Source organism: Martes martes (assembly GCF_963455335.1).
Source record: "Martes martes genome assembly, chromosome: 11".
NCBI lineage: Eukaryota > Metazoa > Chordata > Mammalia > Carnivora > Mustelidae > Martes > Martes martes.
Window position 1 is genome coordinate 103,545,121 of NC_137899.1, and position 61,123 is coordinate 103,606,243.

The 61,123-nt window shown below is 42.6% G+C and overlaps 1 protein-coding gene across 1 annotated transcript; it reads right to left on the bottom strand.

Moving 5' to 3' along the window:
- Positions 1-12,472: 12,472 nt before the first annotated feature.
- Positions 12,473-35,370, bottom strand: XRCC2 (X-ray repair cross complementing 2). The gene is made up of 3 exons (XM_080818232.1): positions 35,214-35,370; positions 23,165-23,246; positions 12,473-13,497 (listed from the first exon to the last, which is right to left on the bottom strand). The coding sequence occupies exons 1-3, from the start codon at positions 35,250-35,252 to the stop codon at positions 12,776-12,778; spliced, it is 843 nt and encodes a 280-aa protein (XP_080674358.1). The 5' UTR covers positions 35,253-35,370; the 3' UTR covers positions 12,473-12,775.
- Between the last annotated feature and the right edge of the window lie 25,753 nt (positions 35,371-61,123).

Below are 61,123 nucleotides of genomic sequence, written 5' to 3' on the forward strand. Positions count from 1 at the left end.
TGAACAGACAAATCTGTATTTGGCAATGTAGTTAGAACTTTCAGTGAGATGAAATGTATCACCCTATAAATAATTAGTACGCTAAGAATGGACTTATAGAGGTTACTGGTCAGAAAAAAACAAAAGAATAAACTAACTCACAGTGAAGAAAACGGGTCCCGGACTTTAGGAAATTCTGGGCCACATCTGAGATGTAAAGACATGAATTATGTGACTATCCATAAATATTTCTTAATCTTTTAAAAGAGATCCTTTAAGAAACTTCAAAATAAATTAATGGAATCTAATAATTTAAAACTCAAGTGCTGTTATTCCTACAAGATCTTGGATTATACGTTCATTTGTTCATTGGAAGAAAAATCACATTTTCATTTCTTATATTTTATTTATATTAGAGAGCACTTCCATATTAATTCAAATATCTATCCATTAAATGCAAAAATGTTAATGCAATATTAAAAATGAAATTTAAATGGAAGCAAGGGACTATCACATTAAGGTTCCCATGGCAACTCTCACTACACTTTCCAGCTTCTGAATTGTAATATGGTCATTTATTACAGGCTCATATCAAATATAATTTTGCAAATATTTAAAGATGTATAGGTTAATTCATGTCAATTCAAGACTTCAGATGCAATGTACTATATCAGGCTAAGACTACTCTAAATATTAACCCATATTCTCAATATAGACACATCTACGTAAAACAGGTGCAAACTTGCTAAATTCTGAGTGATCTGTTAGCACTCACACGAAGCCCAGCATTTTGCTATCCCCATCACAGCTGAAATCTGAACTTGTGCCACTGAAATACTAATACAGGTATGGTCAAGTGCCTTCCTCTTTAGCTTAGCAAGAGTTTGAAATTACAGATTACAGATCTTGCCGTACTAGGCAAAATGTAGTAGATTCATTAGTTCACACAAGTTAGAAGTCCACGAATAATGCAGGAGATAAATGATACTGCCAAAGCCTCACCATTATCCTTGGCTCTACTGTTTCCCACAACCTTTGGCAGTACATATGGAGAACTCAAAAAAGTAAACATCCTTTACCCTAGCAATATCTCTTTATTTATCCAAAGGAAAGAACCGGACCCCTACAAAGCTGTATGTATAAGGATTTAGAAAAATATATCAATAGGGGCGGGTTAAGCAAACAATGATGCACGGAGCTCTGGAAATGAGTAGATTGATATGTACCAATGTGGAAAGGTGTCCACAGCACGCCGTTGACAAGTATAAAACCCTCGTACAACAAAGAAAAACAGAACAAAGCAAAGATAAAAGCCAAAACACTATCTCAAAAACAACATGAACACATGCACAGAGAACAGTCCAGAATATTAGTAATAGGGATGTCTGGATGGTGGGATTATGACTGATTTATTTCCTGTTCAGATGAATATAATCAGAAAATCATGTATAAAATGGAAATGCACACTGCCTGTTGCTATGGTGTGAGATGCCAAGATCCTCTTCCGCCCAAGGCAGGAGTAGAAATTGGTATCAACCTTCCTGAGACATTTGATAACATGAAAACGTTGTGGCAAATATATGTCTATGTTCTATTTAAAAAAAATAACTGGGAGGTATCTAGGTGGCTCAGTCGATTGAGCATCTGACTCTTGGCCTCAGTGGGTCTTGTCTCAGGGATGTGAGTTCAAGCACCAGGCTGGGCTCCTTGCTGGAACCAACTTAAAAATAAATAAATCAGTAACTGGCACATTGGAAACCACCTAAGTATTCAAGAATGATTAGTAAATATCTGCAAAAGGGAAGGCTGTGCAGCTTTTACATCTCATACTGTAGAATATCTCTATGGGAAAATACTTTTTTTTTTTTTAAGATTTTTATTCATTTATTTGACAGAGAAAGACACAGCAAGAGAGGGAATACAAGCAGGGGGAGTGGGCGAGGGAGAAGCAGGCTCCCCGCTGAGCAGGATGCCCCATGCAGGTCTCCACCCCAGGACCCTGGGATCATGACCTGAGCCGAAAGCAGCTGCTTAACGTCTGAGCCACCCAGGAGCCCCGGGAAAATATTCTTGATAACGTGTCAGATCGAGATGATCTTACCTACCAATTATAGGAAACTTCAACTCAGTTTAAATTATAAAATTTCTGGGTGATCATGGCAGTTGAACCTATTTATTCATCTCCTAATTCCTCCTGAAATCTGGCTGAACTGTCAGAAAAGGGGGTGCAGTAAAAACCCAGAAAGATAAAGAAAAGAGAAAAGACAACAGTAACATGATCTCTGATCCCCGAAGCTAGGAGACTAGCTTCCCTAGGGGAGGGAGGTCTGTGTTCCAGGAAATAAGGACATGGAAACCTCAGCAGGCAGCCCACCGACATTCTGATTTACCCATCAGAACTCAGAAACTACTTAAGAATGGACACGTTTGGGAAGGGGGAGTACAGTGGAGGAATTCATGCAAGAAATGAGAACCCAGGCCTCCCTAAGAATCGAAACCTACTTGCAGATCTTAGAGGTCAGCGACCCTCCCAGAATCACCAAACTTTTACAAAATGTGGAGGCCACAGCACCCTTGCCAGCTGCGTTTTTGTGCGTAATGTCATGATTCCTGTAATGTACAATAATGAGTTGAGGCATATTAACAATAAACCTTAATAAACGGAATAGAACATCGACAAATCTCATTTTGCGCCTTCCTTCCTTTTCTTTCTCACCTTAGCCTATGCTGTTTAGTCTTTGAACTTATTTTAAAAAGGATGTCCACCGTAAAACTTACGAGTGTTCACAGCAGCGTCACTCCCAACAGCCCTGAACTGGAAGCAACCCAAATGTCCGGCACCGAGGACGTGTGTTTTACAAGTGGCATATTCTCACCACGGAATACTACGCGGCGATACAAAGTAACAGAGGACTGACTCCAGGCTGTGGCATGGTTGACTTTTGAAAACACGACCCTTTGTGAAAGAAGCCCACAAAAGACCACATACCGTGTGATTCTATTTATATGAGACGCCAGAATAGGGAAATGCCTGGAGACAGCAAGTAGATTTGTGGTTGCTAGGGGCTGAGGAGGGAGGGTATGGATTTTTTTTTTGGAGTGGGGGGAGTGATGAAAAGCTTCTAAAATTAAATAGTTGCACAACTCTGGATATACTAAAACCCACCAAAGTGTGTACCTTAAATGGGTAAACTTTATGATATGCAAATTATATTCCAATAAAGCTATCAAAAAACAGGTATTAGACTGAGTATGTTCTTTGGCAATATTTTAAGGACATTCAACATCATGCTTAAAGATTTATCCAGGGGCGCCTGGGCGGCTCAGTCCACTGACTGGCTGACTCTCGGTTTCGGTTCAGGTTGTGATTTCAGGGTCTGGGATCAGGCCCCATGTCTGCTTAAAGACTCTCCCTCTGCCCCTCCCGCTTGTGTGTGTGTGTGTGTGTGTGTGTGTTACCAAAACAGATAAATCTTTAAAAAGTATATTTATCTAACATTTATGCACTTCGCAGTAGGGCATTTAATTTAACACTGCTGAGTGCTTCAGGGTATGAAGATACTTATCATCTGTTTATCCATGCTATGGTGAATGAACGTTTTAGTGGATTCTGGCTTTTTTGTCGTTAAAAACAATGCTGAGATATTTATACATCTTTCCCAATGCACGTAAACAAGAACTTCTCCAGGACATGTACCAGAGTAAAGGGTGTAGGTGTTTTGCTTGATAAAATCCTGGCAAATTAGCTCCCTGAATGCCGAGCTATATGGTGGGCTCACATGGCCAGCGCTGAACTCCATGGTGCACCTAAACTGCCTGCTGCTGTCGGCCTTCAAGTTTCTGTCCTCCAGCTGCGGAAGAAACGACATCCGATTGAGATCTTAATTTGTACTCCAAATGAACGAGACTGAACCTCGTTTGTTGTTTTTTGGTCATTCCCATTTCTTCCGTGAAATGCCTTCAAATCAGTTTTGCCCATTCTTCTTTTCATTAATTTTTCCTTATTTACTTGTGTCTACGCCATATGATCGTACAGTATCATATACATATAAAACAAATCAGAAAAGTTAATAATAGAAAAAATACACACAACATATGTGTAGATTCATACGATGCATATATACAACTTGTTTTGGATACTGAGCATGTTCACGTGGATTGCAAATATACTTTCAGTTTATAACTTGTTACTTTATTTTTTGATGGATAATAACTTTTTTTTTTGAAAGATTTTTTTTATTTATTTGACAGACACAGAGATCACAAGTAGGCAGAGAGGAAGGCAGAGAAAGAGAGTGGGGAAGAAGCAGGCTTCCTGCCAAGCAGAGAGCCCGATGCGGGACTCGATCCCAGGACACTAGGATCATGACCTGAGCTGAAGGCAGTGGCTTAACCCACTGAGCCACCCAGGTGCCTGGATAAGAACTTTTAATGTCAGATTTATTTCTTTTGCATTACACTAGTTTTCGTGTCTGTCTGAAGTATTTCCCTACAATACCACAAATATATTCTCATAGTCTCCCATGGTTTTTACTCTTTTGCCTTTACATTTATGTCTTTAATCACTGAAATGGATTTTTAAAATATTATATAAGGAGCCAGTTTTTTTCCCATACGAATCATCTGTTCTTGCTACAATTTGAACAGTCCATCTTTCCCACCATGACTTGCTCCTTTGGACATATATCAAGCTCCCTTCCTGGGCGGGTTTGTTCTGGAGTTCTTTCTGGGATACTTGTTTGTCTCTGTACCAATAACAACTTCAGTTTCTTTAGCTATATAACATCTTTCCATATAAAAGGGTAAGTCTCCCTCCCTCAGTCTTACTTGGGAACACAGAGCAGCCTGAAAGTGCACTTAGGAGGGGATATGCCACCACGGGTGCAGGTGGCAGCCTCCAACTAAAGCACCTTCTGGGTCTGCGGCAGCATCTGAGCTAAGGTAATGCTCTTCCCAGGCAACCGCCCAAGGCCTGGCCATTCCTGCCAGACACAGGACTCCTCTCCAGTCTCTGCACTGCAGCTGATCAGACCACAAGTTCTGTCTCAAAGCTCTGCTGCCGGCTGAAGTTCCTCCTGCCAATCCACCTTCCTCCCCGCCCTGCCCACCAGTGTCAGACCTGCACCTCAGCCCGAAGGCTTTCCGGGCCGAAGCCTGCTCTTCCCTCTTTATCTTGCAGCTTTTGTACTTCTAACCACATTATGGCCTGTGTCTCCTGGAAGACCTGAACTGGTATAAGGGTCTTGGCTATTTTTTGATGCCTTGCTCTATTAAATTTAAGAATCAGATTGCCAAGTTCCAAAATGAAAACAAAAATACTTTGTTGGGATTGACAGGAATAACACCGGATGGGTTTATCCGTGGCAGAATTGACATCTTGAAAACACAGTCTTTGTATGAACGTGGTTTCTCTTGCCACTTATTTAGGTTTTCTTTAAACCTTCTTCCAGGGATGCCTGGGTGGCTCAGTCATTAGGTGTCTGCCTTTGGCTCAGCGCATAAGCCCAGGGTCCTGGGATCGAGCCCCACATCAGGCTCCCTATTCCGCGGGAAACCTGCTTCTCCCTCTTACTCCCCTTGCTTATATTCCCTCTCTCGCTATGTCTGTCAAATAAATACATAAAATCTTTAAAAAAAAAAAAAAAAAAAGCTTCTTTCAATACAGGGACGCCTGGGTGCCTCAGTCCTTAAGTGTCTGCCTTTGGCTCAGGTCATGATCCCAGGGTTCTGGGATCGAGTCCCACATTGGACTCCTGACTCAGCAGGGAGCCTGCTCCCCCTCTGCCTGCTGTTCTCCCTGCTTGTGCCCACTCTCTTGTTCTCTCTCTGACAAATAAATAAAATCTTAAAAAAAAAAAAAGCTTTCAGTACAGTATTATCATTTTCTCAGTACCTTGTGAATTTTTGTGAGATTTCTAGGGATCTCATATTTCTAGTTATGACTGAAATTGTGTATTTTTTAATTCTAGTTTTCTGATGCTGCTATTTAGAAAAAGATCTTTTAAAAACATTTTTTTTTGAGAGAGAGAGGGACTGCTCAATGGGGAGGGTGGCTAGGAAGTGAGGGAGAGAGTGAATCCTGAGCAGACCCCTTGCCCAGTGTTGAGACCAACGTGGGGCCCAATCTCACAACCCTGAGATCACGCTCTGAGCTGAAACCAAGAGCTGGATACTCAACCAAATGAACTATGTAAGCGCCCAGAAAAATTTAATCTTTTAAGTACCAAATTTGCTAAACTATTAATTCTAATAGGTTTATAGGCGATTTTAACGTTTCCACATTACGTAACTGTACAATCTTGCAAGTTTTCTCTCTTCCTTGCCTTGCTGTGCTGACACTTTCATACAATGTTGAGTGTATATGACAGCAGGCATTCTGGTTTTGTTGAGTTTAAAGAGAATCCTTCTATTTCACTATTTAATAATGTTTACTATGGGATTTTTGCAGAAAACTTTTATCCACTCAAGGAAATGATCTTCTATTCTATGGTAAGAATATTATGAGAACATGGTTTTTTTTATTAAAACCTTTTCTGTGTCTAAAATAATCAGTTTTTTACTTTTAATCTGTGAAACTCACATTGATGTATTACCATGAAGATACTGAACCCTATCAAACACTTTTTCTACATTGTTTGAGATCTTGTTTTTTCCTTTAATCCAGTTTATGTGGTAAATTATATTGATCAATTTTCAAATGCTAAACCAATCTGTGTTCGGGGATAAATCCAACTTGGTCATGACATATTTGATTTGTTTCACTGACTCGTTAGTCATGCTCGGTATTTTTGCATACACGTCTTCAGTAAGAAGGCTTTCATTTCCCCCTCATATGTCTCCATCCAGTTTTGGCACCAAAGTGCTGGTACCCTGATTAAATGAATTGGAATCTGACCCTGACCCTCTTTTTCTATTCTCTGAAAGAGTTCACATAAAATTGATACCATTCTCCCTTCAAATGCTTGATAAAACTCATTGGAGAAACCATCAAAGCCCGGAGTCTCCTAAGGTCTTAGATCTCTGATCCAGTTTCTTTGGTAGTTATAGACTATCCAGGCTTTTAAAATGTCTTCTGTGCAGGCTTTAATAAACGGTATTTTTCTATTAATTTGCCCATTTTACCACTTATCAAAAATCTTGAACACAAAATAATTACTAATAACTTCTTTTGAAGGTCAGTAGGATCTGCAGGGGTGTCCTCCCGCTTTCCCATTTCTGATACTGGTTATTTGTGCCTGGCCAGAGGGTCATCAATTTTATTAGCCATTTCAAAGAAATAACCATTGCCTTTTTGATGCTTTATTGCATTTCCCATTTTATTAATTCCTGCTTTTATTATTACATTTCTTCTACACAGCAAAGGGGATTTAATTTGCTATTCATTTTCTTCGAGTAAATGCTTATTTAGCTCATTTTTTTTAGATCTAATATAAGAATTTAAGGCTGTAAAATTTCCTCCTAAGTATTGTCCCTGGAGAACTTACTCTGTGAATTCAATCCTGTGAGCTCTGTTGACAGATTTATGGCCCAGTACAAGGTCACTAAAAAATTATAAGGTCACTAAAAAATGTTACGTATTCTGCACTTGGTGGGTGGTTACGTTTGTCGACTGCTCAGTCTTCAGTATGCTTACTGCTTTTGTTTGCTCCTTGTACCAAAAACTCGGGTGTTAAAATCTTTACCCATGATTCTGAATGGATTCCTTTACTCTTCCGTAAACTTTGTATTATCCTGGTGAACTAAAAGATTTATCAGTTTTGTTTCACATGTTTGCTAGTACTGGAAGTACCACTGACTGGGAGAGTTCAAATTACTAATTCAAATCTTGTAATGATTATGGTATTTTTCAGGTTTTCTATTTTTTTTTAGAGCTTTGTTAAGAGGTGTCCATTGTTTTCAAATTTATTGATATAAAATTGTTAATATGCTAAAAAAAGGATCCGCTCTAGTCATAGTTATGTTCTCTTATTCCTTCCTAAAAACTGAGCTCTTGCTCATTTGATTGTTGTTTCTGTTTTGTTTTCTATTTCATTCATTTCTATTGTTTTCTCCTATGTCCTTTGAGTTTATCCTGTTTTTCTAACTTAAGCTGTACGTTAGTAGTTTCTAATTATGATATGACCCTCTTTGATCTACCGATTAAGAAATTTAAACATTTTTTTCTATTTGGAGACTTCTAGTCATCTCATTGTTGTTAACTTCTGACAATTCCATTATAATCAAGAAAAATACTCTCCATGATATGGATTCTTTGAAATTTGATGTCTTCTCACAGCACAAGATCACTTTTTAATAAATTTCCTTTTTGTGTTTAAAATATGCATTATTTTGCATCAGAGTTCTATATATGTTCACTACATCAAGTCTGATTTTGTGTTCATATTCTGTCTTCAACTGACTTTAAAAAAATTTTTATTTAGGGACACCTGGGTGGCTCAGTCAGTTAAACATCTGCCTTTAGTTTAGGTCATGATCCTGGGGTCCTGGGATTGAGTCCCACATTGGGCTCCCTGCTCAGCGGGGAGTCTGCTTCTCCCTCTCCCTCTCTCCCAACTTAAGATTTGTATGTATTTGACAGAAAGAGAGTACAAGCAGGGGGAGCAGCAGATACCTAATCAGTTACTGAGCCACCCAGGTGCCCCTTCAACCGTTTTTTGTTTTTTTTTTTTAATTTAAAGATTTAATTTATTTGACAGACAGAGATCACAAGCAGGCAGAGCGGCAGGCAGAGGGAGACGGGGAAGCGGGCCCCCCCACTGAGCAGAGAGCCCGATGCGGGGCTCGATCCCAGGACCCTGAGATCATGACCTGCGCCAAAGGCAGAGGCTTTAATCGGTTTTTTTAATTGCTTGATCTCCTAGGTGTACTAAAACATCCACTGTGATGTGACTTTGCCAATTTCTCCTTGTAGTTCTATAAATTTTGCTATATAGTTTTGGAAGTTATCTTACTAAAGACATATAAACTTTAAGGATAAATCAAACCTTCCATATTCATTAAAACAAAATGATACCGTAGAGTCCACTTATACAGCTACAGAGCTTCCGCTGATCTTTCTTAGGTCTTTTTTATCTTTTGGCTCTCAGCATTTCAGTATCTTTGTTTTAGATGCATTTCTTTAAAAAGCATACTTTAGATTGTTAAAAATCTGATCTAATGACCAAGATTTTTTGCAGAAACACTCAATCCATTTACAATTGGATTTACTCTACCAACTATTTGGCGCTTATTTGTACTATCCACTTTCCTCCTGTGTGTACTGATTTGTTTCTTGTTTTCCCTTTGCCTCCTCTACAGATACCACCAGAGTACATACTGCTTTTTTTTTTCCTTCAAGATTTTATTTATTTACTTGACAGACAGAGATCTCAAGTAGGCAGAGAGGCAGTCAGAGAGAGAGGAAGGGAAGCAGGCTTCCCACTGGGCAGAAAGCCCCATGCGGGGCTCCATCCCAGGACCCTGAGATCATAACCCGTGCCGAAGGCAGAGGCTTAACCCACTGAGCCACCCAGGCACCCCCATACTGCTTTGTTTCTTCTAGGGGCAGCTCTTCATCTTGTCAAGTTCATACTGGTCTAAAATGGGTCCCTATTGTTACTCTCCTTCACAGTAACACCAGATAATTAGATTGATATAATTTTCAATTTCCAACTTCACATGCATTAGGCTTACAAGCAACAAGATTAAACCTGGACTTTTCACTCCCACAAATTCGACATTCCTTACATTATCAATAGTTCTTTAGATTTACTCAAGTGCTTACTATTTTCTTTGCTATTACTTCTTACATCTCAGACCTTCTGTGATATTCCTCCTCCTTGAAGTTTATCTTTTAGAAGTTCCTTTAGTGAAGCGATTTTGGCAGAAAATTCTGTTTTTGTTCTTCTGTTCTTCTTGTCTTTCACCTTCATTCTTAGATAATCCATAAAGCATAGTGTCTGCATCAAAATTTCCTGGATGGTATTAATAATAAACATTTGATAGCTGAAGGCTGAAAACTCTATACAAAGGAAGCAATAAGGTAGGCATGATCTTAATTTTGTATTGCATTTATCAGATGACTGTCTGGAATACCTTTCTTATGTAATTTTCTTTCTTTTTTTTTTCTTATGCAATTTTCTTTCACTAGATTCTCACAACGATTCCAAGAAGTTCACCCCCTTTTCTACAGGTAAATGGAACACTCTAAGATTTGTAAACCCTCACTCCATTATTCTGGTTCTAACCAGCACCCCCGTATCTGCTATCTGCATAACAGAATGTGCCATTTCTCTTTCCCTATAAGTCTCATTCTTCTTATAAGTATTAAATTTTCTGTAGTGTTCAAGAAATCCCATTGGTATAACTTTTAGTTTAAAAGAATTCTTTATTAACCAGGATTCTTAATTCCTTCCAACATGTCAGATAACAAATCTTTTTAAGATAACTAATTCTTTGGTCTGACACATTAATATATAATTGATAATTTAAGTTAATATAAAAGTTCATTATTTTTTAATCATGTTCCCGAAGAATAAGTTATAAATCTGTGAATAACAGTCCATTAAGTTAATACTTCATTTATATAGAGGAGAAATGGAAACAAGGATAGAATTCTGCTAAGAACTGCTTAGTTTTTCATACATGCGTGTAATGCATATATCCAGAGCTAGAACAAGGAAGGTATTGGAATTTTCGCATCTTTTCCAAAGAGCTAAAAAGAGACAAAACTTAGAGTAGGGATTTTCAAATCTTCAAACAAAGAGATTTTCAATCTTATTTTTTTTTAAAGATTTTATTATTTAAGAGAGAGAGTGCATGCGCGTGCACACACTTGGGGTGGGGGTGGGGGGTGGTGGAGACCCCTGGAACTCCAGGATCACGACCTGAGCTCAAGACAGATGCTCAACCAACTGAGCCACCCAGGGGCTCCAAGAGATTCTCAATCTTACTGATCACACAATTATCCAGGGGAAAATGAGCACATTCCTCCAACATACAAATATTTGTAAGTTACTTACATGTAACATGTAATAAAAACCACAAAACTACAAAGTGAAAAAGGATGAACTAGGGATAATATAGGTCATATTCTTAAATATTTTAAAGTTTATTAGTGGCAAAATCAGATCTGTTGAGGGCATATGGGTGTGAGATGTGAGTGACAGAAATGGGACCCAGCATAACTTGACTAGACTGCCGTTGGGACCCCTATTGTTTTAAATTTCACAGTGTGGCTGAAGAGCAAATACTGGGCCTAGGAGGACTGTCTGACAGTTTTTTATGGTCTCCTGAGAGTTCTCCTCGACCCACAACAGAAGTAGCTCCTACACCAGGACTTGGCCTTCATTAGGGAACAGTCCCCGGAGGCCCCCTGCGGTACGGTGAGTGGGAACCAATCCCACCAGGAGCACTCTGAGAGAAGAACTTCAGTGTCCTTTCCCCGGAGGGGTAAGGAAGCTGGAGTGTTCACACACCAAAGCCGGCCCTTCACTGGTGAAGGCCTGCCAGCCTGGCCCACATGCAGCCCAGAGGCTCGGGCAGCCAGCAGGCACCTCCAGAAGGCCAAGGGTGTTGGAAACTGCAGATAAGCTAGAGGCGGCGCAGGGTCCATGGGGAGGGCACAGACAGCAGCGGCCACCTCTGCTGTCCCTGCATCATGAAGAATATTAACTTCAATCTTAATTTCTTTGCAAGATCCTTTCTAAGCCCTTAAAAAGAATCTTTGTCAAGTAGATTAATCTACAGTCGGTTTTTAACTAAATTGGTAACATATAAATGAACATACCCACAAAAACATCACAGTCAATTCTTTCCACTTTCCAACAGGATACTTCAGAGAGGAATGAGACAGATGATCACCTGATACACAGATCGATGAGTGCATCAGCGTCAATATGAGTATCAAATATCGATACAATTTCATCTTTTCTTTGATTAAAATAGAAGTTGAGATTTTCTTCCTCTCCACATACATTACCTTGTGTACCCCTCGAGGTGCATGCTCCCCGTTCTGGCCATTCCTTGGCCAAAGTACATAGAGCCCGGTCCAGCTCTCAGTTGGAAATAATTTGACTCATTACATGTATGGTTGGACTATTCTAAATGGTTAAGAACATACTAGTAACATACAGTTCTACTACAGTTTTAGCCTTTATCTATCACTTAATGAGGAGATGAAAATGTCAAAAACAATCTTCATAGAATTCCCTGAATGGGTATATTATTTCCCTGTGTTAAAAAAAAATTGTACAGAGACCCAACCAGAATGCAACTCCATCTTGGACTCATTCTAATTCCGATCAAAATGCTCTGGCTTTCCATAGTCTTTGGTGTAAAAGGCAGATGGGCAGGCTCCTTGTTTTCATCCCCTTTGCAGAAATAACAGCTCTACAGAAACATTTTCCAAAGTCACAGCTTCCGAAAGGAGTTACATATGAGAAGTCAGAAATGCATTTAAACTTTCCTAAACAATTAAGTACTTAACTAAATTCCAGAAATGTGACACAAAGTTAGAAAAAAGTTCATTTTATTCAGGCCTCAACGTGTAGATTATTTAGTCTTAAAACAAGCTCAATATACAGTTTAATTATTATCAGCACTTTGATTTATCTTCAACAACCCAAGAACAGAACAAAGTTTTCCTGTACTAGTTTAAGAAATCCATTCTGGGGGGAAAAAAAAAAATCCATTCTGTGCAGAAACATTTTTATTAATTCTCCCAGAGTTTAAAACTTTATTACTGAGTCATATTAGCCCATTAAAGACTTTTTAGATTTTGCATGATATCCTGAAAAACACTATTTTATGACACATATCAACAAAACTCAATGCCACTTTCTCCAATAATAAAAATGTGCTTTTTTAAACTGTTACTTTTTAAATGACGTGAAATTAAAGAAAACTGGTTGCTGGTTTTAAAATCCTCTTGTTTGGAGAAAAATATCCTATGCTTTACTACTCGTTGCCATGCCTTACAGAGATAGGGTCTGTAGTCCACCTCTGCCTCACTTGGATGGTTAAAGGCAGATGGAGGCCCTTCTGTCCAGTTTGAGGTTTTCTGCATTAGACTTTGTGTTGTTGCAAAAAGAACTAAGCGATACTCACTTACGAGTTTCTCTAAGAACTGAGCGCATTTCTTCAGGGTGCACTCCTGCAAGTTAACACTGTCTCCTCCATTGGCGCGGTCTATCCAGTAAAAGGCGGACAGGCTATCCAAGATCAAAAGGCAGAGGGAAGGGTGGCTACAAACCGTGGTTTCTAGGGAGTACAGCGTGAGGAGCAGCTGGGTGCTGCTACTGCAGCTCACCAAAAACAACCTTCCCAGGCACTGTTTGACCATTTCTTCACAACTCTGGGACAGTCTATGCTCGAGAATTGTAACCAGCCGGAGCATGTCAAAGCGGTAATCTGTGTCAATAAATAAGACTTCTACTTCCAGTCCCCCTTCGGATTTTGGAAGTATACATCGTGCTGTTAAATGATAAAGCATTTCGGTTTTTCCTGTTCCCTCTGGACCATGAAATTCAAGAATATCACCTGTGTGAAATGTAAAAATGCCAGTCAAAATGCAGCAGCACAGTAATGGTAGGCTACAAAATGAAAAGTCTGCAACAGTGTGTAAAAAGACATTTACTGGAATGTGAAAGAAAAATTCTAAATCCATTTGCGAAAATGGATCCATATAAGCAAATGCAAATAAGTAAGGAAATTAAATCACTAAATTTCACCTCTGAAAAAGGAGCTGGCTATTAATTAGCATCAAGAAAACATGAAAAACAGAATGACAAGGTGGAAAGGCACCCAAGGAAGTCTCCTGGGGAGGGGTCCACGCACACTCACACTGAAACTGAGAAGCTAAGAATAAAGTGCCAAAAGAAGCTACTGACCACTGCGGTACACAGCACGTCTGCTACTTGATTATCCAATATACATCCTCCCCTTTTCCTTAAGTATAAAACCTCTATTTGGGCGGGGGTGGGAGGGAGTGGGGAAGGAGTGGGGATGCGGAGAAGGCAGTGCACCGAGCAAAAAAACTATTTTTCTCAGTATCCCTTGCAGGGAGGAGTCAGCAGGTATCACTAGAGCCAGGGAGACACAAGTACATTTCTGTTGGGGGTTTCTAGGTTTTGCTTTCCTGATACGGGCGCCACTTCTGCTTTGCCACACTCCACTCTGTAGAGGAAGCAGCCATCCTGAGGCAGTGAGTAGAAAAGGGACACCCTAAGTAGGGTGGGCCCTAAGAATCGTGGAGCAGGAAGACAAAGAGGTGCCCAGGACTTTGATGACACGGTGGAACCCCACAGCAGCTAGGCAGGGCCCGCGTCTACACCACCTGTGAGGTGAGGAAAATAAGCCTCTATCAGGTAAGCCATTGAGTTGGACTTCGGTTACACGCAGCTGTAATGATCCCTAACTAGGGTTTCTCGGTGTGACTGGCATTATGGGCGGAACAATTCTCGATTGTGCAGTTTCATATGTTCAGCTCTTGGGCCTAAATGCCAGTAACAGCCCTTAACTGAAAACAGCCCTCCACATTTCCAAATGCTATCGGTTATTCTCCGCCATATAAATTTCTTGAAGCTGCGCCCTGCTGGAATGACACGTGCACTGTAAATTATTTTCCCAGCATTATAAGCTGAAGTAAACTACTCTGAACTTCAAAGACTCCAAATCTTTTTCTATATAGATTTCTATACAGGAGAACGCAAATTAAACACCTGGGGAAACTGTTCTACCTCCAGAGCTCTTCAAAACCCACTCCTAACAGTGGCCTTCCAATCCTTGCTAGTTTGTTTCCATTTAATTTATGGCTGAACCACATGACTGGAAACACTGTTAAAATGCAGATTCTCAGGCCCCAACCAAATTACTAGTGTGAGAGTCCAGTTCCTTTACTTCCTGTTATTACTAACAAACCACTGTAAATTGGAACATTCACAAAGAATGTAAAAAAACAAGCATGTTACCACTTTAACATATTTAAGGTACAATGAAACTTCAACCAGTTTCTACCATAATCTTACATGCAATATGCAATTAAAAATTTAAATAAAAATGATTCCCTGCACCCCTCTCCCAAAAGATTCTAGACTCAAGAAATGAAAATATTGGGGCATCTGGGTGGCTCAGTGGGTTAAGCCTCTGCCTTCGGCTCAGGTCATGGTCTCAGGGTCCTGGGATCGAGTCCCGCATTGGGCTCTCTACTCGGCAGGGAGCCTGCTTCCCCCTCTCTCTCTGCCTGCCTCTCTGCCTACTTGTGATCGATCTCTCTCTCTCTCTCTCTCTCTCTCTCTCGTCAAATAAATAAATAAAATCTTAAAAAAAAAAAAAAGAAGTGAAACTATTTTCACAATAACAACTGTTCACTGATACTCTTGCTGGAAGTTAACACAGTAACTAAGTAACTCTTCAGGCCAGATGTTCACTTTACTCTCTCCTACTACTAAGAAGCTAAGCTGAAATCCTCCCCTTACCCACAAGTAAGTCTTTTACTTCCGTATATTACAGAGAGTAAACTACATGCATTCGATGAAACATTAACGTAGAACAGATATTAATGGTAGTGAAGGAAAGCTGAAAACACAGTTTAGCAAGACTAATCTCAAAACAGTTTGCAGGATGCAGCGAACTGCACAGAGAACACAGTGGGGAAACCAACCAGCAGACTGCACCAGACCTTCCCTTCCTTCCCCAGAAAAGGCGGCGATGAGGCCCATCAATGGCAACCAGCTTTTCTATGGTGCTTTACAGATGAAAGGGGACAGCCTAATGATGATAGCTCATTTGACCCTAATAACAACACTCTGAGCGAAGAAAGCAAACTTTATCACGTTCCATCATCGCAGTTATCATGCATATAATTTTTAAAAGATTTTTTAGTTTTACTTAATCTCTACACCCAAAGTGGGGCTCAAACTACAACCCTAAGATCAAGAGCCACACACTCCACAGACCAAGCCAGCCAGGCGCCCCTCATACTGTACGATTTCTGGCTATTTCATCGTATTTCCTACGCGCTACTTTAAGGTTGGGACTCTACTATTCTATTTCCAACACAAAACACAGTACCTTTTGAATGCACTTCATTAGGTTACTTTCTTTTTGGGAACATCTTGAGAGACATCTGAAAAATGAAAATGTAAGTCCCTAACTGGTGAGGGCTTAAGGCTCCAGAGTGAGCTCTGGAACATCGCATTTTGAAAGGAAGCAAGTCAGTAGGGAATCCCAGGTAGGGAGTGTGGCACTGGTCACCAGAGTCCTGCAGATGTAAAGGCCCAAGACCAAGGTTGGAAACGAAAGACCAACACAGGAGACAAGCCAGAACAGGAACAGAGTGCCCAGTACAAGTCCAGCCCCCTGCCCATGGACCCTGGCCCAGTGAGTGGGGACACTTCGTTTCTGTCAGGTCTTCAGTGCCTGCCCATGTTCAGGGGTAAGGTAGCGACGTATGTAGAGGTTCTTCTCAGAGACAGGACTGGAAGTACCCGTACACATCAAACACATAAGGAAAGCAGGAATTTTTAATTCACATAATCACATAAATATCCTAACAAGAATTTAGCTTTCAAAATGCTATGTTAGGTAGGTGTCACAAAATAAAAATGTCCTACAACCCCTAGGGATTTGAGATTCAAGACAGTAATAAGAGTGTAGACATAATGATCTGAGAATAAGCTACAAAGCAACAGAGAACAGAAAGCTCAATTTGGTGGGTGAGAGTGAACAAAAAATTAGGAATAGAGGCCAAAAATACAACTCTTGGGATATATCCACGTTAGAGGAGTCGGCATGAAGACATAAAACATGAATTTAATATAAAAATTAGAGGAGGAAAATGACACAGAGCACAAAAGGTTTCAAGAAAATGAAAGAGTGCTAAGTAACATTAAATGAAGCACAAAATTTCTAAAAGTAAAAAAGTGGCAGAGGAGAGTTTGGGAACAGATCCCTGAACTGGTCCCAGATAGTTACCCTGCACCAATAAATGTGTAGTTTGCAAAACCACATTTAATATATGTATTATTTTATGAAGCAAACTTCAAAATCAGATACTCAGAAAAGAGATGGGAGGGCTCTCCAGGGAGCACTCAGCGTTCTTCCAAGGATTCGGCTGCAGGGAAGACAGGGGGCACACGAAGAATAGGGGAAAAATATGATGGTTTACATTCATTTAAAAAGTAATATTCAACAGCAGTTTCATGAGGCTGAAGTCAAATGAAGACAACCAAAGGTAGGAGAAAGGCAACATATTCTGAAGTAAAAGGGAAGAGACTCCACTGGCCAGAGGGTAAGTGGGAGCTGTCTCTGGGTATTTCTGGAAGCCTCAGAATAGGAAAAAAATGAAAATCTAGCCAAGTATTTTCTTGGAGAGAAGGTGGTGCTCATAAACATCTTTCAGCATAACTCGACAGAGTTAGTCTTTGAGAGCACTTGTTACATGGTTTAACAAGGTTTGCTAAATCCATACATTACTAAGAAACAGATGACAGATGACGTAAGTATATGGATTCCTTAGATTCTTGGTTTGACAAGATTGAGATGAGGCAAAGCTTAAGGTGAAATCCTTGGTTAGGAGATTATTAAGGGGTATATAAAAACACCTTTTTCCTTTCACAGATTAATAGCAAAGCAGTAAAAAGGTCATTTGTAACAACTGGGGAAATAAAATGTGCAAACTTACAAATTACACATAAATATTATCATCACGGTCCCAGATTCCCTATAAATATGTTTAATGATGAAGTCAGTTTTATTGATTTTATAAACATTTACTGTCTAATCATCACATCAAAAATCATATTCAAGCATGTTGTTCTACAGAGGGGCATAGTCCTTTTAGCTGTCTTTGAAGTCACTATCTCAAATGTTTCTGAGACCTGTTGGAAAAGAAATCATACCCTTGTCCATTCAAAGTATTGCGTATGACAATTTAGGATTAAAAAAAAAAAAAAAAACACACACACCACCTCTCACCACTACACACACACACACACACACACACACCTCTACAGTTTGGCACTTGACAAATTAAGCTAAATCAGAAAATCTGGATGGTTTGGCCTTGATAGTTGCTCTCACAAATAGAATGCTGTAAGGGATCTGGGTAACAGATTGTCAGAGTGAGTTTATGAATCTGAAGATCCTTCAAAATAAGGATAAAAAAGAAAAGCCAAAAAATACAACATCTTGGTACCAACCTACTAATTGTATAACAATATGTTGAATTTGCAGATTACAATCATACGGAAGAGGTAATGAGTTGGTATGCACTATTGTATATGGTATAGTACATAGTACTGAGTAACTACTATGAAAAAGCATTTAGAAATGTTTACAAAGGAGTAGAGCTTTCTAAAATCCCTAAATGTGAACTTCCCCATACAGTTTCTGATAAACTGTTGTTGACAAACAATCCTTGTAATACCAGTCTTAGGTCTGCTACTGCTCCATGGTCACTCATCTAACTAGTTTTACAGCTAAATATCTACAGTATTTATAAAATATTGAAATTAAGATGGTGTTAATCCAAACTAAGTAAACCTTTTTTTTTTTTAAAGATTTTATTTATTTATTTGACAGACAGAGATCACAAGTAGGCAGAGAGGCAGGCAGAGAGAGAGGAGGAAGCAGGCTCCCTGCTGAGCAGAGAGCCCGATGTAGGGCTCCATCCCAGGACCCTGGGATCATGACCTGAGCTGAAGGCAGAGGCTTTAACCCACTGAGCCACCCAGGCACCCCACTAAGTAAACTTTTTTGTTAGTGACTGAGCATGATGGTGTTTTTCTATAAATATAACATTCAAATGGATAAGCAGTGCTCTGACCCATGTTTTTGTGTCACAGTTTCATAAGGTCCAACTTAATAGTATCCTTTCTGATAGAGTAGAAAGTTCAATCTTTTGTCTAACACGTTTAGTCAAAAGTTGTCTTTATTATTGATAGTTTAGAAAATTGTTTGCTAACAGATCTGCTCTATAAAAAAATAGTAAAGGGAATATTCTAGGCTGAATGAAAGGATAGCAGGTAGTTACTTGAACCCATGAGTTAATAAAAACCACAGGTAAATGCAACTACATAGGTAAATAGGAAAGACAGTGTATGTTTTATATTTGTAATTTTTTTCACTTATCTGACTGAAACAAATGAATGGAATAATTTTTTTTATTTCTTTGTTATAATACATTTCAATTTCCTTTTTTTTTTTTTTAAAGATTTTATTTATTTGACAGAGAGAGATCGATCACAAGTAGGCAGAGAGGCGGGCAGAGAGAGAGGGGGAAGCAGGCTCCCCGCTGAGCAGAGAGCCCGATGCCGGACAGATCCCAGGACCCTGAGATCATGACCTGAGCCAAAGGCAGAAGCTTAACCTACTAAGCCACCCAGGCACCCCAATACATTTTAATTTCTTTGCTGTAATGGCTTTTTAATTCCTTGCATTAAGTCACAATTTTATAAGTGTTTATGGATATACAATGCATAGATATGTAACTTGTAACAGCACAAAGGAAAAAGGAAGAAATGGAGCTACCCAGTAGCAAAGTATTTATAAAATATTGAAATTAAGATGGTATTAATCCAAATTAGATTATTTTAAATTAAGATATTAATTGTGATACTCAGAGAAACCATTAGGAAAATAACTCAAGGCTGCCTGGGTGGCTCAGTCAGTAAAGTGCCTGCCTTCAGCTCAGGTCATGATCCCAGGATCCTAAGATCAAATCCCGAGTCCCACATCGGGCTCCCTGCTCCTGTGCGTGGAACCTGCTTTTCCCATTCCCTCTGCTACTCCCCCTTGGCCGGGGGTGGGGGGGGAGGGATGAAAATAACTTTTTTTTTAAAAAGTAAAAGTAATGACCAGGAATAAAAATGGTACACCAGGAGCACCTGGGTGGCTCAGGTAGTTAACTCCTGCCTCTTGATTTCTGCTCAGGTCATGATCTCAGTGTTGTGAAATCAAGCCCATGTCTGGTGGGGCTCTGTGCGGGGTGTGCAGTCTGCTTAAGATTCTCTCTCCCTCTCCTTCTGTCCCCCCCGCCACCCAAATGGTACATTAGAAAATATTTAACACAAAAGAAGACAGTAAAGGAGGAACAGAGAAAGAAAAAAGATATAAGATGTCTATATAAAAAGCAAAATGACAGTCATAAACCCTTTCTTATCAGTAATTCATTAACTGTAAGTGGACTAAACAGTCCAAGCAAAAGGCAGAGATTGGCAGAATGGAATAAAAACACAGGATTCAACTATATGCTATCTATGACAGGCACACTTTAACAAGTCACAGACAGACTGATAACAAAACAACAGAAAAAGATATGCCATGCAAACAGTAACCAAAAGAGAGCTGATGTGGCTGTACTTGTATCAGACAAACTATACTTTGAGACAACAACTGTTATTAGAAATGAGGAACATTTTTGTTTTCCATTGTGCTAAAAGATGGCATAAAAGTTACCATTTCTAAGTGTACAGTTCAGTAGTGTTAAGTTCCAGTCACATTGTTGTACAACATCTCCAGAACTTCCATCATGCAAAACTGAAACTCTATCCCCATTAAACAACAACTCCCCTTCTCCCTTTTTTCCTCAGCCCTGGGTAACTACCATTTCTGTTTCTATGAATTTGACTGCTTTAGATACCTCATGTAAGTGAAATCACAACATTCTACTTTTTCTGACTAGTTCATTTCACCTAGCATGTCCCCCCAGTTTATCCATGTAGTAGCATGACAGCATATCCTTCCTTTTTAAGGCTGAATAATATTTCCTCATTTGCATATACCACATTTTGTTAATGCATTCATCTGTCAATGCACATCTGGGTTGGTCCCATCTCTTAGCTATTATGAGTAGTGCCGTTATGAACAAGGACTGCAAACATCTCTTCAATACTCTGCTTTCAATTCTTCTGGAGATCTACCCAGAAGTGGAATTGTTGGATCATATACATGGCAGTTCTTTTTTTTTTTTTTTAAGATTTATTTTGAGAGAAGAGTGAGCACAGTGGGGGTAGAGCAGAAGGAGAAAAGAAAGAATCTCAAGCAGACTCTGCACCAAACCCAGAGCCCAACCTGGAGCATGGCCTGTGCTGCTTAACTAACTGTACGACCCAGGTGCCCCAATCATACAGCAGCTCTATTTTTGATTTTTTGAGGAACCTTCATACTGTTTTTCATAGTGCCACCATTTTACAATCACATTAACAGTGCAGAATTTTTCTACAACCTCAACACTTATTTTTTTACTGTTACCATCCTAATGGGTGTGAGGTGACAAAGAAGGACACTTTATAAAGATAAATGAATCAATCCATCAATAAGGTAAAATTATAAACTTGAAAGTGCCCAACAGTGCATGAAGCCCCAAAATATACGAAGCAAAACTGAGAAATAAAGGGAGAAATACACAATTCAATAGTAATCATTGGAAAATTCCATACCCATTTTCAATACTGCATAGAACAATTAGGCAGAAGACCAACAAGGACAGGAGACTTAATGCCAAAAAATCAACCAGAATTATTACAAAACATCACGAAAACACTCAATCCAACTATAGCAGAATATACATTCCTCTCAAGTGCACATGGAACGTTCTTCAAGAAAGGTCATATGGTCAGCAATAAAACAAACCTCAATCAATTAAAAAGACTGAATCAGAGAAGTATGTTTTCTGATCGGAAAAGAATGAAAAGAAATCAGTAATGACAACAAAGCGGTAAATCTTCTTGACCTTGATTGGATTAGCCTATGGCCTAGCTATGATACCAAAAGCATGAGCAGTAAAAGACAAAACAGATAAACTGGACTTCATAAAAATTAATAACTCTGTGCTTCAAGACACCATCAAGACAGTGAAGACAACTCACAGAATGGGAGAAAGTATTTCCAAACCATATTTGATAAGGGACTTGTATCTAGAATATATAAAGGAGTCTTACTACTCAACAACAAAAAATCCATTTTTTAAAAGGGCAAAGGATATGACATTTCTCCAAATTACACATAGAAATTGCCATTAAGCACAAGCAAAGATGCTTAATATCATTAGCCACCAGGGAATGTAAGTCAAAACCACAATGAGATATCATTTCATACTCACTAGGAAGGCTAGAATCAAAGACACAGACGATGACAGTTGTTTGCAGGATGTGGGAAAACTGGAACTATTCTAGGCCTCATCCCTGGCAGCAAGCAAAATGTGCAGCCACTATGCGCAACAGCCCCGCAGCTCCACCCAAGGTTAAGCACAGTCGCCTCACGGACCTAACAGTCCCTCTCATAGGTATTACCCATGAGAACCGAACACATGAATCCACAGAAAAGCTCGTACACAAATCATCCCAGCAGCATTATTCATAACAGCAAAAAGCAGAAACCCAAATGTCCATCGACTGATGAACAGATAAAGTACGGTACATCCACTCAACAAGAACCAGAACTACTGCGACATGCCACGGTATAAAAGCTGGAAATGTTATGCAAAGGCGCAGAAGCCAGTCACAGAAGACCACACACTGTATGATTACATGAAATATACAGACAAGGTTGGTCTAGAGAGTCATCAAGTAGATCAGTGGCCACCCAGGGCTGAGGGATGTGGGAGCAAATGGGGAGGGACTGCTAACAGGCACGGCTTTCTTTCTGGGGCGATGAAAATGTTCTAAAATCAACTGTGACGACAGCTGCATACATGTAAATACAAGTCATGAAGCTGAACGCTTAAATGGCGAGTTACACCTCCACAGAGCTCTTCCACTAACGAGGAGAAACCACGCCAGCACAGTGGCACTAAGTTTCCCCTAGTGTAAAAGTGCTGGGGGAGCAAGCGGCCATGTCTTTCCCTTCTACAGAAGTAGTAACAGACAACGGGGTACTTAAGGACTAACCTGCGACTCTCAAACTTCTAAAGAATTAAAAAATAAATTATAGTAACAAAACCCCCTCAACTACTGTGTTGGGATAAGAGAGGTCAATATTTATTCTCAAGATTTTACCACAGAAGAGCCAAATTTTAACTCATCTGACACAGATAATGAAGACTTAAAAGTGTTCTAGCATGATCTATTTCTCACTTTTTAATTTTACAGGTTAATCCATATAGCCATTTGCTACAAGTATGTACATATAAATAAATGTTAGGAAAAAACCCTGCTTTATAAGACTTCATGTGTGACACTGTGTTTTGGTTTGAGATTGTTTTTACCATGTACAGATGAATCTTCATCAGCAAACAGACACGGTTCTATTTCTTTCAAGGAACTTCTACCTTCAAGCCGGGCAAGAAGCTAGCAAAGGAAAAAAGAGAAAAACTCATTACCTAAAAATATAAAACCTTAGACATCTACATTTACACCACTTTCCAAAGGTCTATAAAAAGGACCCATTTAATTTTGAGGATTTGGAGGAAATTATGAAATAGGAAATACAAGTCAGGAGGAAAATTGTGTTCATTCATTCAGAAAACACTTCCTTATTTGCTTACGTATCAAATACTGATGGTGTAAAATGAGCCCCAAAAAGACTCTGGACACCAAGCTCAGGGGAGCTTCTGCAGTTGGCAGACTGTCACACATTGTTGCTGGGAGAACTGAGCACCCTCCACAACTCCACCAGGAGAGGAGGACTGGAAGGTCTGCATTTGGAATTCTCCTGGATGACACCTCCTCCTGCGGCTATCTTTAAGGCTGCATCCTTCCCTGCAGTAAACCATAACCATGAACACAACCACTTTCAATGAGTTCTGTGAATCCTTCTACAGAATTGCTATACAAGGTGTCCCTGGGGTCCCCAGGCCCCCCAACGTGCAAACAGTATCAGAGCTGAGTGTAGTCTTAGGGATCTGAAACTTGGTAAAGTCTGCTCCTGGGGATGTCCCCAATTTCACACACAAATGAAGGACTTCTGCTCCAAAATTAAATACAATCTTTTTTTTTCCCCCTCTAGGAAAAGCACTTGTGCTGATTATTTGAGTTGGATGCTTTTTCCACAGCATACCCTTTATTTTGAAAGAACAACTAAAAGAAACTTTGATTATACAGACTTTGGTATTTGGCAGACATTTTATTAAAACAAAGAAATATTTCCAAATGACCAATGCATGTTAAATCAGTCCTGGGTAAAAGATTCACTCCAAGTGTAAGACCAATCAGTCAATGGTTTTAACATATAAAAAAAAAATCACTGATATAATTTTATATTCTACGTTGCAATTAACTTTTAGGGAACTACTATCTTGTCAAGTTTTGGTACAGAATCAAAGAAGTAAATCCACAATTATCTAAAAAGACCTTCAAATACTCCTTTTTCCAACTATACATTGAAAGTACTTTATGTTGTTCTGGTTGAAGTACAACAACATTCAGAGAGTCTTAATGTACTTCAACCAGAACAACATAAAGTCACAGACCGGATGCAGAAGAGATAAGACCCTAGTCAAATTCTATTCAACCGGACATTAAAAAGAGATCTGCAAATATGTAAAAGAGTGTCACGCCTCATATTTTTTGTTTAGGGAAATATAGCTATTTTTCATTAAAATACTTATAATATTCAAAGAGTTTATAACTGTCACTTGTATATGAATGTAAATATTTAAAATTCTAAATATCTCACCGCAGCTCTCTCTCTGGAGCCCACCTGCTCCGGAGATCTCTCAAGAGTATATTTTCGCTTTAATAAACTTTCTCGCTTCTGCTATTCAATAAATAGATAGATAAATTTCTCAGTTTCACTGACAGATAAAACTCGCATAAACAAAAGCTCTTTTGGTGACAGATATTAACTGCACTTATTGTGATCATTTTGCAACATAAACAAGTATCAAATCATTATGATGTACACCCGAATCTAATATAACATTGTAACTACTATTCTACCAAAAAAAAAAAAAACCGCACAAAAAAATGCACAAAAGCTCTTTAAAATCCTCAATAATTTTTAAATGTGTAATGCATTCCTAAAGCCAAAAATTGAGAACCACTGAGTTAGAAGATGGAGAGTCCAGCTTGAAAGACAAGACAGAAACTTTCATGAACAAGATGAAACACATAAAATGACTTTAACATGTTTTAAAAAGGGCACCTGGATGGTTCGGTTGTTAGGCGGCTGCCTTTGGCTCAGGGTGTGATCCAGGGTCCTAGGATCAAGGCCCACATCAGGCTCCCTACTCTGCGAGGAAGCCTGCTTCTCCCTCTCCTGCGCTCCTGCTCCTCCTGCGCTCCTGCTCCCCCTGCCTGTGTTCCCTCTCTCTCTGTGTGTCTCTTTCAAATACATAAATAAAATCTTAAAAAAAAAAAGTTTTGAGAAGCATGTATACAAATAACTAACTATTCTCATCAGAATGACTAACTTGGGAAGTTACTCCAATTGTTTACTCTTATCGTCACTCCTCAAAATATTTTAGAATTCTCCACTGTGAGAATTCTTGGTAAGAAAGGATTCAAGAAGAAAAAAAAAAAGATTCAAGAAAGCTTTATATTGGCAGGACACTTGGACAGAGATGGTGTAACTCCTCTTATCCAAGTGGCTAAGTCAGCCAGTTTGCATCTAATTTTCCACTATTATTAAAAAATCAAATTCATTTTCAAGGATGGTAACTTCCCACTAATATTTAATATATTTACAATACCAAAGCAGAGTCTGTTTCTTTCAAATAAATAAATAAACTTAAAAAAAAAAAGGAAAATACCCCAAAAACCTGACAAACTATTACAGAAATTAAAATTAATGATGTCCAGATTTAAGGAATGAATTAAAAGCAGCCAGGTATAATCAATCTGGAGTTTCTGAAGGGCAAAAAAGAGTCCAAAGTGTCCAAAGTAAAAGGAACCCCAATAAGTTCTGTTAGACAAGACAGTTTAATCCTTTTAGGGAAGATTAACACACTGGGCAATCACAGCTTGGTGATGGATTTCTCTTGATTCCCCCTGCAATCTTTCTGAGGCCAAATTTTCTATTTAGAAAAGGCAAAGTGGACACAACAATTTTAGTCTATTTGGCAGTTTCACTAATATTGTTAATTAATAGATTTGACATTTGGTTTATAAATCAGTATCTGCTAGGTTTTATTATCCTAACAAAGTCATCAACTAATAGCTACTATTTGTGCTTACTCTGGTATCTGCAGTACATAATTTATATACATTATCTCTTTTAATTGTTACAGTAACTATTTGTTATCATTCTATTTTTCAGATGAGAAAACTAGTAGATGCCAGAGCCAAGACCTTTTAAGAGATCTCTTCTGGTTCCCCAAGCCTGGAGTTCTGCTGGGCTCCAGTGCCTCAGAGTCAGTATCACGGAGTCTAATAAAATCTGAGTACAGAGACAAAACAGTTTCTGGATCTACTAAGCTGATCCGAGATCCTGTCTAGGCAATTATCTGACCTCTTTCAACCGTCTCTCCGTCTCTGTTAATACTCCATCCCACAGCAACAAGGAGCCCTCCAGGTTTTCAACAGCAGCATCATTACCATAACAATATAACCTACAAAGGGGGTAATCCTCAATTGCAGACAGCCACTGGTAACCATTTCAGCCAAGTCAACGTGGGGATACACAGATGTAGCAGACACAGTTCCTATCTTCAAAGAATTTAACAGGAGAGAGTCAAGAGTTTACAAAAATGCAATACAGTACAGTAGTTGCTACAGAAGAAATACAGACAGGGTGCTTCGAAGGTGCGGGAACCTAAGGCCATCTCAGACAAATCTCCCCCGAGGCCCAATCAGTGACCTGGGACCTCCTGGAGCACAGCACCCCTCCCAACATTCTTACCCTTAAGTATACCCTTAGGGCATAACGCCCTTGACCTGCCCCCAGCCAGACTCTGACACACAGCCATTAAACATTCTCCTCTTGGGTGGTCCCACAGCAGCACTCCCAACCTCCAGGGCCAGAAAAGCCGGTCTCAAGGGTGGTGGGGTTGAGAAGATTCACTCATCTCGAGGATACCCGGGAGACAGGCTCAGTCAGGAAGTCCCCTTCTCACATCAGGCTGCGCTTGCCAGCCTTTCTCGTCAGTCTTACGGTCAGTTCTAATTCGTGGGAGGCATCCTTAATTTTGAACAAGAGACTGGGCATTTAGTTCTTTTAAATACATACAAAATGTGCACTGATAGGGAAATGTTTTTCTTCCTACATGGAATGTCCTTTGCCTATTCTCTTTTAAATTTCTAAGGCCATGACTATTAAACAAATGATGATAACAACACACATTCTTCAAGGCCGCCTCCTTCCATGAAGCTATTACTACTGTATTTAACACATTACTAGTCCATCTCCCTCATCTAGATGTAAAAGCTCAAAAGGAAAAGCACCTATTTGGCTCACAACAGACTCCAAAATGCTCGTTTGGCAGAAACTCAGTAGCTGCCTATTAAATTAAAGGTAAACAGGGCATAGGTAGGCAGGCTTGGGAAGGATGGAGAGTGTAAACGACCTCAAACTATTTCCATTTTCATGTTTGGACAGTCTGCAAACTTATACCAAACAAAAGTCCATGAGTATTCATGTCCCCGAAGTTCTTTATACTAACAAAAGTCCATTTCCAATGCCATTATATACCTTCGACACCTAGTAAGCAGAATACCTACCATACAGATGTTTTTAAAGACCATACAGATGTTTTTAAAGACCATTCAGTTGTGGAAAAGCTTACACAAGAGCAGAAAGAAGAATGCAGAGATCAAACTAATTAGAAATTAATGGCATTAAGGTAAATACATACACACACACACACACACACACAGCTCATTTAGATAAAGGCTCATTTCCCCTGACCTTCTGTAAATAAACCTGTCTGCAGACAGACCCCAGTAGTAGAGTTGCAAACCAGTTCAGTATAAAAGGCTACCTAAGGGGCACCGGGTGGCTCAGTAGGTTAAGTCTCTGCCTTTGGCTCAGGTCATGATCTCAGGGTCCTGGGATCCGAGTCTGACTCTCTGCTCAGCAGGGAGCCTGCTTCCTCCTCTCTCTCTGCCTGCCTCTCTGCCTACTTGTGATCTCTGTCAAATAAATAAATAAAATCTTAAAAAAAAAAAAAAGCTACCTAAAGGGGCTCCTGGGTGCTTCAGTCAGTTAACCCTCTGACTTTGGCTCAGACCACGATCCCAGGGTCCTGGGATGGAGCCCCACATCAGGCTCCCTGCTCAGCTTCTCCCTCAGCCTCTCCTCAGTTTGTGCTTTCTCTCTCAAATATATAAACAAAATCCTAAAAAAAAAAAAAAAAAAAAAAACTACCTAAAGAAGCAAACATTCTGAACTAAATATTCCCACCCCTGCCCGTAAGAGGCCTGGATTTCCCAGCTACAAAATAAATACAATTCTTAAGTTTTACTACTCCTAGTAGTAGAGGAAATTCAGGCAAAAATGTGTAACTATAACACAAGGAACGAAAGAGAGGAGTCGGAATAAGGAAGCAAGGGAAAGCAGCAGCTAGATGAACATGCGTGTGACTGCTGCAAACTTTGGATCTCATGGTAGTTCCATAAATTCCTCTTCACATGGGGCGCCTGGGTGGCTCAGTGGGTTAAAGCCTCTGCCTTCAGCTCAGGTCATGATCCCAGGGTCCTGGGATCGAGCCCCACATCGGGCTCTCTGCTCAGCGGGGAGCCTGCTTCCTCCTCTCTCTCTGCCTGCCTCTCTGCCTATTTGTGATCTCTGTCTGTCAAATAAATAAAATTTAAAAAAAAAAATTTCTCGGGACGCCTGGGTGGCTCAGTTGGTTAAGCAGCTGCCTTCGGCTCAGGTCATGATCCCAGCGTCCTGGGATCGAGTCCCACATCGGGCTCCTTGCTCGGCGGGGAGCCTGCTTCTCCCTCTGCCTCTGCCTGCCACTCTGTCTACTTGTGCTCACTCTCGCTCCTCTCTCTCTCTGACAAATAAATAAAAAAAAAAAAAAAAAAAAAAAAATTTCTCTTCACATGGGAAATTAGGCGCCTCTGCCACTTTGAAAATTCAACTGTCCTTCAGGGCAGAGTACTAGGCCTGGCCCTTCAATCAAGCTAGAAGAAAAGCTAATGCTTTTATAAAAGCAATAATCTTGTAAGAGGAAAAGGAAAAATAGATACATATAAACTAAAGCAAAAACTACCACATATACGGAGCAACTGTGTGGCTCAGTCGTTAAGCATCTGACTTTGGCTCAGGTCAGGATCCCAGAGTCCTGGGATCAAGCCTCACATCAGGCTCCCCACTCAGCGGGAAGCTTGCTTCCCCCTCTCCCACGCACCGCCCCCCCAAAAGCTACTACATATATACCTGACAATTTAAGCAGCATGAATTTCTCTTTTTTAAGTTTTTAATTCCAGTTAGTTAACACTAACTGGTTTAATTCCAGTTAGTGTATTAGGTTCAGGTGTACAATATAGAAATCAACACTTCCTTACACAACCCTGTGCTCCTCGTAAGCACACTCCTTAATCCCCATCACCCGTTTCACCCATCCCCCCACTCTCCTCCCCTCTCTAAGCCAGTTTGTTCCCTGAAGAGTCTGTGTCTTGGTTTGTCTCTCTCATTTTTTTCCCTCTGTTTTTTTATTTTATTTATTTGAGACAACGAGAGCATGAGCCGGGGGTGGGGAGGGAGAGAAGACAAGCAGACTCCCAGATGAGCAGGGAACCCAATACAGGACTAGATCACAGGACTCTGGGATCACGATCTGAGCCCAAGTCAGATGCTTAACCGACTGAGCCACCCAGATGCCTGTTTGTTTTATTTCTTAAATTCTTTTTTTTTTGAGAGAATTTTTTTTTTAATTTAAGATTTTATTTATTTATTTGACAGAGAAATAGAGAGCACAAGTAGGCAGAGCGGCAGGCAGAGGGAGCAGGCCTCCGCTGAGCAGGGAGCCTGATGGGGGGCTCAATCCCAGGACCCCGGGATCATGACCTGAGCCAAAGGCAGCCAGTTAATTGACTGAGCCACCCGGGTGCCCCTATTTCTTAAATGAATGAAATTACATGGTATTTGTCTTTCTCTGACTGACTTATTTCGCTTAGCGCAGTACTCTCTAGCTCCATCATGTCATTGCAACTGGCAAGATTTCATTCTTTTTTATGGTTGAATAGTATCCTGTTGTATGTATACACCACCTCTTCTTTCTTCATTCATCAGTCGATGGATATTTGGGTTGCTTCAGTATCTTGACTATTGTAAATAACGCTGCTGTCAACATGGGGTACAGGAATCCCTCTGACTTAGTGCTCTTGTACTCTTTGGGTAAATACTCAGGAATGCAATGGCTAGATCATACGGGAGCTCTACTTTTAATTTTTTTTTTTTTTTTGAGGACCCTCTAGGCTGTTTTCCATAGTGGCTGCACCAGTTTGCATTCCCACAACAGTACACAAGGGTTCCTTTCTCGCCACATCCTGGCCAACACCAGTTGTTTTTTGTGCTGCTGATTTTAGCCATTCTCAAGATGCGTAAGAAGCATTAACTTCTAGCAGAATCTGTAAGGACTAAATTTTAAATTTATGATATCCCACAAATGAGTAATTCCATTAAATGCATTCTTCAGATTTCATTAGGAAGTTATACCAAACTGCTTCAAATTTTCATTTAGATAAAACAAATATAGGGACCCCTGGGTGGCTCAGTTGTTTAAGTGTCCAATTCTTGATTTTGGCTAAGATCATGATCTCAGGGTCGTGAGATCGAGCCCCACGCTGGGCTCCAATCTCAGTGCAGGGTCCGCGTGAGATTCTCTCCCTCTCCCTCTGCCTCTCTCTCTACTCTACTCGCTCTCTCTCACTCTCAAATAAATGAATAAAATCTTAAAAAAAAAAAATCAAATAAATGCAGACCCAAAAAGAAACAGTAAAGCATAAAATCAATATTACAGGAGCTTAATGTTGGCAGAACACTTATTCTCACCTTGCATGTGAGGAACTCTGCTGGAGAAACATTTCTGGCATATTCTCCTATCCTCTCGTTCTCCCTCCCCCAGGGAAGATCTTCTAATGGGTTAAGAGCAGGTACCCATGGATCATCCCCTTCCTCCCCCGCCATGGCTTCCCTACAGGAAGTACACATTCTGCCACGTTCCTATACTTTAGTCTAAAAGGAGAGCACTCAGAAATGAGCATTTGGCAACACAGGTTGGCTGATAACCTTGACAAGAACTTCTGGTGGTCTAGTGGGAGACAGAAGCCTGATCACCACGGGATAGAGAGAATGGGAGATAAGGAAGTACAGACGTGGAGCACAAACTTTGCTGTGCTGAGTAGTAAAGGAATGGGGCCGGATGGGAGGGAGACTTCTAAGGAGGTTTTCTGCTTCCTGTTTATGGTTTTATGTTAGGATACCAATGGAAATCATCAGTGAAAAAGAAGATTAAAGATGCAGAAAACTGGGACTCCTGGGTGTCTCAGTCGGCTAAGGGTACTGGGATCAAGGCCTGCATCAGGCTCCTTGCTCTGACAAAATTAAAAAAAAAGAAAGAAAGAAAGAAAGAAAAAGCAGAAGACAGAAAAATGACCATAGGAGTGGGAACATCTGTAGCAGTGAGTTCTTTGAGGAGGAATGGGATGGAAGAAATCCATATCGTAAGTGGAAAAGTTGTACTTTCTTTTTTTTTTTTTTTTTTTAAAGATTTTATGTACGTATGTATGTTTGTATTTAGGCTGAGCCCACACTGGAGTTCCCCTCCTGGGGGAGGAGCAGAGAGGGAGGGAGAAAGAACCTCCAGCTGACTCCCAGCTGCACGTGGAGTGCGGGGGGGGGGGGGGGCCCGCAGGGGGTAGCCCCCTCTTCAGCGCCGCCCATCTCACAATCCTGAGATCGTGACCTGAGCCAAAACCAAGAGTCAGATGTTTAATCGACTGAGCCACCCATTCACCTCGAAATTGCAGTTTCTTTTCTTTTCTTTTTTTTAATTAAAGATTTTTATTTATTTGAGAGAGAGTGAGAGAGAGATAGCACGAGGTGGGGGGGGTGTCAGAGGGAGAAGCAGACTCCAGTAAGCAGGGAGCCCAATGTGGGACCCTTCCTGGGACTCCAGGATCATGACCTGAGCCAAAGGCAGTTGCTCAACCAACTCAAGCACCCAGGTGCCCTCAAAGTTGCAGCTTCTTAAAAGCAAAAATATTTACTCTATTTTAAGGAGAAAATTCAGAGAAAACCTGTGCATATATTATCAAGATAGACTTCATGTATTAATATCTGATAAAGCAGACTTCAGAGGGAAGAAAGTTCCTAGAGACAAAGGGGGACATTACAGAATGAATAATAAAAGTATCATTCCACCCAAAAGACATACGATCCTAAATGTGTAACATATGAAGCAAAACTAATTAATACAGGTGAAACGAGACATAGACAAACCCACAATTATAGCTGGGACCTTAACAGTCACCTCTCAGCAAAGGACAGAGTTGCAAACAAAATTAAAGATACAGAAAATCTGAACAAACGAGATCTGACTCATGTTTGTAAAACACTGCACCCAACAGCAGCAGCATACACGTTTTTTTCAAGTGCCCATGGGATATCCATCAAGATCACATCCTGACCCATAAAACAAGCCTCAAATTTAAAAGAACTGAAACCATACAGAGTATGTCCTCCGACAATGAAGGGCACAAACTAGAAATCAGTAACGGAAAGACAACAGGAAAAATTAAGGGAGTTCCTGTGAAGCTTTTTGGTTTTTTTGATGACACATGAAGCAAGGCAGAATGATGGGAGAGGGAAGAGGAGAAAGATATCAAATTTATCTACTAAAGTAACAATTATTGAGTGCTAACTGTGGGCTAAATATTGTTCTAAACACTGGAACTAAAGGAGTAAACTCAACAGACAACAAAGTCTGCTCTCATGACCTTTAAATCGATATAAAATGTCAGGTGTGATAAGAAGAATAAACAGTGTAAAGGAATAAAGATTAACAGTAGGTACCCCTGGGGATAAAAATACATTATATGTTTATTAAAATAAAAAAAAATTAAAAAAAAAAAAAAGATTAACAGTAGGTAAAGAACAGGTTATTATACTGTAAACTGTAGTCAAATGCTCGTCTTTAAATGAAGGGTTCATGATTAAGTTTTACACACACTACTTGTCCTGCCATAATTCCATCTCTAGAACACGTTAAAAGGAAGTATTTTTTGCAGCTTTATTTTCTTGGAAGACCCTGTATGAAATGTCTTTTCCCTACTACTCACAAAATGTGGGAATGGTTAGCTGTTTTTTGAAGTTGTAATTATAGCGAGTTAAAAATTTAAAGTAGTTGTTTGTTGGGCTTGCTTGCGACTTCAGATCTCCTCAACACAAAGCCTTCCAGGAGAATCTGTAAAGTTCTGTAGCATAATATGCAAGGGAAGAAAACTGTGTCCAAACAAATTAAGTGGCTAGTGAGCCACTGAGTCCCCCAAAACACTCCGAGTTTCACTTAGCTGGTTTTGTTAACAAAAAGGAAAAAGAATAAAGTAGCACCTACTGCCCAGCTCCCTGCTCTCCCCTCCGACCCTCCGTACTCCAAAGTAGTATGAGCCAAGCAATCTGGCTAAAGGTCTCCATGCAGACACGGCAGGCCAAGGATATGTTGCTAAATTTCTTGTTCAATGATTGGGCTGTGCTGGGCTCCCATTTATTTTTAAAAATATTTTATTTCTTTGACAGCGGGGGAGAGAGAGAGCACAAGCAGGGGGAGTGGCAGAGGGAGAAGGAGAAGCAGGCTCCCCACAGAGCAGAGAGCCTGACGTGGGGCTTGATCCCAGGACCTGAGCAGAAGGCAGACCCTTAACTGACTGAGCCACCCAGGCGTCCCAGGGCTCCCGTTTTTTAGATACTAGGCTTGATCTGACTGTAAAACTCATGTGTGTTTAACCCTGGTTTCAAATGATCATCTAAATAAGTAAGGTTTTAACTGTAGTGGTTCTAGGAAGGGTTGGTAAACTCTGGCCAGCAAGTTAAATCCAAAAGTTTAAAAATAAGTTTTACTGAACACAGTCATGCTGATCTGTTCCCCTCTCTAGGGATGCCTTCACATTATTACTGCAAGGTTAAGGAGTTCTGACAGAGCGCGCCCTGACCTGCAAAGCCTAAATACTACCTGGCCCTTCACAGGAAACATGTGTGGACTCCTCGTAAGAGCACTGCTTCTGGGCGCCCGGGTGGCTCAGTCGGTTGAGCGTCTGCCTTCCGCTCAGGTCATGATCCCCGTCCCTGGGATGGAGCCCCATGTCAGGCTCCCTGCTTACTAGGGAGCCTGCTTCTCCCTCTGCCTCTCCCCTCCACTTGTTCTCTCAAATACATACATAAAACCTTTTTTTTTTTTTTTTTTTTTAAAGAGTCTTGTTTATGTCCCTCACCTGAATAAGAGATTCTCCCTAACCCACCTCGCCCATTTCTCGGACTCAGGGCCCAACTCCAGTCTCCCTCACTCGCTTCATTCCAATCTTCAGAACCACCTGCCGTTCCCTAAACAGCCACGTTACCGGCTACTCCCCGTGACCGCCGCCCCCTTCTTGCCAAACCGATCTCACCGGGTCCTTAAAGCCTCAGTCCCCTGCTCGTCCTAACCCGCGCTCGGCGCTGCCCGCCCTCCGCCGGACGGCGCGCTTTCCTCCGAACGCCGCGGTTCTTCCGAGTCGGCCTCCCCTACTGGTTCTTCAAGGCAGAAGTTGTTCCTTTAGCTCCTCGTTCCCGACCCGTAACCGGTGACCGACACACACGCCGTACTGGATACTTGCCGGTTCCGTTTCCGAGCAAACTCGCGCAGCACCTGTCAAAGCCGGCGAGTCCGCGGAGGCCGCGCGCCCGCAACGCACGCGGGAGAGCGAGCGGCCGGAGCCCCGCGCAGGGGCAGGCGGGGAGGCCACGCGCTCCAACACCGCCTGTCCCGTTCACGGCCGCAGACCCTCCGACCGGCAGTCCCCGCCTAGTCCCCGCTTCCGCCGCCCGGCTCCCCGCTCGCGACGGCAGGTACCCGGGACGGCCCCGGCCCCCGCCCCGGCGAGCGGACCGCAGGAAGCGCACAGCGGCCGGGCACGCGCGGGCGCCTCCCTCCGCCTCCGCTCGCGGCGCGCCGGTCAGCCCGCGACGTCTGAAGACTCCCGGGGTCGCGGGCCGGCCCCCGGGGCTCAGGCGGGAGGCGTGGCCGGGGCCGCAGTCCGGCGCGGCCGCCTTCCCTCCGCCGAGCGCCCCGCGCGCCCCCGGCCCGGGCCCCCGCCCCGCCTCCCGGCGCCGTCGCGCGCCCCCCGCCCTGCCCGCGTCTCCGCCGCTCCCGTCCCAGACCCGGCGGCTCTCACCTGCGTCCCAGACTCGGCCCTGCCGAAGTCACTACACATCGCCCCGAAAGCTGGGCGAACCAGGCACTCAACTTTCCCGCCACCGGCGCCATTTACCGCGAGCGGCCGAGGCCCCGCAGCCAGTCAAACGCGCGGACCCGCCGACCCGGGCGCGAGCATGCGCACTGCGCCCGCCCAGAGCCGGGGAGGCGAAGGGCATGCGCAGTACTGTTGACGGGCGTCCCTCGCCCGAGTGACGTCAGACTCCGTCTCCTAGGAGACCGGAGACAGCTGGTGATTTTTTTTCTTGTCTCATAAACTTCAATTCGTTTTTATTAGGTAAAACTAGCAGCATGTACGTTTTTTTTTTCTTTTTTACTATAAACAAAACAGTTACTGAGTACGAAGGGCTTTTTGTCCGTTTGTGGGTTAAAAGCCCCTGGCTGGCGAGACGTGTGATTCAGAGTTAATTCTGAAAACAAAGAATTAGACCAAGTTTGAAAGAATCTGTGTAATTAAGAAATAATTATTATAATAATAGTAATTACAGCTAACACGTATAGTGCTTAGTATGTGTCCTTAGTGCTTTGTGTATAATAATTCATTTAATCCGCACAGTCCTGTGAGGTAGCTACTCTTATCCCCATTTTACAGATGAGGAAACTGAGGCACAATCTTGGCGCACGTTACTCTGATGACCATAGGGTAGTGAGTCAGCACATTAATGGGAAGTGGGAAAGGAAGAGCATGGACACACACAGTTCTTCAAAGAAACTTGGATGTGAAGGAAGGAGATAACAGTAACAAGAAAAATCAAGGAAGAGTCTTTTAAGAAGGCAAAGCCTGGGACACGTTTAAATGTGGACAGGGAAGAGCTGTGGGAACTTACTGGTTAAAGAAAGAGAAAGAACACTTGATGGAGTCAGGACCTACAGACAGTGGAGGGTGCAGGTGTAAGAAAGCTTTAGCTGTGAGGGGGGCATCTCTTTCCCCCGGGAGTAGAGACAAGGGTTGAGAATGGGTGCAGATGAAGATAAATTTGGGGATGGGACGCTCAAAGAGCTTGCAGAAGGTCAAGTCTGAGGTAGAAAGCAAGGTGGTAGAAACCCAAGACTCCTCTTGTGAAAATAAGTTCCTTTTGTGAAAATTGACTTCCTCTTGTGAAAGTCAAGTGTGCGCCTGAGCTGACTGCCTGGATTAATGCTCCCATCGACAGGCTCTGCCAGAAACCTTCCTCAGAAATCCATTCTTGGCTCATTCTGTGCACAGAGCAGTGGTGATTGACCTCAGTACTCCATGGCGGTAATTGTTTTAACCAGGATAATTTTCCTTAACACTTACTGTCTACAATCACATCTATCACACAACATATATTAGTACTACTCTTTCATTGCACAGAGCTTTTCTCCCTGAGTTACAATTTTCTTGAATCTCAGGATAAATTTTCTGAAATCATTCTGGATTTTGGTATCAGACACACCTGGAATTTTAGATCTGGTTCCGTCCCTTATTCCCATGATACACATCGCTCACCACCCTGGACCTTAGTTATCATTGTGCTGTGGTGATGAAACTACGTACTTAAAAAAACTAGCACAGCATCTAGTACAAAATATTGATTCTCTTCCTACCTCCCTATCTTTCTTAGATCATATCTTAGCATAGTGCCAAAGCTACAATAAATACACAGTCCCCATCTCCTGTTAACCATGATGGCAGTTATTAGGGCCAGATTAAGAGATGAGCCTGTCTGGCAGTTGTCTAGGGTGGTACATCATAAAAGCTGCTAAAACTTCTCTATGTGCTAAAATATCACAGGAATATTCGATGGAAAAAAATGATTTTTAATTGCAACTCTTTTCAAGCAGGATACTGTATGTGGCTGGGAAGAAAAGACACTTGAAAAGATGGTGAAACAGTCACCATCAAAGACACCTTTGAGTAACAGAGGGTTACTATGTGTAGGTTTAACTGATTGGGATAGAAGGTAAGCTGAGCGAGCTGGTGCATTACCACCACCAACATCCTCCTATTCTGCCTTCTCCCCACCCACTCCCACACAAGGAAGCAGGATTGTGAATCTCTAAAAATAGGTCGGCAAATATTGAAAATGCATCTTTTAGAAGACGTGCCAACTTATTTGCTCCCTGAGGCAAGTCTGCAAATCTTAATGTAATTCTGATGATATTGATGATAGTGATGGCTTGCACTATAACCCCTTTTGAACTGGGGTCCTGGATTTCCTATCTTAGAAATGTGAAGTCTAGGTTTTCTAATTCTGTAAGATATCCAAGGCGTTTGTGTAATGAACAGCTATGGAAGATGGATACAGTGACTCCCTCAGGAGCAAAGTCCTGCTTATTGTCCATTAGAAAAAATTTGGGTTCCCTGAGCTGAAATGTCCTCCCTTATAACGCAACCCACTCCATGTGAGGCGTTATCTTAACCCTCTTCACATTCCCTGTGCTTACCCAGGCTCTTAGAACCAGCATAATGAGATGTTGATACTCTGGCTGCTGGTTTGGACTCGTTTGTGTGTGTGTGTGTGTGTGTGTGTGTGTGTGTGTGTGTGTGTGTTTTAAGATTATTTATTTTGGAGAGAGACTGTGTATGTGTGAGAGCGTGGGAGGGGCGAAGGGAGAGGGAGAAGGAGAGAGGGAATCTCATGCAGACCCTACTGAGCATGAAGCTCGACACAGGGCTTGATCCCTGTGTCGGGATCCCTGGACCCTTAGATCATGATCTGAGCTGAAACCAAGAGTCAGATGCTTGGGGCACCTGGCTGGCTCAGTCGTTAAGAATTTGCCTTCGGCTCAGGTCATGATCCTAGGGTCATGGGGTTAAGCCCCCCTGCTCAGCAGGGGGCCCGCTTCTCCCTCTGCCCCTCACCCTACTCGTGCTCCCACTCTCTCATTCTCTCTCTCAAATAAATAAAATCTTTAAAAAAAAAAAAAAAAAAAGAGGCAGATGCTTAACAAACTGAGCCACCCAGGTGCCCGGTGACTCTTTTCTGTCTTTTGTCAGCATCCGTGAAATTGTGGTAGATGAACTCATTAGCTGACTGGAAGAGTAAACCCACACTAAGCAGTCTGATAAGGTAAAGATTTTGAGTGAGCAAAGGAGAAGTTCAGAGAAGCAGGAATGTCATTGTAATTGAGAAAAGCAGAATTTAGCCAAAAGAGAGAAGCATGTCCTTCATTCTGACCAAAAGATTTTTTATGCCTTGTTAAGCTTTCTTAATGAAGTTTTGGGCCTAATCTCTAGGATTTGACAAACTAGAAATTTAGTCCTGGTAATGCCCACTTTTGGGTTCTAAGAGGCAATAGTCTGGAACTGATACTAATGGCCATTAACCTCAATAGGAAAAACTGAATGACAAAGTTTCATGAAAAGATGTATTTTCACTCATCTGTTTTTAAAAAGTTGACATGATATCATATACCTATGAAATAGTTCTCATAGATAATACTAAAGTTGCTCATGGTATAAATTAGAGTGTTTTGGTTACAAGTCACAGAACATTCAACTCTTACTGATTTTAAAAAATGAGAGGGGTCCTTGGCTGGCTCAGTCACTAGAGCATGTAACTCTTGATCTTGGGGTTGTGAGTTAAAGTCCCATGTTGAGTGTAGAGACTACTTAAAAATAAAATTAAAAATATAATAAATAGATACGTTAATATAGAGATTTATTGGGTCACGCAGATAAAAGTCCAGAGGTAAGATAGGTTTCAAGGTTAGTTTGTTGAGAGGCTGAATTAGGCAAACAAGTACCGAGTTTCTTTTTTCTCTTGTCACATTCATATTCTCTACCTTGGCCCTTATAGGGCTATGTGTCTGCATCGTATAATAGAGCAATAGTCTCTTACCTATTAATAAACATTAATAAATTAATAAACTCAGGGAATAAGTTTAGGCTGTGTAGCTGGGGCCTGAGTTACATTCTCTACCCCCAGACCCAGGGTTGGAGGTGTATTCCTTCAACGTGTATGGGCTCTGTGTAAGGTGTGGGTAACCGTAAATAATAAAGCAACAACAACATCCCAGTAGTTAGGAGAATTGGGAGTGGGTGCTGGGGAGGTATCCTCTATCTCATTATATCCTCCATAATGAGGACACGTATATAGAAAACACCGTATCTAGGTCATCCCCCTCTTCCATTCCATTCACGTCTCTGCAAAGCAAATCTTTCCTTACATGTAAGAAAATCAATATTTGAGAAAGAAGCCTTTAGAGTTGAACAGCTACCCTGGGCGGGCAGAGCTTCTCGGCCCTCACACTTTCCCTAATGAAAATTACGTGTCCGCTGAACTGGCTTAGTTTGCTAAGTGCACACCTGTTTGCATGGGCCATCTTGCACAACATGGTTTTGAAATTACTTCAATTTTAATATTCTAGAGAGATCACTTCTTTATAAAAGAATGTTCAAGGGGCAAACGGGGGACTTGGTGGGTTAAGCATCTCCCTTTGTCTCAGGTCATGATCCCAGAGTCCTGGGATCCAGCTCCACGTCAGGGGACTGGTGGGAGGGGGGGTGGTCCCTGCTCAGCGGGGAGCCTGCTTCTCCCTCTGCCTGCTGCTCCCCTTGCCCATGTTCTCTCTCTCCGACAAATAAATAAGATCTTAAAAAAGAAAGAAAGGGAAAGAAATTAACATGTCTGCCAAGGTACTAATAATTCATAACCTAAGCGTTCAATCCCTTTTTCTGTGGGAATTAACCAGCAGCCAAGTGAGTATCAGGTTCACATACCTTAAAGTCATTGTCACCTCAACCCCTTTCTTTCTTAGATACCTCAGGATAGTTCTTTGTACTTTTTTGGCTTGTGACCAGCTCTCTTCTCCTGCAAAGCCCTGCTCTGGTTTCATTTATTTGTTTATTCCCTTTTAGGCCCATTTCTTACTCTCTGTCTCACCCAGGCCTAGGCCATTACTCAAAGTGTTCTCTGTGTGTACTTGAGTTTGTGAGTTCCTTACAATAAGTAGTTTTGCTTGCGTATGTACAAATTTGTGATTCGTGGAGAGAAGTACGCTCATTCTTTGTCCTCGTGGGGATCTAAGACTCTCCAACCCACTTCTTGTTCTTTCTCCACTGTGCTTTATATATCACAGGACGGTGCAGGGTGCAGTGGGGCGGGATGTGGGCTGAGTTTGGCAAGCTGCATTGCCAGGTTCCCTTATCAGAGTGTACCCAGGGGGAGGAGAAAGGAGGGGAGAAGCTGGTGTGTCCTTCTTCTCCGTCTTTTTAAGGATCTCCTGCAGCAGCTCTGTCTTCTCCAGAGATCCGGTTCCCACGGAACACCCTGCCGTCGTTCCAGCTTTTATAGTGACCTCAGCCCCTGGACTTAGGTCACCTCACTTCCTGCCCTTGTCCCTCCCATCTCAGGTGGTAGGGTTGAACCCCTGCTGTTACAAAAGCCTAGGCTTCACCTGTCCCCTGTTTGGTTTCTTAAATGTTTCATCATCTGGGTAACCAATTTCTCATATTACATTGTTTTAAAATACTTAAGGTGTTATCTCTTTTCCTAGTGAATTCCTGGTGGATACACTCAGTTTTTCCCTTGTTTTAAGGTCCAGCTCTGTTCCTATTTGTCTGGGTCACTCTCTAACTGCGGCATGGTGGTCTACACTGCATACCCACCACCCTGTGCTTATCTCAGTCATCTGTGTCCTCCATAACTAGAGTGTCTCCAAATCCTGCTCCCACATATAGCACTCTAACAAACATTCACTATGTATGTCTCCTTACAGATCTTTTGGAGAATTTTTCTGCAATATATCCTTGGGGTGGGGTGTCTGGGTCATGAACACATTAACTCGACTGAGTTCTGCTGGGTCAGTGGACAAAATTTCCTCTTTCCCCATATCCTCAACTCTTGGCATCCAATTTTTTGCCTTAGTCATTAAATTTCATGAATACTATTCGATAGTGGGATTGACTAACAATTTTTGAGTGCTATACCAAAAGCCAGCCGCTTTACATGGTTTCGCCTTTAGCTCTATTGGTTAAGTGCCCGGTGAAGGAACAAAGCCAGGGATCAAAGGGGTTAAGCAACCTGCCTAAGGCCACGTAACTAAGAAGTTGCAGAGCTGGATTACAATCCAGGCGGATCAGTTCTAGGGCTCCAATGCTTTTACCTCATTGGTGATGCCTCTGTTTTAGGCATGAGGGACCGAGACTGGAGAGATGACATCAGTTCCATGATGACATTCGAGTAGCTGGTTAAGAGTTGGGGATTATTTTGAACTTGGGTCTGACCCAAAGCTGGTGCTCTTGACTTCACACAACACCACCCAACAGGCACCGTGTCTGGGACAAGAGAACCCAGGGCCATAAACTTGTAATGGCCAGTGAGACTTCTGAATTCTCTAGGTCATGCCGACAGAACACCAGCAGAAAATTGGGTTGACAAAAAGACCTGCAGAAGTAAAATTGCTCTAAATTTAATTTAATTGGGGCTTTAGGAGGTGAAAAGATTGAGGTCAGCATCCATATTAGAATAAAGGGTTTTGCAGAGTCTAGGCATCAAAGCCTGAGGTACTACTAGAGTTCGCAGGCTGATAACATTCATTTCCCAGTTAAAAGGGTTTTGACCAATCAAAGCCATAATGAGATGTCACTTCACACCCACCAGGATGGCTAGAATAATACAAGCAAATAAATAAATAACAAGCATTGGCGAAGATCTGGAGAAATTGGAATCTTTGTATATTGCTGGGGAGAATATAAAATAGCTCAGCCTCTGTGGAAAACATTCCAGCCATCCCTTGAAATAAGAGTTCTCGTATGACTAGCACGTCCTTTCCTGGGTCTATATTCCAGAGAACTGAAAATCGTTGTGCACACAAGGACTTGTACACAAATGTTCATAGCAACATTTCTCATAACAGCCACAAAGTTGAAACGACCCAAATATCCATCACCTGATGGGTGAATAAATAAAATGTGGTATATTCATACAAAGGAATATTATTTGTCAACAAAAAGAAACGAAATACTAATTTGTGTTATGATCCATACAAACCTTGAAAACATTATGCTAAGTATTGGAAGCCAGTCACAAAGGACATAAACTGTATGATTCCATGTATATAAAATGTCCAGAATAGGAGAATATAGAGACAGAATATAGATTATTGGTTGCCAACGCTGGAGGGTATGGGAGAACGTTGGTGGGTAATGGCTAACGGGTACAGGGTTTCTTTTTGGAATAATGAAAATGTTCTAAAATTGATGGTGTGATTGACGCACAACTCTTGAATAAGCTAAAAGCCATTGAACTGTACATTTTCTTTCTTTCTTTTTATATTTGACAGAGATCCCAAGTAGGCAGAGAGAGGAAGGGAGCCCAATGCGGGGCTCGATCCCAGGACCCTGGGATCATGACCCGAGCCAAAGGCAGAGGCTTTAACCCACTGAGCCACCCAGGTGCCCTGCAAACTACATTTTCGTAGGTGAACTGCGTGCACGTGAGTTTTTCAGGAAACCTGTTGAGAAAGGATATGAGATTAAGACTTAGAGAAATGGATGTTGGGAATTGACTAGGACAACATATCTTCTTTATTTACAAAACTGGCATTTTATTATTTGTACACACAATTAATTATACAGACCTCAGCTCATTCCAGCAGAAATTTTTACTTCTTGTTTAACTAATAGACTGCTCGTTTATCCATCTGTATGTCTCTTTTGGGTTTTATAGGATAGGGTTTCCAATCCCTCTCTCTTTTTCATTTATATTTATAGACACATATAAAAAGAGTTGTTATAATAAAAACCTGTTATATAGGTGAATATGGAAATAATAGAATTCTCTCACCTTTTTAGGTAAAAAACAATTTCAAAGGAAGGTCCAAGAAAACTATTCAGACTGCATTTGAAATATCATTTTGGGGCAGCAGCTCTCAGAATGTTGGGGCTCAGGAGCACTTTACCCTCTTTAAAATTATTAAGGACCTCAAAGAAGTTTTGTTTATGTGGGTCATATCTAATGATATTTACTGTATCACAAATTAGTTTGAGAAATTAAAAAATGTATGTATTCATTCAACCTGTTACACATCAACATATTTTATTTTAAAAAGTGCTTTTTAAAATAAAAAATTGGTGAGGTGTGCCCAGCTGGCTCAGTCAGTAAAACACGCAACTCTTGGTCTTGGGGTTGTGAGTTCAAGCCCCATGTTGGGTGTAGAGACTTCTCAACAAAAAAGAATTATTTTCTTTTTTTTAAGATTTTATTTATTTGAGAGAGAGCAGAGCAGGGAGGGGGAGGAGCATGAGCTGGGTGAGGGACAGAGGGAGAGGGAGAAGCAGACTCCCTGGTGATCAGGGAGCCAGACATGGGGCTTGATCGCAGGACCCTGATTAGAGCCAAAGGAAGCTGCTTAGCAGAATAAGACACCCAATAAAAATAAAATCTTAAGAAAAAGTAAATAAACAATTGGTGAAAAGAATAACATCATTTTACATTTTTTGCAAATCTCTTTAATGGTTGGCTTCATCAGACAACAGCTAGAACCTTCTATCTGCTTCTGAGTTCTATCTGTTGTAATATCAGCACAGGGCAACTGCCAACATAACAAGAAAGGGAAAGAACATCTTAATATTTTTGTGAACACAGTTTTGATTTCATGGACCCCCCCCCCCCAAAGGTCTTGGCAATCCCTAGAGCCTTAGATCATCTGGCGCCAACCACAGGTTTACTGCTCGCTAAAATTGCTGGGAGTAGTTAACTTTGACTAGTTTTCACATTTCATTTTAACAAAATTGTTATTTAATAATCACGTGTCAAAATATATGCACAGATGCCTAGGTATATGTACAAAAATTATTTAATTAAGCGTGTACCTCACCACGGAACATTTACCTTTGCTCTATAAAAATAGAGAAACCAGGGGCGCCTGGGTGCCTCAGGCAGTTAATTGTCCAACTCTCGACTTCAGCTCAGGTCATGATCTCAGGGTCGTCGGTTTGAGCCCCATGTCTGAGTCCATGACTGAGCTTGGACTCTATCCCCCTTCCTCTGCTCTTCCCCTGCTCTCTCTGTCTCTAAAATAAATAATAAATCTAAAATAAATAAATAAAACTTTAAAAAAATAAAGAAAGCATTTTATTTATTTTTAAAGATTTTATTTATTTATTTATTTATTTGACACAGAGGGAGAGAGGGGGATCACAAGCAGGCCGAACAGCAGGCAGAGGGGGAGGGAGAAGCAGGACCTTGGGATCATGACCAGAGCCGAAGGCAGAAGCCCCCCAGGCGCCCCCAAGAAACCACTGTACATCCTGAAGAAGAATGGCGAGCAGAGAAAGGAAATCCCTCAAACGACCTGATGGTCTTCCAGCTGGTGTCTTCAAAGGCAGAGCACGTTGCTCTTGAACTTGGGGTACACTTTTTAGTAATCACAGTCGCTACAAAGCCCAGAAGGAAGCCAGACTGGGTCACCCTTGGTTTTGAAGCCTTGGGTGAGGGCCTGGGAGCAGACAACAGCGGGAAAGGAGCCGCTCTCGGTCCAGGCCAGAGCAGACGTCCGTAGGGCAGGAGGAAGAGCGGTGGTGACACGGGGCCCAGTCGTTCCGGGGGTGACGACACGACAGGGTCTAACCAAGGCCACGTCGTGGCCACCCCCGGTATGGCCACGGGCACAGCCTGGGCACAAGCAACGGGAGCTTGGACTAGATGGATATGGAAAATGATCTTATCAAACCCGCGGAAAACCAGGGATATCAAACAGGCCGTCCGCCAGGAGGAAGGGCGACAGCCTGGTTCCAAGAACCGCGCGTGTTACAGCGGAGACGGGAGCCGGCGCGCGCTCCCACGCACGGCCGCGGCCCGGAGACGCGCGCGCTCCCACGCACGGCCGCGGCCCGGAGACGCGCGCGCTCCCACGCACGGCCGCGGCCCGGAGACGCGCGCGCTCCCACGCACGGCCGCGGCCCGGAGACGCGCGCGCTCCCACGCACGGCCGCGGCCCGGAGACGCGCGCGCTCCCACGCACGGCCGCGGCCCGGAGACGCGCGCGCGGCCTGGACGCGGCGGGAAGCGCCGGGGAAAGCGGGCACGGGGGAGGCGCAGGCGCTGTGAGGGCGGGAGGGGACACCGCACACCGCCGGGCCACACGGAGAAAATGAGTCACGTTTTCTCGACACGAGGTGCCGAACCAGCACCGGAAGCAGAAAGGGGCCCGAGCGGTCTGCTCGCCGACAGAGCCTCACGCTGAAGAAGGCAGACCTTCGGACGGGTCCTTGCCCGCCTCTGTGGGCGATGAAAGTGTTCGAATTTCCTTTTTAAAGATTTTATTTATTTATTTGACAGACAGAGATCACAAGTAGGCGGAGAGGCAGGCAGAGAGAGAGGAAGGGAAGCAGGCTCCCCGCTGAGCAGAGAGCCCGATGCGGGGCTCGATCCCAGGACCCCGAGATCATGACCTGAGCCGAAGGCAGAAGAACCCACTGAGCCGCCCAGGCGCCCCAAAGTGTTCGAATTCAAACACTGAATGAGAGCAACTGCTGTGCAGAACGCCGCTGTGACCACGCGGAAAGGCAGCCGCGGAAGACGACCGTATTTTAGAGGAAACACGGGTCTAGTCAGATATGTCCCAGATCTAAGAATAGTCGAATTTCAGAGGAGGAGGGGGAAAAAAAGCTATAACCCTGTGGGTAGAGAGTTTAAAAGTGAGTAGGGCCAAAGGAAGTTGTCTCTAAAAATAAGTAAGTCTCTTGTAGAGTGGAATTATTTTTTTTTTTTTAAGATTTTATTTATTTATTTATCTGAGAGTGAGAGAGAGAGAGAGAGCATGAGAAGGGAGAGGGGCAGAGGGAGAGGCAGACTCCCGCCTGACATGGGGCTCTGTCCTGGGACTCTGGGATCACGACCTGAGCCCAAGGCAGACACTTAACCGGCAGAGCCCCCCAAGCGCCCCTAGAATGGAATGATCTTAAATATGATATATTTTGATTAAACCAAGCATTTAATAGTTTATGAATAACTTGGAAAAACAAGAGTGGATGGATGAAATGTTCACTACTGTGAAATCTTTTTTTAATATTTATTTTTATTTTTTAAAAGATTTTGTTTATTCGTTTATTTATTTGACACAGAGAGAGGACAAGCAGGGGGAGCACCTGGCGGAGGAGGAGGGGGAGGGAGAAGCAGGGTCCTCGCTGAGCAAGGAGCCCCATGCTGGGCTGGATCCCAGGACCCTGGGATCATGACCTGAGCTGAAGGCAGTTGCTTAACCGACTGAGCCACCCAGGTGCCCCTCTTTTTTTTTTCTTTCCTTTTTAAGATTTTATTTATTTATTTGACAGAGACTGAGCATGAGTAGGAGGAGCTGCAGAGAGAAGGGGAGAAGCAGGCTCCCCAGTGAGCAGGGAGCCCAACTCAGGGCTTGATCCCAGGACCCTGAGATCGTCACCCGAGCCAAAGGCAGACACCCGACCAACTGAGCCACCCAGGCGCCCAGGTGACTGGTTTAATGATATGATATTCCATGTCCCAGGATATTTCATAGCACTCATCACAGCAGGAGCTGTATATAGGGAAATGGAAAAGAGAGGAACACAATACCTTTGGGGTGGAAAGCAAGAGGCAGAGCCTGGTGTGGTGCGAGGCTGTGAGCGTGTAAGGGCAGCAGTGTGAGCACTGAGGGACAGCCCAGCAGGGTTACAGGGTCAGCTGGCCCCGGAGTGGAGCCTGAGACCCAGCCCAGCGCTGCTGAAGGCAGAGAGGCTGAAGGGAAGCAAAAGACAAAACAGGAGGCAAGTGTTAATATTGGTTTATCACATGTAACGAATATACCGTAACACCGTATGATGGCAAGCGTGGCGGAACCTGGGTGTCAGGCACCGGGGAACGTGGGTCCACGTACATTTTGTTCAGTCTTATCGATTTTCCTGTAAATGTAACAGTATATTTTAAAAAAAAAAAAGCCGAGTTAAAAGCGTGTGTGTACAAGGACGAGGAAGTTTGTAGATTAAAAAGATGCTCTCTGGGGGCGCCTGGGTGGCTCAGTGGGTTAAGCCTCTGCCTTCGGCTTAGGTCATGATCCCGGGGTCCTGGGATCAAGCCCCGCATCGGGCTCTCTGCTCAGCGGGGAGCCTGCTTCCTCCTCTCTCTCTGCCTGCCTCTCTGCCTACTTGTGATCTCTCTCTGTCCAATAAAGAAATAAAATCTTTAAAAAAAATAATAAAAAAAATAAAAAAGATGCTCTCTGAAGTGGCAGTTTGGTATACTTCATTGCCTTTGTATTAAAACAGAAATGAGGGGAAAAGTGTGACAAATGTCACAACGCGTTTACCAGCTACATTAGAAAATCCCAGGGACTCATGGGTAAAGGACTGCAACATTTCATACAAATTACACGTTCTTCATAACTTATGAATTAACATTGAACTGCTGGTGGCAAAGGAGTACTCTTTGCCTTGTGTTAGATAAAGCACAACAGAAGTGGGAAGCTCATTTTTACCCACGGTGGACTCAAGAGTGTTTTGTTCCTGCTGGTCTCCCAAAACCTCCTGTCAAGCTCGAATATATAACTTTTCTTCATTCTTGATCTCAGCATTTGTAAGGGATAAATAATTGATTAGCACAGGAATTCTGGGAATATATTCAGCTTATGCTCAGCACTAAACTATTTCTAAATGTCCTTAGGCCTCGACCCAAAATGTGCATCACAGAGATGTCAGCTGAAGCTGGGAAGTCAGTGACAGCATGGATTACAGTCACGAAACGGCAAGTACAACCGGAGAGCAGTAGACGTCAGTTCACTGATATTTCCGCGCTCAGCGTACTTGGCTGTGGAAAAAATTCCCCTAAATATCTCTCTGCTAAGAGTATAACCTCTTTTTTTTTTTTTTTAAAGATTTTATTTATTTATTTGAAAGGGAGAGACACAGTGAGAGAGGGAACACATGCAGGGACGGTGGGGGAGGGAGAAGCAGGCCTCCCACTGAGCAGGGAGCCGGATGTGGGGCTTGATCCCAGGACGGTGGGATCATGACCTGAGCCGAAGGCAGACACTTAACCGACTGAGCCACCGAGGCTCCCTGAGTATGACCTCTTTGAGGGCAGAATCTTTGTTTCTAATTTTAACAAAATCTGGTTGAAAGCAGAAACTTCAAAATGCATTGAAGAAAAAGTATAATTTAAACATTTTTTATTTTTTTATGGTAACTCAACATGAGATCTACTCTCTTAATATATGTTTAAGTGTACAATTCCTTACAGCAGACTCTAGAATTGATGCATCTTGCATAATTGACACTTTATGCTGTTGATGAACAGCTGCCCATTTCCCCCTCCTTGGGGCCTCTGGAACCACCATTCTACTCTCTGACTTGATGAGTCTGACTATTTTATTTTATTTTATTTTCAGAGAGGGAGTGGGGAGAGGGGCAGAGGAAGGGGAGAGAATCTCAAGCAGACTCCCCAGTGAGTGCGGAGCCTGAAGTGGGGCTCGATCTCGCGACCCTGAGATCATGACCTGAGCGGAAACCGAGAGTCGGGTGCTTAACTGACTGAGCCACCCAGGTGGCCCTAAAAGTAAAATCTTAAAAAAAAAAAAATCCCATGGTATGTACAGGCCACATTTTCTTTATCTACTCATCTACCAATGGGTATTGACTTTGTTTCTACATCTTGGCTATTGTGGATAATACTGCTGTGAACACTGGAGGGCTGATACCTCTTTGAAATCCTAATTTCAATTCTTTCCTAAAATACCTGGGAGTGGGATTGCTGGATCAGATGGTGGTTCCATTTTTAATTCTTGAGGCATCTCCATACTGTTCTCCAGAGTGGCTGCACTATTTTGCATTCCTGCCAACAGAGTATAAGAGTTCCCTTTCTCCACCTCCCTGCCAACAGTTATTATCTTTTGGGTTTGGTTTTTTTTTTTAAGATTTTATTTATTTGTTGGAGAGAGAGAGCGTGCACAAGGAGGGGGAGGGGCAGAGAGAGAGGGAGAAGCAGGTTCCCCATTGAGTAGGGAGCCCAATGCGGGGTTCAGTCCCAGGACCCTGAGATCATGACCTGAGCCAAAAGCAGACAGTTAACCGACTGAGCCACCCAGGTGTTCCTCTTTTGGGATTTTTTGGTAACAGCCATTCTGACAGGTACGAGGTGGTATCTCATTGTGATTTTGATTTTGATTTCCATGATAATGAAAGATGTTGAGCATCTTTTCATGTATCTATTGGCCTTTTGTATGTCTTCTTTGAAGAAATGTCTATTCAAGTCTTTAGCCCATTTTCTAAAGCTTCATGATATTGGTCTTGGCAGTGATTTCTTGGATATGACACCAAAAGCACAGGCAACAAAACCAGAGGTAGACAAGCGGGATAATATCAAACTAACAATGTTCCACCCCACAAAGAAAACAACCAATGGAATGAAAAGTTAACCTAAAGAACTCAAGAGAATATCTGCAGACCATCAAGTAACAGGTGTATTTCCAAACTATATTTTAAAAACTCATGAAACTCAAGAGTAAGAATGTCAATAACCCAATTTAAAAAGGATGATTTTTTAAAAACTTGATTTTCTGTGCATGTATAAAAGGGTAACCTCTGTCTGAAAGTTTGCATTCATAACATTGTTCCTTTTGTTTTAGTGCCAAAGGTGCCAGGCCCTGCTCAGGGTATAACAGAGGAACACTGTGAATGCCATAAATAGGATAAGCCTCAGTTTTCACAGGCTCAGAGAATAACTTGGCCTCTTTTATCCCTCCCCCTACTCCCCAAGGCATTTCTGGGATCCACTAGGGTTGTGTCATATCCTCAGAAATAGGTCCATTTGGGTTCTCCTGCCCAGCTTTCTTGCTGAGGATCTTACCTGACCTGCTCCTGGAGCCATAGTTGAATGACGACATGACTGGCTCCAGCTGTCCTCTGCTGATGGTTACAGCGAACCCTCAGGGGGCAAATGTGCAGACCACAGTGGGTGGACTTCCCACCAATTTTGTGTTTTAGTTTCTCAACTGGCCCTCAGAGCAATACAGCTCTCAGCCAGACTCTTACCAGACACAGCCTCTTGGGAATACATCTCTTCCACTTTGAGACCTTACCCCTCAGTCAGTACAGCTGGGGACATAGACTGGCCATCCTCCCTCTTTATCTCATTTCACCCATTCTGTCCAGGCATCCACGCACACCCTACCATATCCCCCTCCCAGCCCCAAACACCAAGACCTCTGCTCATACCAACTCATGCCCAGATGGCTTCTGGAGCTATTCTGCCCATGACCATCCCCTATAATCTAAATTCTAGTTATCAAAGTTATCAAAGTTATCAAAGAGCTGTTATGTACTCCTAAAGCAAAGTCTTACTTTCTTGATATACTGGGGGAAGGGAAGCATGACTAGCTCATATCACTGACCTGCATTCAGTCCAGTCATGTTTTTATTACTGGCCTCATCTCTTGCCCCAAAGTAATCATATCATAAGTGAGCAACTGTCCAAATCAGGAGTTTTAGAATTGGCATCTGTAAGACCATCACTCAGTCCCTGTGTATGGTTGGACCACAAACCATAAATTCAGGAGCTAGCGGGTGGCCCCAGTTGGGCTTGGTACTGGAAAAGAGAAATCCAGGCTTCACAAGGAGAACTGAATATATGCAGAATGTAGAGAGAGAAGGGGAGAGACAGTACTTTGCGGGTTTCTAATAATTTTCTTCATTCTGTTTGGATCCTTTCCTGTGGCCCTGTTGTCCTTAAGTATCTTGTTATATGCCTGTGTCTTTAGAAAAAATCCCACCTGTTTTTGCTTAATTGACATTAAGTTGGGTTCTGGGATTTGTAATCAAATAAGCAATATTTACTAAGCAGTTACTTAATATTGAAAGCATGTATGATACTAAATATTTTGCATATACTCACTTAATCTTAGAGCAACATTGTGAAACACAGGCTATACAGTCTGATTTCACAGGTCATGCTCGTACTATTCAGCTTCCCGAAGAATATTAAGTCATAAACACTGTGCTGTAATTAGTGATTTCTCTTGGCTGTCTCTCCCATGGACTATAAACATCTTGAGGTCAGGAAATGGGACTTATTTATCTTTGTACTCATAGCACGATGTTCAAAATGATTGGGTAAATTAATTGGTTATGGCTTTACTATATTACAGTGTAAATGTTTGTACCTTCTCTCCCAGCGCATCTCAAGTCCTTCAGGGGATTAGGAGAGAGGATGCTTTTAAAATGACACACACTTTCGAGTTCTGATGTGTACCCTTGAACCCCACCTTCTTCAAGCGGTTCCGTAAGGAACCCACCATTAATGATGGAAGCATGTCATATGGCTCGGGTGTGGAAAGCTGTTGAGTGAAGTGTTGAGGACCATTACTGAGCTTCTTGAGGTAAGGAATGTGCCTTTTCATTGCTATAAGCCCACTGTCCATCAGAGTGCCTGGCGTACAATGGATTAACAATATGTACTGGTTGAATGAATTGATAAGGTTGCTTTTTATCAGGTAGTTTCTAATTCTTTTTTTTTTTTTTTAACCACTTTAAAGATATTTCATATCTTCTGGATCCCATTGTTTCTTTTGAGAATTCTGCTGCCAGTCTCAGAGTTGTTCTTTGGAAAGCTTTTTTCCCTCCGGCTGTACTTAATATTTTTCTCTTTGTTTTGTGGTTTCCAAGAAGTTCTACTGTGATGTATCTAAGTGGGAATTTTTCTTTGTATTTATCTTGCTTGGGGCTCATAGCAATGATTGTATCTGTAGCTTCATATCTTTCATCAGTTTTGGAAAATTCTCTGCCATTATCTCTTCAAATATTGCTTCATCCCCATTCTCTCTGTTCTTTCCTTGGTACTTCACTTACATGCCTTTTAGTTCTTTCTATCTCTCCCTCTTTCTTTCTCTTCTATGGTTTCTGTCCTTTTGTCTCTCAATGCTTCATGCTAGGTTGTTTGTTTTTTTTTTCCTGACATATCTTTTGATTTATTCTCTTGTTAGCTGTGTGTAATATGAGGTTAAACCTGCATACTGAGTTTTTAAATTTGGTTATTATTTTTCTAATCCTATAACTTTCATTTAGTTCTATCTTATGGTTTCCAATTCTCTTTTGAGTTGTCTTTAATCTTCTAGAACATATTCAGCATAGTTATTGTAACACCTTTGAGTAGGAAGAACTCCATTATTTTGATCCCTTATGGGTATGTTTTTGTTGTTCATTGTTTCTCTAGGTTTCAGTGGACTTGACTCCTCATAAGCTTATTTGTTTTTTGTTGTGTACAAGACCTTGCATATTCATTATTACAGAAATAGTTTGAATCTAACATAATGTTAGCTTTTGCTAGAGAAGATTTGTATTTGCTTTTGGCAGGTGGCTACGGACACTAACAATTCCAGATCAGATTAATTCAATAGAGGTCTTGAGATAATTGGGAGCTGAGCTTCAGTTCATCCTGATTCCTAGGATCTGGCCCTTGAATTTCCCAACCCAGAGTGTGTGTGTGTGTGTGTGTGTGTGTGTGTTTCTCTAGAGCTCCCCCTCACTGAGGTCTCCCTCACAAGGCTATTAAAATATCTGCTCAGCTTTTCAATCTTTCAGTTACTTTTTTAGGAATTGGCAGAAGCCCCAGGAGAACAGTAGACCTAACACTGGATGCCACTCCTTAGGTTTAATTCTTCTCTAGGTCCCAGCTCTGTAATTATTTACTGTGTTTTAGTTCCCCTAATGTCTTCAAACAAATTATTTTTATATTTTGGGCAGCTTTTCTAATTGTTCTCAGTGAAAGAGTAGTTCCCCATTATCCAGTCTGCCATTTGCAGAAGGTATCTGATTCAGTCCTTTAAAACTTTATCCTTACCAGATAAGCTAATAGGAAAAACAAAACAAACCAAAAAAGCTTTTATTTTTTTAAATGTCATTTACTGTTTCTTTACTCATTGGTGAAGATGCCATTAAGACACTTTCTACATAACTGAGAAGCAAGGCAGGTGGCCAAACGAGATAAAGGAAAAGATCTGGGTGATGCCCAAACAATGGAGATAAGAGAAACATTCCCCAAATTCGGTTGAGCAGACATTCTTCTTTTTAAAAGGCAGTTCCATTCTCAGCTTTTATGTGTTATGTGTTACCTGAAGCAAACTCCTCTTTATGCAAAGCATAAAGTAATCAGGTATCTCATCAAGTAGGACAGAACTTGTTCTTTCTTCTGTGATGACCTGGGGTTGTACGCACCCTATGTCACACTGGGTTAAAGGCGCAACAAGGAGGTGACCTCTTAAGAAAGGTTATAGCTACATTAGGGATCAATGCTAAGTATTCAGCCAAAGACTGGGCCAGGCTGGGCCAGAGTGAACAGTAGCAAAGGAGCAAGATGGCGCTGGCAGTCAGCGGACCACAGTGCCCGGGGGAGGTCAATAGACCTAGATAGGGGAGTGGCAGCTGGAAGGATCCAGTGAGACGTTGTAACTGGGGCAAATCTGCTTTCATTTCCTTCTTGTCCAGAGCCAGCCTCAGCCTCATTCTCTATGGGACCGGCCCAGAGGAATGCAAGGGAAGAGAATTTCAGTCTGGCTTCTGTGGCAGAGGGAGGTGGAATTTTATACCTCTCCTGACAGAGGCAATTACAGGCTCTAGGAGCAAAGCCCAGGTGGCATTTCCCCAGAGTTGATCCTGTTTCTTTCCCGGGTTGACAACTACCTCGGGACAGGGATAATGGTTGTTGATACTATCCGCCACTGTGCTGATCTGAAACTAAAAGAGAGACTAAATATACAAGCAGAAAAGCATAAGGAAAGAGAAAAAATCAAGACTGGGTTGCAAGCTTCCCTCTGTGTCCGATAACCACAGTGGATGCTGCATTGGTGTGCATCTGGGAAGCTGACGTCCCTTCTCTCCTGGAACCTGGAAGGGAGGGTAGTGGGTGAGGACCTCTCCCCTTCCCCTGGCTCTCCTGCCTCATTTGCGCCCCCCCCTCACCACACTAACTTGCTCGTAGATCTCTAAATCAGAAGGGACCTTGGGATTCTGTCATGAACTTGTCCTCTCTCAAAGCAGGAATTCTTCTGAAAGCCATCTTAGGAACTGATCGACGAGACTGTGCTCAAGTGCCATCAATATTGGGAAAATTGATGAGGCATTCCTTTTATTTTCATCTTATTATATACGAAAACACATGCAGCACAAAAGAGTATGCTGAGCAGGAGGATTCTCCGTCTGTTCAGTGCCCCTTCCTGCAGCAACCACTGTGACATTTCTGTATATGATATGGGAAGGGTTTGGTTCACACGTTCATATGACCATAGTTCCCTTCCTTCAACCAGGGCCATGCACAAACTTTTTATTTAAGATGAATGACAACATAATTTCACATTAAGTTCCATTTTCAGCACTCTAACTGACAGGAAGTTGTGCCTAAAATTGAGCTGGATTTGTCTTTTCGAACAGTTTAGTCCTTTTCTTGGCTTCTAGAACTTCACAGAATGAGCAGAACTCTTCCATGCAGGGACAGTTCTGCAAGGATTTCGAGACAGTGGTCTTCTCTCTCCCACCACCCTCCAAAATATTTTGAGCTTCCGTAGTCCTCCTGTGGCATTGTAGAATTGAAATAATCATACATATTTCTTGCCAAAGAAAATCACTCAAAGCAGGAAGCTTGCTTTGAGTTAAATAAAACCAGTTACTCACTTCCGGTGAAAGGTTGGTTGGTTTGTTCTTGTTCTTACAGCATTATCAGGCCATTACATGGCATGTATTATGGCGATTATAGCATTTGTTTACATGTGGTTACATCCTGAAGACTCTGTGTATCTCAGTTATCTGAATTTTACTTGCATAAATAAGATATTTATGTGATTTGTGTTTTCTTTTTGCAGCTACAAAAGTGAACTTTAAAAATTAAGATAACAAAAAAAACCAAAAATTAAGATAACTTTTACAAAACGTACAAACAAGGGGTGTCTGGGTAGTTCATTCAGTAAAGCAACCGACTCTTGGTTTCGGCTCAGATCATGATCTCAGGGTCCTGGGATGGAGCCCCACACTGGGCTCCCTGCTCATGGAGAAGTTTCCTTGAGATTCTCTCCCTCTGCCTCTCCCTTTCCCCCTAACATAAATAAATCAAACTTCAAAAAATAATAAAAATGTATAGATTATGTCTCCTAAAGTGGAAAAAATTTAAATACATTTTATTGTATAGCATGTTTGTAGATATTATCAAATTTACTTATTATAATGAAAACAATGGATTCAGCTGAAAGGCATTGACATTCCCAGCTAAACAAAATCTTTATTGATTAGAAATCAGTTAACTATGATCATAGAATTAGGCTTTCTTCCTTGAAGTCCTGAAAATGGAGCTACTACTGAGTCTCCTTTATTTATTTATTTATTAAGATTTTATTTATTTATTTGACACAGAGAGAGAGATCACAAGTAGGCAGAGAGGCAGGCAGAGAGAGAGGAGGAAGCAGGCGCCCCACTGAGCAGAGAGCCCGATGTGGAACTTGATCCCAGGACCCTGAGATCATACCCGAGCCGAAGGCAGAGGCTTAACCCACTGAGCCACTCAGGTGTCCCTGAGGCTACTATATTTATGAAAGAATTTGTGCCTTTTCTTTTAAAGATTGATTAATTGATGGATTGGAGAGTTAGTAAGAGAGAGAGCACAAGCAGGGGGAGCAGCAGAGGGAGAGGGAGAGGGAGAAGCAGGCTCCCCGCTGAGCAGGCAGTCCCAGGACTCTGGGATCATGATCTGAGCTGAGGGCAGCCGCTTAACCCACTGAGCCACCCAGGCACCCCAGAAGAATTTGTGCTTTAACACAAAGGTCAAAATATAAGATTGCAGGAGGTATTTCAGGATGGAAGGACTTTGGATGTTTAAGGTGTATGTGTAAGAAAGAAGAGCTCTGGACCGGATTCCGACGACTCCGGTTTGTTCGGATTTGCCTCTGGCTAGTTTTCCATCTGGCTGAGCTCGGATTTCCTCCATCACCGACTCATGTGCAGTGCTGCCCCTGTACAGCGCCTTCTATAAGTGATCTGTGTCATCTACATGTGGACCCTGTGAGGTTCCTGCTTGCACTAACCCTGTGTTACACATTACCAACAGGCTCAGGAGGGCTAACCAGCTTGCCCAAGGTCACACAGCTCCAAGTGAGGGAGCGGGAATTCCCAGGCAAACAGCCCGAGTATCTTGTCGCCTAACTCAGCTGTATTTTGGGGATACTTTTTTTTTTTTTTTAAGTTCTGCTTTGCTCCTAGTTCATTCATTCTCTTCTATGGATCCTCCCACAAGACGCTTTTCAGCTCTTTTCTAAAAATCTTGGTGGGTTCTGTAACAGGCACCTGTCAAACTCCCTGTTTGCTAACCAGTCCATCTCTCTAGACTATCTTGTAGGGATTGAGGACCTGCTGCACCTTGAACACAAGTCGTGCTTCTCTCCCTCTGCTCCATTTCTCCGAGAAAGGCCTCTTTCAAGTGCCACCCTTGGGAAGCCAGACTATCCCTGACCGAAGGGATCTCTCCCTGTTCCACCCGGAAATCCTTTGCCGGGGACCATACTGTTCACACCACTTCCTTTAATACACCATCACATATAGTTATGCGTGCTTATGAACGACCTCCTTTAAGATAGAAAATAACATATCTAAGCCCATCCTAGGAACTCAATGACCATTTCCAGAGGGCTTGGGTTGTGGGCTTTTTCTGGAAGTAGGAGCAGAGGGTTCTGTGGCCCTGGGGAGAGTGGAGTCGCCCACAAGGCCTGCTGTAAGCTCCCGTGAAGAGCCTTGAAAGCCAAGACCACTGCTAGCTTCTGTCCCTCTCGCTTCTCCTTCGTTTTGCTACCGAAGGAAAGCTGGTAAGCCTCAGGCCATAGGGATCCAATAGAAAATTCCCCCTGGTCCAAGACGGTGCCGTGGGCATCATTGCACTGCAAGTTTACCCCCGCAAAACCATCTAAGCCTTCCTTCAGTTCTTACTTAGGAGAGTTTCTTTTGGATTCTGACCCTGTGGTTGTAGGCTGAGTGGTTTATGTAATCCTGTTAACACGGGCACCCTGCAGTCAAAAGGACCTCTGCATTTTTCTTTTGTGGCTCCCCCCATAAATCTGATATAGTTCAACTGCTGTGAAGTAGACAATGAAGAGTGTCCCTTCGGTTAAGATACAGCTTCCAAGTCCCTTAGCATGTGGAACTAAGGAAAAAAAAAATTCTTGCCGCGCGGCCTTACAAACAGACACCTAGACAACAGTGCCTCCTAGTGTCGACTTCAGACACTGCGTGACGCGTGGACCCGCGGCCATGGTCAGGAAAGGGAGGTTTCCCAGCAGGAGTGAGGGTGGATCGACTGCCCAACGCGAACATGATGACATAAAAGCTTAATCTGAAAATGGATCCCCAGCAAGGGATGCAAACCAGGCTCTAACTCACCAGTGTGCTCCGAAAGGGCTCTAACTGGGAGAGAAGAGAATTTTTTCCTTTTCATTCTAAGACATTGCCTGAGCTGTGAGCTGAGTTACAGAGTTTGCAAGTTCAGGCTGGCCACGCTGGCGCCCGACATGGCCCCCGGGGCTCCACCCTGAGGATGGACGCACTCTTGGTGCCACGGTGCTGGCCCTTGCTTGACATTCTTAATACTTTTTGAACCAGGGCCCCATGTTCTCGTGTTGCACTGGGGCCTGCAAATTAGGTAGCTGGTTTTGCCCTTAATAGAATTGGCTACCTTGGTCTGGTTCCCAGTTCGGTGCTCTTGGCACCATGCAGTGCCCCAGCACCAGAGACCAGGAGGGTATGTCTTCTTTAGAGGACGGTCTGCTGTGGTTACCACTGGACAACCCACACCCCCTGGGGGGCAGGGCTCAGGTGTAATCATGCTTTGTTTTATCCACTTACTGTATCCTGACAAGTGACCATGTTCATTCTTGTTCCCCAGCTGTATTTTTAAAAAATATTTTATTTGTTGATTTATTTGAGAGTCAGAGAACGTGTATGATAGCGGGGTTGGGGGAAGGAAGGAGGGAGGGGGAGAGAGAGACTCTCACACGGATGCCCCGCTGAGCACGGAGCCCGCCTGGGCTTGATCCCGAGACCCCGAGACCTCGAGACCCCGAGATCATGACCTGAGTGGAAACCAGGAGTGGGACCCTTCACTGAGCCCCACCAGGTGTCCCTCCCCAACTGTATCTTCAAACAGTTACCCCACCGGCGAAGCCATGTACCAGGTACCAAAGCACCGGGGACTGACTGCTCTCCGGGCTAGGGAGCTGCCTGCCCTATCTTCCGTCGATCACAGGTTTCCTCGTGCTCCTGTCATTTCTTCTCTCCCTTTCCACGACTGGCAGGTTTCTGTTTGCCTCCGTGACTGCCTGCCTACCTGCCTGTGGTCCTCCCCTCCTACCATAGGCCCCCACACTGAACACCGGCTGCATGCCGGGCTCCCTTAGGAGGCTCCGTACCCACGCACCCCCTTGTCCTGGAGGTACGGAGTTTATGTCTTCACTTTCCATTTGAGACAGTTGGAGCTTTCGGAGAAGCTAGGTGATGCGCTCACGTGGGAGACCTGCTGTTCTACACCGAGCCGCCCCGAGTCCCAGCCTGCCTCCCCCCCCCCCCCCATCCTGGAACCGGCCACCAGATCTGGGGCCGTCGCAGTGTCCCTTGCTGGATCATGGCGTCTTCACTCCTGTTCCTTGGGGACATGTCCGTTGTAGAGGGCGGATTGCCCCGGCCCCAGGTCCCGCCTTCTGGCCTTCTTTTTCCGCAGGAACCCACGAGGCTTCAGGGTAACACATTCCTAACCCAAGTCATCTTTTCCCCCCTTCACACAGCCCCTTCCCCTCACTCCGTCTTTCGGGCACATGTCCCCCTTCTCTCCCGCATACTCAGACCGAGAGCCAACGTTCTCTTTCAGTCCCACTGGGGTGCGGAAGCTCTCTTTCGCCCGTCCCTGCTCTGCTGGCTCCAACACACGTCCTCTCCGATTCCCACCACTTCCAACCCTCCACCCCCGCCCTCTCTCTGCTCCTCCGTCTGCCCTGTGAATGGCTGAAGAGTCATCTCTCTACGGAGGAGCTCCAGAGCCCACCAATCGGATAGAAAAGATGTCATTGCTTTGGTCTTCCCCTCCCCCCACCACTGCGCCTTAAGGCTCCTTTGATGGCCCCTTCTTTGGAATTGTAATAATTTGTGTGTTCGTCTGACGTGATGGCACAGTAAGAACATGAGACTGGTTTCCAGAAGCCATCCAATATAATCAGCTTTAGTTTAGTTGTTGTTTTTTTTTTTTTTAGTCCCATCAACTGGTTGATTAGACATCTGCCAGTGGAAGAGAACTCGATGGGCATTACCAACATCTTTGCCGACCAATAACGAACATTCCCAGTGACCCAGAACAAACTCTCAGTAACCCAGAAACCACTTTTCAGTGACTTTCAATGAGAAAAGCTCTATGAGTTGAAAGCAGAAAGCTTTTTTAATGACCATAGAATCACCTTTGGAAAAGTTGCCTTAGGGCCAATATAAGAAGTAGACAGATTCTCAGCATTAAGGCCTTAATGACACAATTACCACCTCCCTCCTTGTTTTGTCTGATTCATTAGGCCCTTGGTTTCCATTAACTAAATCCAGGCCTTTTGTTTCTGGTTGAGGTAATAAATGGTGAATGGCACCTCTCTCCAGCCACCCATTTGATTGGCTTAAAATGACCTCATACTAGTTTTACATACTAGCATGACTCAGACTGATGTCATGTAATCCTGCTAAATGACTGTTGATTCCCCACGGCAATCAGCACCTTCCCAAAAGCTTCCACCGAGAACATTCTTAAAGGACTGCTGTTCCAACCCTTTTTATTTGGATGTTGTACAATAGGCTTTCGCTTTGAGTTCATTGTTTCTGTTGACATATTAAGTCTTTAATTTACAGTGTCTTACATGGAAACAACTTGTTGAGAATGAGCCACCCCTACACTTTGAGTTTTGCTAAAAACTACGGTCTCCTAAGAGTAAATGGAATAAAAAAAAAAAATCCAAGAACTAATTTACTGGTTGGGGAGTATAAGTCAGTGTTTCAGTTCATGAATTATTAGTAATAACACCTGACATTTGTATCACTCTTCTCCATTCATCAGAGCACCTGCATGTTTATGATCTCACCTGACCTTCCAACGGTCCATTCAGGTAGCTTGGGAAGCCGTTATTAGCCCCCCTTGTCGCCAGCAGGGATGAGGGCGTTCATCTGGGTCAGTTAGCTAGTAAGTGGCCAAAGAATTTCAGTCTTGTGGTCTGCTTAAGAAAGAAGTGGGTACTAAGAAGTCTTTCTAATTATCAGTAAGTAGCACCTTAACACTTTTATCGGGGGGACGGGTGCCCTCAGAAATAGAAGAGATAAGAGGACAGATGAGGGGGCACATGGGTGGCTCAGTTGGTTGGGCAACTGCCTTCGGCTCAGGTCATGATCCCAGAGTCCTGGGATAGAGTGCCACATTGGGCTCCCAGCTCCACAGGGAGTCTGCTTCTCCTCTTTCATGCTTTCTCTCACTGTCTCTCTCTCAAATAAACAAATAAAATCTTAAAAAAAAGAAAAAGAAGACAGATGAGGGAAGGAGAGAAAGGAAAGGGAGAGAAAAATGTCTATTTATGGACAGCAAGTCTGAAGAGATACAGTAGTTATACAAAATTAATGGGCATCAGTAGTTTCAAATTCACACCCTCCTCTTATTACTGCCAGCTTCTAGTTTTCTCTAGCTTTTTTTTTTTTTTTTAAGATTTTTAACTAATCTCTACACCCAAGGTGGGGTTAGAACTCAAGACCCCAAGATCCAGCGTTGCACGCTGTACCGAATGAGCCAGCCCGCTATCCCTCAAATCTGGACTTTTAAAAAATATTACCATAGAGAACATCTAGACTTTAAACAGTGGGGATGTTTTAAAGGTCAAGAACTGTGAACTCATGCATGCACCTGGGGAAAGACT

Coding starts and splice junctions, on each gene's coding strand:
- XRCC2 (XM_080818232.1), bottom strand. CDS start 35,252: ATGTGTAGTGACTTCGGCAGGGCCGAGTCTGGGACGCAG. Junction 23,247..35,213: donor GGGCCGAGTCTGGGACGCAG/GTGAGAGCCGCC, acceptor TTCCTTTGCTAG/CTTCTTGCCCGGCTTGAAGG. Junction 13,498..23,164: donor TGAAGATTCATCTGTACATG/GTAAAAACAATC, acceptor CATTTCACACAG/GTGATATTCTTGAATTTCAT.